This window comes from Cervus canadensis, chromosome 27 (genome assembly GCF_019320065.1).
Source record: "Cervus canadensis isolate Bull #8, Minnesota chromosome 27, ASM1932006v1, whole genome shotgun sequence".
NCBI lineage: Eukaryota > Metazoa > Chordata > Mammalia > Artiodactyla > Cervidae > Cervus > Cervus canadensis.
Genome location: NC_057412.1, coordinates 49791826 through 49863914, shown reverse-complemented (window position 1 = coordinate 49863914; position 72089 = coordinate 49791826).

Sequence of the window (72089 nt, the reverse complement as noted above, 5' to 3'; positions counted from 1 at the left end):
AAGACTAAAATAAAACAGCACCCATCCTCCATGGTGTGCTAGATGCTATTTCCTTAGGATACTGAGAGTGAGTGGTTTTTATTCAAGAAGATGATCGAATTGGTGGTGGATCATGAGGCAGAATAATTTATCATCCCTTTGGACATCACTGCTTCCCTTTACGGACTTTCTAATCTATCATATTGCTGACAAATTATAAAGAATGATGAAGATTGTCAGTGAAAAATGTCACAGAGAAAGAAGGACCAACGTGAAACCATTTAATGACCAGATCAGATTCATAGAAACTTGGGGGCTTAGTCCTTAAAATATTCTAATGATAGAATCTTTAAGGAGCGTTAAAGGTATTCTGGTCTAATATTAATTTCATTTGGTACTTGAGTTCTACCTGTAACATTTCTTCTAAGACTCTGCTTGTCATGCTTAAGATAACCACCCTATGAGAAATCTGGTTAATATAGTAAACTTCATCTCCTTTTTTCCACTGATTCTACTGTATCTCTTTTGAGATACATACATGTATTATCTTTAAATGTTTAAATATTTAAAGACAATCTGAAGAAGGTTCAAAAGAGATAATGCCGCCAAATATTTCCAGTTTTCCATTTACGAAAAATGTTCTTCTCAGGGTGGTCTTATGGATTGTGGATTTCTGTCACACATTTAGCTTTTATAAGACAGCAGTCCTATGAATGTTTTTCTGGTACATCTTAGGGATGTGAACGAAATTTCTTTTTAATATTGAATGAGATTATGTATACAAAAATTTTGGCACTATAGATGCATTCTAGTTAATATTACCTGACAGAAACTAATGGCAGATACAAGACAAAGTGTGGGATAAAGGTAGATCCTATAGAGAAATGAAATTACTTCAGCTGAAACTCAAAAGGGCATTTTTGACAGTTCTTAATTCTTTAGAATAATTTTTTTCTAGTCTCAAAGGAGCTATTAAATAACAATGTATGTGTTTTTGCACAAGAAAAATAACACCTCTAATGGGATTTAATAGTAAATAAATGTTCCCAACGTTCTAAAGCTTAACTCAGAATAAAATCACGCCTCCCACTGAATGAGCACTGCCCCTTTCTGATATAGCTAAGAGGGTCTTGTACATTTCTCTTATTGGTAGATTTCAACCCACAAGTTCAAGTTAGCTGTACAACAGGAGAGTAGCACAATTATAAGTTTAACTAGACCGTGTCTGATGTTACTTTTTTTGAACAGGATGGGATCTTATTTCCTTTTTATTTAGTACTCATGTGTTCATATTTCATGATACAAATGTAACCAGACAAATCACAGCTTCAGCAGTCAAACATCAATATAACATTTATAAAAGAATACTGTGATTGAGTTACATGTACATTTACAAAGAGATAGCCAACCAGATTCAAGGCTGAAGAATCACAGCAACAGCCTGGAAAACCCTTGGGAACATCTGAACATTCAGCAGAACATCTTCTCGCCTGTAACTGCTAGACAGTCACTCAATTTAGTGCGTGTGCAAAACGTATGGGAAAGCTGCACTCGGCCAAAATGCGACAGATTGCAACAAAACGGAAATTACCTAAAGAAAATGAAATATGATCTTAAAATGTTAGTGAGTTTAAAAAAAAAGGAGACATTTATTTTATTACCAAAGCTAATCTCTCTTAATATAACTACTGCATTACAGGACTCTCATGAAAAACTAACAGCTATATACATTTAAGGCACGAGGAGAAAAATGTTTAATATGATCATTTTTGATACCAAAGCCCTCTCAAATTTTAAAGGCAAAGACTACAGGGGACAAAAAAGAGATTTTGTCAGGGTTAAGGTATTTCTTCTTTCATTCAATGGGACATTTTGATTCCACAAATGCTATTTTCAACTTATTTTCCTTTCAGGCTTGACTGCCTATTTTATGGCTGAAAAAACTCGTAAAACAGTAAATCCCATGAAAGAAAGCAATACAGATAAAGCATAATCACAAAGGTAATGAAATTTGTAACTATGTAAGGAGAGAATATTGTGATTGGATAGGGGTAATAAAAAATACCTTTCACCCTTCCCTTCACCAGGTAACAAGTGTGCTTATTAGTATTATTCCCATCCTCATATTTCTGTTTTAAAAAATTAAAGAATAAATACATCAGATTTCCTCATCCATTTCTAGTGTAATGTTGTGACAACGTGAAAAAAAAAAACAAACAGTGAGATATTTGTAAAGAAGAGTAAGGCCTGTACAATGAAGGTGATGCATCTGGAAGGAACAGAGTGAGGACGTGACAGAAGTTTCACCCAGATCTGCAGGGTCTGTTCTGTTTCGCATCTGTGCTGGATACTGCTGATGGGGCTTGATAACAGATGAGACCAGGGAGAAAGAACCATGTTCCACAAAGACCTACAGTCTAAATATAATTACAACAGACCCTCAGCTGTTTGTACAGACATGCTATCTCTCCTGTAGAAGCATAATTGTAAATCACATTATACCTTCATCAGAGCTTCTATTATATTTTTAAGTCTGAAGAGACACAGATATAGTAAGGTTAAGATTTTTGTGGAGAAATGTTTCATGGAGAAGTTAAATATGAGCTGAAGTTTAAAGTAGGGAATGGATATGAGTGTGAAGGACATTCTGGAAAGAAGAACAGCAAAATTGAAGGCATAGAGACTGCTGATTGAAATGATTATTTGGAAAGTTAAGGCAAGTGAAACAAAAATGAAATTAATATTTTCCGAGTGCTTACAATGTTCCAAAAATTGCAATAAGTGCTTTCCTTTGTCATATCATTTAATACTCCCCAAAACGTTCAAGTATCATTATCTCCCACAGTAGTGAAGACAGTTGTACACCAGTCAGTTACTTAATATTTGCATTTTGTAGATAAGAATCCTGACTATTTAGAAAATAGCCTTGTGTGACATGCATGCATGCTAAGTTGCTTCAGTCATGTCCAACTCTTTGCGAGCCCATGGACTGTAGCCCGCCAGGCTCCTTTGTCCAAGGGATTCTCCAGGCAGGAATACTGGAGTGGGTTGCCATGCCCTCGTCCAGAGGGTCTTCTAGACCCAGGGATTGAACCTGCATCTCTTAGTCGCGTGCATTGGCAAGTAGGCTCTTTACCACTAATGCCATCTTGTGTGGCAGGTATTAGCAATACACACATGAACATGAAAAGCAGCTGAAAAAGTGACTAAATTATAGAAGTCCTTGCTTTTTGTATTAGTTTTCCATGGATGTGTAATAAATCACTACAGCACTAGTGCTTAAAACAGTACACATTGACTATCACAAAATCCCTGTGGTTCAGGAACCTGGGCGCTGCTAACTGAGCTCTCTGTTCATGGCTTCACAGGCTGCAATCCAGGTGTTGGTCAGCTGTGTTCCCATCTGGAGGCTCAACTGGAGAAGAGACCACTTTGCTGCTCAACGAGCTGTTGGTGTAATTTAGTTTCTTGCAGCTGTAGAGCTGCATCTAAGTTGCTTTTCCCAGTTGTTAAGAAGCAGTTCTTACCTCCTTGCCGCTGTGCAGTTTCTAGAGGCCCACCACAGTTTCCTGCCATGTGATCCCATTGATTAGCAGCAAGCTGCAGATTCTTCCCATGTTCAAGTGCAGAAGATAATACAAGGCATAAATAGAGCCACTCTAGAGCCTATCTGTGATTCCCAGGCGGTTCAGTGCTAAAGAATGTGCTTGTCAATGCGGTAGTCAAGGGAGACATGGGTCCCATCCCTGGGTTGGGAAGATCCCCTGGAGGAGGAAATGACAACCCACTCCAGTGTTCTTGCCTGGAGAATCCCATGGATGGAGGAGTCTGGCGGGCTACAGCCTGTGGAGTCGCAAAAGAGTCAGACTGAGCACACAGACATTCCTACACCATGATCGCTATGTTGTAGAAAATTTAAATTCCATCTGATATGACTAGGATTTCATTAAAGACTTTTCAGTAGGGGAGGGAAATAATCAAAGGTGTGCTGAAAGGAGGAGAAAACTCAGCTTTACCTCCAAAATATGGGAACATTAAGGAAATAGAACTTGCAGGCGTCTCCTCGATTGCCTTTCTGTTAGGCCACAGTTCATGAAGTGCTCCAGAAACCACTCTCCTCTGGTCATTTACAAGTTGAGAGGCCCAGGAGTTGCCTATGAGAAGCCCATTCCATGTGAAGAATGAATACTGTCCCCTCCCTGTGTGTGTCCTCATGACCATGAATAATAAGATTAAGAAAAGCAATAAAGAAAACTAGCTCCCTTGAGACTCCTAGTTGCTAAGATGCATGATGCCTTGGGAAGCTGAGCATTGATTGAGTCTTGCACGGCGGTACTCTTTGCAAATGGGTCTACAGGGTCAAACAGGACCCAGGAGAACAGGAACTTGCAGCAACGATGACCTGTGAGATCTAACCAGGAAACAACCAAAAATAAAGTCTACGTCCAGGTCCTCCAAAAAAGAGAATAAAGTGTTCAAGTGTTCCAGAAGAATATACAGAGGGAAACCAGCTAAGGAACTGATTAACCTAATCATAAACCAAGCATGTGGCAACTGTGCTGATAACTGCACCCTGGTGACTCACTTATAATGCCACAGTGCACATTAGCCACCCTGCTGCCCTACTTGCCCAGAATATACTGCAGACCGCTAGTGAACAGCTGTTTTCTGCTTTGTGGAGGTTATAAATGTTGCGGCAACAAAGGAGAACAAAGTACATACCTTCTTGCATTCTGCTAGCTTTACTGCTAAGTACAGCTCAATATTTTCTATCTAATAAATAAATATACATACCATGGAAAGACCATTAATTTTACAGATGTTCAAGATGTAAAAAAAAAAAAAAAAAATGTTTCCCAAGCACTAATTAGAATATTTAGTTTCTGTTTTCCAGGGTGACCTTTCAGTGAGAGGAATTATAGTGAGACTAATGAGAAATCACTATGTAATGGGGGTGATGATGGCCATTTAAAACACCCTGTCTTGGGAGAGATTTCTTGCTGAAACTGCTGGTGTGAAAATAAGACAAGGATCTAGAATCCTCAGAAATATGATATAAGAGCCTAGATGATTCTGCAAGAGGTGTGAAATAACTGTAAGATGGAACCTCTATCTGAGAAATAACTGAGTTTTGCAAATAAAAGTCTTTTCATTCAACATTATTTCTTATGGGATAAACTTTTATACACTATATTAAACCTGGGAGTTTCAAATGAATGAAACAGTATCTTTGTCTCAGGGATTCATAATTTAGTGGCAATGATAAACATAAAAATAAATAATTAAAATAAACTGTTTTTCATGAAGTATGAACCCTGATACACCAAAATAAAGTGTTTCTGCTACAGATAGGAAGATTTCAGAAAAGAGGTGATATAGGAGCTGGATTTGAAGGAGAAGAATGGGTTTGATAGACAAGAGAGGAAGGAGGAAGGAAGGTACAGTTTATCATGCACTCATGTCATGGGACTCCAGCCAGGATACTTATTACACGTTCTGTGCTAAGTCACTCGGTTGTGTCCAGTGCTTTGCTATCCTATAGACTGTAACCTGCTTCTGTGTTTATGGGATTCTCCAGGCAAGAACACTGGAGTGGGTTGCCATGCCCTCCTTCTGGGGATCTTCCCAACCCAGGGACCTAATCCACATTTCCTATTTCTTGCACTGACAGGCGAATTCTTTACCACCAGCCCCACATGGCAAGTCCATGTTTATATAATCTCACTTAATTCTGTCAGACTGTCAGAATCGATTTTTAGTCCTTTCTTGGCTAACTTTCAACTGTCAATTTTTGCACTGCTATGTCTGAGACCTTTATGCCACAACTGGGAAGGACAGTTCTTTCTCCTCATTTGAAGGAAATGAAAAAGAGGAGAAGACCTCAATTGAAAATACCTGGGAAATGGTGCCTATAGCTCAGCTCACTGTACTTTTAGGTGGTATACCCATGAGGTATTTTTTTTTAACAAAATCTGTGCCAGTTCCTCATTCTACTGTAACAAATTGAATCAAATGTATTAGAGCTTCAAGAAACACAGGCTTATTATCTTAGACATCTGAAGTTAAAAAATCCACAACTCAGTTCAGTTCAATTCAGTCTGTCAGTCATGTCCCTCACTTTGCGACCCCATGGACTGCAGCATGTCAGGCCTCCCTGTCCATCACCAACTCCTGGAGTTTACTCAAACTCATGTCCATTGAGTCGAGGATGCCATCCAACATCTCATCCTCTGCTGTCCCCTTCTCCTCCCATATTCAATATTTCCCAGCATCAGGGTATTTTCCAGTGAGTCAGCTCTTTGCATCAGGTGGCCAAAGTATTGGAGTTTCAGCTTCAGCCTCAGTCCTTCCAATGAATATTCAGGACTGATTTCCTTTAGGATGAACTGGTTGGATTTCCTTGCTGTCCAAGGGGGTCTCAAGAGTCTTCTACAACATCACAGTTTAAAGGCATCAATTCTTTGGCACTCAGCTTTCTTTATGGTCCAACTCTCATATCCATACATGACTGGAAAAACCATCCCATTGACTACACAGACCTTTGTTGGCAAAGAAATGTCTCTGCTTTCTAATATGCTGTCTAGGTTGGTCATAGTTTGTCTTCCAAGGAGCAAGTGTCTTTTAATTTCATGGCTACAGTCATCACCTGCAGCGATTCTGGAGCCCAGAAAAATAAAGTCAGCCACTGTTTCCACTGTTTCCCCATCTATTTGCCATAAAGGTATGGGACTGGATGCATGCTATTATCTTAGCTTTCTTAATGTTGAGTTTTAAGCCAACCTTTTCACTCTCCTCTTTGACTTTCATCAAGAGGCTCTTTAGTTCTTCTTCACTTTCTGCAATAAGGGTGGTGCCATCTGTGTATCTGAGGTTATTGATATTTCTCCCAGCAATATTGATTCCAGCTTGTGTTTCACCCAGCTCAGCATTTCTCATGATATACTCTGCATATAAGTTAAATAAGCAGGGTGACAACAGACAGCTTAGATTTACTCCTTTCCCAATTTGGAATCAGCCCATTGTTCCATGTACAGTTCTAATTCTTGCTTCTTGACCCTCATACAGATTTCTCAGGAGGCAAGTAAGGTGGTCTGGTATTCCCATTTCTTTCAGAATTGTCCACAGTTTATTGTTATCCACACAGTCAAAGGCTTTGGCATACTCAACAAAGCAGAAGTATATGTTTTTCTGGAACTCTTTTGCTTTTTTGGTGATCCAACAATGTTGGCAATTTGATCTCTGGTTCCTCTGCCTTTTCTAATTTCAGCCTGAGCATCTGGAAGTTCTCAGTTCACGTACTGTTGAAGCCTCACTTGGAGAGCTTTTTCATTACTTTGCTAGCATGTGAGATGAGTGCAGTTGTGTGATAGTTTGAGCATTCTTTGCCATTGCCTTTCCTTGGGATTGGAATGAAAACTGACTTTTTCCAGTCCTGTGGCCACTGCTGAGCTTTCCAAATTTGCTGGCATATTGAGTGCAGCACTTTCACAGCATCATCTTTCAGGATTTGAAATAGCTCAACTGGCATTCCATCACCTCCACTAGCTTTGTTCATAGCGATGCTTCCTAAGGCCCACTTGACTTGGCACTCCAGGATATCTGGCTCTAGATGAGTGATCACACCATCGTGGTTATCTGGGTCATGAAGATCTTTTTTGCATAGTTCTGTATATTCTTGCCACCACTTCTTAATATCTTCTGCTTCTGTTAGGTCCATATCATTTCTGTCCTTTATTGTGCCCATCTTTGCATGAAATGTTCCCTAGGTATCTCTAATTTTCTTGAAGAGATCTCTAGTCTTTCCCATTCTATTGTTTTCCTCTATTTCTTTGCACTGATTGCTGAGGAAAGCTTTCTTATCTCTCCTGGCTATTCTCTGGAACTCTGCATTCAAATGGGAATATCTTTCCTTTTCTCCTTTGCCTTTAGCTTCTCTTCTTTTCTCAGCTATTTGTAAGGCCTCCTTATGTATATACACCCATTTTGCCTTTTTGCATTTCTTTTTCTTTTGGAAACTTCACAATAGGTCTTGCTGAACTAAACTTGAGGTGTCAAACGGGGACCCACTGCTCTGGAAGCTGCTGGGGAAACTCCTGTCGCGTCTCTTCCAGCTTCCAGAGGCTGTCTGCCTTTTTTTTTTTTTCTGGTTTGTGGTTACACCGCTTCTGCTTCCATCACCACATTGACAAGCAGTCCCCTGCAGGATTGAGTTCTGGTTGCCCGCTGTGACAGCTGACTTAATACTGGAATCCCTATTCACAGCTTTCCACTCTAGTGTTCCTTACATTTTTCTCATATTAACTCCTTGCACTGGTCAACTCTTACTTCTGGATAAACCCAAACAAAGACAAAAACCTATATCTGCAGAGCATTACAAATGTCTTTATAGTGATCTAGGGGGAAAATGTAGAATGATTAAATAGTTTCTTCAATTCTTGATAGCTGGAAGCTGTGAAGCTTATTTCAAGCATTTATTCTATTATCATATCATTCTGCTTATTATTAATACAATTGTAATTACAGCAGTGACTTCAGTAGTAATAATAATGATATTATTTGTAATTACAACTTCTATTAATATAATATTAATTAATATAAAATAACAGCAAACACAATAATTACAATATTTTTTTTTAATCTAGCACCTTAAAATAGAATAGGTCTTCAGAATCTACAAGTTCCTTTCATATATACTGTCTCATTTGGGATTTTGCAAGAAGTGTAATGATACCACCAGATGCCTTTTTCAGGGAAGGAAATAGCACATATTCTGACGGTTTAAATTATGTGGCTTCAAAGACACAGAAGCATGAAAGAGTACTTTGTCTTTTTCTGTTTTGTATTATCTTAAGAAACCTAGCCAAAATGCAGAATATGCAGTTGCTTGTGGCAAATAATTAGGCTGAAAACACACAAAACCAATAGACCAGTGTAATGGAAGGCCCTGGGCATGCAATTAGTCCACACTGCAGAATATATGGGGCACAGAAAACTTCCCCAAACCTCTGCCTCAGAACCTCTTGAATATTTGATATCTCTCCATGAGCCAACTACTAATTTGGGGGATTAAAATTAATAAGGAAAATCAAGTTCTACTCCAATCACATCAGTCCAGTTTATTCTCAATGTAAGAAATTTCATTTTTTAAAAAATAGAATATGTGTCTTTCAGTTTGTTAGAACAGTTTGTCTTGGAGCTTCCGTGGACCTCAGTTTAAATCCAGAATTAGAGCACACGATTCCTGAGATACTTCTCTTATTCTAACATTGCAAAGTAGAGACGTGTTTAGTATATTCAATTTGGCTCCTTATTTCCAGCCCCAGGGAATGACTGAAATGATCAGAAATCACATCTTGCAGAGGCTCTGAGATGCTATTTCTCAAACTTTATTGTATGTACACTGGGATCAATTGGGTATCTGTTAAGATGCAGATTCTTACCAGTGAGACGCTGATGGGCACTCAGTTCTGTCCTGGTGATAACAGTTGCTGCAGATCAAGGGTGACGCTTTGCATAGCAAGATTCTGGAATGCTGGCAGACATACGCTCACCCAGAGCCCTCACGTGGCGCTTAACTTTGCTCCTAGTCTGTGTTCTTAATTCAGAACCAGCTTCAGCTTATCCAAGCAGGGAACTAAGGAGAAAAACATGTCGTGGCTGGAGGCTAGAAAGAGTGCCTGCAGAGCAATCACCCTGGGCAGGACGGAGCCTTTTGATCTGTGCTCATCCCAAGTCATGACCGAGGCAGAAAGCACCTGGGAGATGTCTGGGGCCCCCAGCATCAGAAGCCCCCAAGCCCAGCACAGGGTGACCCAGCGCAATCACAGAATCCCTCCAACAACGTGAATGTTGGACCTATGTCCTGCTCCTCTAGGATCTAGACGTGCTGTCAGCCTAAGAACTCTGCACCCACTATGGGATACCTAGTCCCTGCTCGCTGACTTACATGTTTATCAAGTATGCCTGCTAGTAGCTCTGCCATGTCTGCGCTGATGCAGTTCACAGTTAAATCCTCAATGTCTGGAGGGGGGGAGGGGGGCGCGGTGTGCAAATTCACTGCCCTCCTGTACAAAGGCTAACATGCCACTAAGGGTGAAATTAAAAGTTAATTCACTGTGTAAAAAACTAACTGCTTCCTCATAACCGCCTCTGATGTATGCCCAAGTAGTGACATCTTAGCGATCAAGAAGCAATAATATGTTATCACTGATATTGTTCAGTAAATAAGAATATCTGAGTGACCTCTACAAAACTATTATTATTTAAAATGGGAAAATCTGTGCTCAGTGTATATCATCCCCCCCCCCCCCCACAAATTATCCTCTCTGTAAAAAAGACTCCTCACCACTGTACTAGCAAATCCTGCTTTCCATGGTGCCATAAAGATACTTAGTAGGAAAGCTACATTTTTTATGACCATGCAGATGCGTTATCATAGGCAATTTTTTTCTCAGGGGGCTATCAGTGGTACATACTCCAAAGCAGAAATAAATGAACCTTTGATCCAGGTAAGTCTGGTTATAGTATTAAATAAAAGAGCCTGAAAACAGCTCCATATCTTCTTGTGTATAATTAGAACTGGCTCTCTGGAATACTAAGGTTGACTCCTTTATGAATGTTACTCTTGGTCTTCAGATCTCTGAGCTTCTCTGGATCCCCAAAACTTGATTCCCTTCAACTTCAAATATCTAAAGATCTTCTCTCTCCATTAGTTTTGCTGTCTCTACACTGATTCCTCACTTAGACAACAAATCAGATTTACATTCAGTCAATGGTAAGAAAAACAGTCATTTTAAAACTGAACAATAAAGTGCTGGAGAGGGTGTGGAGAAAAGGGAACCCTCTTGCCCTGCTGGTGGGAATGTAAATTGATACAGCCACTATGGAAGGCAGTATGGAGATTCCTTAAAAAACTGGGAATGAAACCACCATATGACCCAGCAATCCGACTCCTAGGCACATCTCCTAAGGAAACCAAAATTGAAAGAGACACATGTATCCCATTGTTCACTGCAGCACTATTTACAATGGCTAGGACAAGGAAACAACCTAGATATCTATTGACAGGTAAATGGATAAATAAGCTGAGGTACGTATACACAATGGAATACCACTCAGCCATAAAAAGGAACACATTTGAGTCAGTTCTAATGAGGTGGATGAACCTAGAGCCTATTATACAGTGAAGTAAGTCAGACAGAAAAAAAATAGTCATATATTAATGCATATATATGGAATCTAGAAAGATGATACCAATGAATGTATCACAGGGCAGCCATGGATACACAGACATAGAGGACAGGCTTACGGACAAGGGTTGGAGAGAGGAAGGAGATGGTGAGATGGCTGGAGAGAGTGGCCTGGAAGCATGTACATTAATATATGTAAATAGATACCGATGGGAATTTGCTATATCACTCAGGGAGCTCAAACCGGGGTCTGTAACAACCTAGAGGGTAAGAAAGGGGGGAGGCGGGAGGGAGGCGGAGGGAGGGGACATATGTACACCTACGGCGAACTCACGGTGTATGGCAGAAATCAAACCGATACTGCAGAGCAATCATTAAGTCAAAAATAAACAAATATAGTTACTAAAAAAGCAGAACAATAAGCCTGGTAAGGATACATTTATTCATCCACTCATCCTAATGTTCATTCAAGTTGCACTACATTTAAAACACTGGTAAGTTCTGTGGGGAATGAAAATATGCAGAAGGGTTGTTCCATGTCATCTATACCTATTGCCTATCAGACAGTCAAAAGGAAATATTGTTGGAGTGCAGTGGTGCAATATTTGGGAGCTTCCTTGTTTTGAATGTTTAATTTTACCTGTTGTGATGCAAAAAATAAATTATTAACATGAAAAGAAAATGGCAAGAAGGACCTAGCAATGGCAACTTTCCCAGATAATAGTATTAGCCATATCAGTAACACTAGTCAAGTCTTATGGTAGTCATTTGTCTTTGCAATGACTTCTCATTCCTCATTCATTATGTGTTTATTTTATAACATGACCTTTGGAGAACAAGTCTTTTTCTAAAGTCTATCCCACTTTTCTTACTTGACAAACGCTTCCTGAGATATTGTAACAGTGGGTGACATTTACTGAGTTCTTTTCAAGTGTCAGTCATTGTTCTATGAACTCATTCATTAATGTATTACAGGTATCATCTCAACTACCGCTTACATGTAAATGATGACCAACTCAGACTTCAGTTCTACAACCACACTTAACCTTTTCTCTCCTCATTGGACATCTCTACAAGATACTCCACAGGCCTCTCAATCATATGGCACTTAAAAGAGATTTATCATCTCTGAAAAATTTTCCCTCTTCCTGTAGTACTATCTTGGGGAAGGATTTTGTCATTATTTGCCTTACCTATGACTCACTTAGGCTTCTTTCTCCCTTCATAACTTTCCATCCAATTATCAACCAGCAATTTCTATAGATTATAGTTATTAAAAGGCCCCTGAATTTGCCAACAAAGGTCTGTCTAGGCAAAGCTATGGTTTTCACAGTGGTCATGTATGGACATGAGAGTTGGACCATAAAGAAAGATGAGCACCAAAGAACTGATGTTCTTGAACTGTGTTGTTGGAGAGGACTCTTGGGAGTCCCTTGGACTGCAAGGAGATCCAACCAGTCCATCCTAAAGGAGATCAGTCCTGGGTGCTCATTGGAAGGACTGATGCTGAAGCTGAAACTCCAATATTTTGGCCACCTGATGCAAAGAACTGGCTCACTGAAAAGATTGAAGGCAGAAGGAGAAGGGGAAGACAGAGGATGAGATGGTTGGATGGCATCACCGACTTGATGGACATGAGTTTGAGCAAGCTCCAGGAGTTGGTGATGGACAGGGAGGCCTGGTGTGCTGCTGTCCATGGGGTCACAAAGAGTTGGACATAACTGAGTGACTGAACTGAATTGAAAGAAGCTAAGATAGTAAAAAGAAAGATTATAAAATTTATTTCATATCTCTTTCCAAGTTGAAAAGTACATTCACTGTGGTTTCATGTAAAAAGATAACTTTCTATTGAGATGTTTTAAAAAATGAGGAATTATTTTCTCATAGTGAATGATAATGACTTGTTTATGATAACCCACAAGTTTTTTATGTTATTATATTTTTATATAAGATCTTCTTATAATGCACAAGAAGGAATTGCATCCCCTTAAGATTTAATGCAACCTGTGCATCTCTTGAATTTCTATCCTTTTCTCTTTAATAACACAGGCTGCTAAACTGTGTCTCATTAGGATGTGTGTCCCATTCCTTGACTCACAAATCTGAATTCCAATCAAGTTCTCTCCACTTTATTATAAAAGCATTCCAATGAAGGTTCCATTGGGAGACGCTTGCTTCCTAATTTCTCTAATGCCCATAAAAACTCATATCTTCCTCTGACTTTGAGAATAGATTGTTCATGTTCCCTTTACCCACAGTCCTCCCACTGCCAATATTTGACTGCCCAGTGTCAAATACAGAAAGTTGAACATAAAATTGTTGTCATTGTTGTTTAAACACTCAGTTGTGTCTGACTCTTTTGTGACTCCATGGACTGTACCCTACTAGGCTCCTCTGTCCATGGAATTTCCCAAGTGAGAATATTGGGAGTGGGTTGCCTTTTCCTTTCTTTAGGGGATCTTCCAGACTCAGGGATCAAACCCATGTCTCCTGCATTGCAGGTGGATTCTTTAATGCTGAGCCACCAGCGAAGTCCCCCAAATAACTTTGAGATTAGGCTCAAAGAACGGAAAAATTAGGACTGGAAGTCAAAGCAAATACTGTTATTATAGCTGGTGTGGGGAGAGGGGGCTGTGTGTATATGTATCTATCTAATCTCTCTCAGATGTCTATCCACACATCTATCTATGCTTCCCTGGTAGCTCACTGGTAAAGAACCTGCCTGCAATGAAGGAGATCCCAGTTCAATTTCGGGAATGGTAAGATCTCCTGGAGAAGTAATAGGCTACTCACTCCAGTATTCTTGGGCTTCCCCTGATGGTTCAGACAGTAAAGAATCCACCTGCAATGTGGGAGATCTGGGTCCAATTCCAGGTCCAATCCCTGGTTGGAAAAATCCCCTGGAGGAGGGCATGGCAACCCACTTACAGTATTCTTTCCTGGAGAATCCCCAAGGACTGAGGAGGCTAGTGGGCTACAGCCCATGGTGTCCCAAAGAGTCAGACGTGACTGGGTGGCTAAGCGCACACACACATCTATTGAGAGGGACAATAGAAGAGGAAGAAAGAGAAGAGAGAGAGAGAGACGGATTAAGATATTTATTATTAAGATACACACACACACACACACACACACATATATATATATCTACTATTAATAAATTATGGGCAAAATAATCCCAAAAAACATTTAAAGATTCATCTATGATGTGCAGAGAGTGAGCTATGGGGTGGAGGGAGGAAAAACAATATGTCTCTTTATTTTGGAATATGTCTATCTATGGAAAGGTAGCTCCTTCTGATAACTGGAGAATCTTGCCATGTTGAAGTGAGGCCGAAGTACTCTTCTACATTGGTTTCTCTCTCTCTCTCTTTCTCTCTCTCTCTGTCTCTCTCTCTCCCTCTCTTTGTATTCAGATGCTCAGTCCTGTCTGATACTTTGCAACCCCATGGACTATAGCTGCAAGGCTCCCCTGTACATGGGATTTCTCAGGCAAGAATACTGGAGTGGGTTGCCATTTCCTTCTCCAGAGGATCTTCCCAACTCAGAGAGAAAACCAACATCTCTTTTGTCTCCTGAATTGCCAGGTAGATTCTTTACCACTAGCACCACCTGGGAAGCCCACAGTGGTTACTGTGTAGGCTTCTATTAGGTTCAGTTCAGTCACGCAGTCGTGTCCAACTCTTTGTAACCCCATGGGCTGAAGCACGCCAGGTCTCCCTGTCCAACTTCAATGCCACGAGTTTACTCAAACTTATATACACTGAGTTGGTGATGCCATGCAACCATCTCATTCTCTGTTGTCCCCTTCTGCTCCTGCCTTCAATCTTTCCCAGCATCAGGGTCTTTTCAAATGAGTCAGATCTTCGCATCAGGTGGCCAAAGTATTGGAGTTTCAGCTTCAGCATCAGCCCTTCCAATGAATATGCAGGGCTGATTTCCTTTAGGATGGACTGGTTGGATCTCCTTGTTGGCCAAAGACTCTCAAGAGTCTTCTCCAACACCACAGTTCAAAAGCATCAATTATTTGACACTCAGCTTTCTTTATAGTCCAACTCTCACATCCATACATGACCACTGAAAAAACCATACACTTGACTAGACGGACCTTGTTGGCAAAGTAATGTCTATGCTTTTTAATATGCTGTTGTGGTTGGTCATAGCTTTTCTTTCAAGGAGTAAGAATCTTTTGATTTCATGGCTGCAGTCACCATCTGCAATGATTTTGGAGCCCAGAAAAATAAACTCTGTCACTGTTTCCATTGTTTCCCCAATTATTTGCCATGAAGTGATGGGACCAGATACCATGATCTTAAGTTTCTTAATGTTGAGTTTTAAGCCAAGTTTTTCACTCTCCTCTTTGACTTTCATCAAAAGGCTCTTTAGTTCTGCTTCACTTTCTGCCATAAGGATGGTGTCATCTGCATATCTGAGGTTATTGATATTTCTCCTGGCAATCTTGATTCCAGCTTGTGCTTCATCCAGCCCAGCATTTCTCATGATGTACTCTGCATATAAGTTAAATAAGCAGGGTGACAATATACAGCCTTGATGTACTCTTTTCCCTATTTGGAACAAGTCTGTTGTTCCATGTCCAGTTCTAACTATTGCTTCCTGACCTGCATAGAGATTTCTCAAGAGGCAGGTCAGGTGGTCTGATATTCCCATCTCTTTCAGAATTTTCCACAGTTTATTGTGATTCACATAGCCAAAGGCTTTGGCATAGTCAATAAAGCAGAAGTAGATGTTTTTCTGGAACTCTCTTGCTTTTTCAATGATCCAACGGATGTTGGCAATTTGATCTCTGGTTCCTCTGCCTTCTCTAAATTCAGCTTAAACGTCTGGAAGTACATAGTTCACATACTGTTGAAGCCTGGCTTGGAGAATTTTGAGCATTACTTTGCTAACGTGTGAGATGAGTGCAATTGTGTGGTAGTTTGAGCATTCTTCGGCATTACCTTTCTTAGGGATTGGAATGAAAACTGCCCTTTTCCAGTCCTGAGGCCACTGCTGAGTTTTCTAGATTTGCTGGCATATTGAGTGCAGCACTTTCACAGCATCATCTTTCAGGATTTGAAATAGCTCAACTGGAATTACATTACCTCCACTAGCTTTGTTCATAGTGATGCTTCCTATGGCCCACTTGACTTTGCATTCCAAGATGTCTGGCTCTAGGTGAGTGATCATACCATTGTGATTATCTCGGTCATGAAGGTCTTTTTTGTACAGTTCTTCTGTGTATTCTTGCCATCGCTTCTTAATATCTGCTGCTTGTGTTAGGTCCATATCATTTCTGTCCTTTACTGTGCCCATCTTTGCATGAAATATTCCCTTTGTATCTCTAATTTTCTTGAAGAGATCTCTATTCTTTCCCATTCTATTGGTTTCCTATGTAGATCTCTAGTCTTCCCCATTCCTTTGTTTCCTATGTAGATCTCCAGTCTTTACCATTCTATTGTTTTCCTATGTATGTATAAACTATGTAGGTTTTTAAGGTTTGTATTCCCCAAGAATGATGCTCACTTCCTTTTGTAAAAGCCACTGGGATACTGGGTGTGGATGATCTGGGGAGCAGCATGGAACTTATGGTTGTAACTCCATATGTTGGAAGTTTGGTTGAAGAAGGAACAAGAAAAAGAACCAGACTCAATCTGGCTTGCCCATTTAAATGTTAAAAGAATTAGAATTTCAATGTGAAAAAATGTCCTCTGTGTGGGAAAATGGTTTATGTTAACAAAGCAAGCATAATCTTTTCATTGTTTCTAGGAGATTTTATATTATCTTTAGTGTTCCTTAACTACTGTATTTCTTTTAATTTTTACCTATCTTGGTTATGTCTGTAAAAATGATTTCTGTGTGTTTTTATATACAAGGTTTAATTTTAATGAAGTAAATCTACAATGAAAACCTTTGTGCCATGTTTTCACCTGATTTGAATTGAATGTGATTTCAATTGATTTGTGACTTTCACTATTTCCGCTACCACAATCACTTGAGAAACAATGGTTTTAAATGTTTTGATTCTATTAAGACATGTATAAATAGTGTTTCATAGTTTACAGGGGCCTTCCAGATAGCTCAGCGGTAACGAAGCCACCTGCCAATGCAAGGACATGCAGAAGATATGGGTTTGATCCCTGGGTTGGGAAGATCCCATGGAGGAGGGTGTGGCAACCCACCCCAGTGCTCTTGCCTGGAGAATCCCATGGACGGGGGAGCCTGGGGCTGCAGTTTACGTGTTGGTGAAGAGTCGGGCTTGACCGAGTGAGCACGCACAGACACATGATTTCAAAGCTGTTTTTATAGATCACTTCATCCTCGTCTGAGTTCATTGAGGTGGGTAAGGTTTATCATTTCCCTTTTATAGAAAATAGAAAATATACCAAAGATATATAAAGATTAAGCAGCTTGGATAATGGAGAAGGCAATGGCACCTCACTCCAGTACTCTTGCCTGGAAAATCCCATGGACAGAGGAGCCTGGTAGGCTGCAGTCCATGGGGTCACTAAGAGTCAGGCATGACTGAACGACTTCACTTTCAATTTTCACTTTCATGCATTGGAGAAGGAAATGGTAACCCACTTGTGTTCTTGCCTGGAGAATCCCAGGGACAGGGGAGCCTGGTGGGCTGACGTCTACGGGGTTGCACAGAATCAGACACGACTGAAGCGACTTAGTAGCAGCAGCATCTTGAATAAATTTTTCAGGGTCAGAGTGAAGCTGTGATGTTGGGAAAGACCAAAGGCAGAAGGAGAAGGGGATGGCAGTGGACAAGATGGTTGGATGGCATCATCGACTCAATGCATTTGAGTTTAAGCAAGTTCTGGGAGATGGGGAAAGACAGAGAAGCCTGGCGTGCTGCAGTCCATGGGGTCGCAAAGAGTCAGACACGACTGAGAGGCTGACCAACAACAATAGAAGAGTGAAGCTTTAATAATAGTATTAGTGATAATTAGACAATGGAAATGTGACTTTTGTGGAAAGAGTCTGAGAAACTTAGATTCAGAGCCATGTTTTGAAAATTACTGTGTGATCTTGGTCAAGTAATTAAACCCAGTGAACCCAAGTTTTACTAACTATCAAATAGAGATAATAATAATTACCTCACTTAAATATCATGAAATACATGCTATATGTAGAAATAACATACTTAAAGCAAATAGTAAGAAAATGATGCTTATTATATGGTCCGTGAACTGCAGTTCATTTTACTGTTACCTCCCTTCCTATTGAACATATATTAATGTGTCTTTTCTTCACATTCAAAAAGCATACACGTCAGGCTTCTCTTGAATGTCTCTCTCTCCCAGTGCATGCTGTCACTTCAGTCCTGTCCACCTCTTTGGGGCCCTATGGACTGTAGCCTGCCAGTCTCCTCTATCCGCGGAATTTTCCAGGCAAAAATACTAGAGTCCATTTCCATGCTCTCTTACGTGGGATCTTCCCAGCCCAGGGGTCAAATCCACGTCTCCTGCATCTCCTTCATTACAGGCAGATTCTTTATCGCTGAACCACTGGGGAAGCCCCTCCCAGTGAAGTGAAGTGAAGTGAAGTGAAATCGCTCAGTCGTGTCCAACTCTTTGCAACCCCGTGGACTGTAGCCCACCAGGCTCCTCCGTCCATGGGATTCTCCAGGCAAGAATTCTGGAGTGGGTTGCCATTTCCTTCCCCAGGGGATCTTCCCAACCCAGGGATCGAACCCAGGTCTCCCACATTGCAGGCAGATGCTTTAACCTCTGAGCCACCAGGGAAGTGGGTTTAATCAAATAAACCTAGAGGAAAATCTTGGCTTTGACAATTTCATAGCAGAAGAACAACTTTTCTGAAAACTTTCAGCTGAAAACTCTGTAACTAAATGGGCAGGGGTAAATTCTCGTGGGTTTTTGTTGTTGAAGTTGTTGTTGTTTTTTAATACCAAAAAGAGAAGTAGAGTAAAAAGGCAATCTTAGTCTTAGATGGGTTAAAAGCCTCACACATCCTGAACTTGCTTGGTTCCAAAGCTGCTCATAGATGCATCTTGTGGAGGAACAGGGTTCTCAGACCCTGCTGGACAATGGCAAACCAATGGCGAAGTCCTATAAACTTAATGGAGAGAGGATCACAGGCCTGTGAGTTTCAGAGAAGCCATCATGAAAATCTGTGGCCTGACAAGAGCAGAACCTCTGCCCACAGCTGTAGTGTCGCTGGGAAAAAACGAAAGGTACCGTCTTTCCTTTTAATAAACAGTCCTTGGTAGGCATTGTACACAACGTGTTTGAAAAGAGAACTCTTGTCTTTCTCCCTGGCTATCTGGAAGAAGGAATCCTGCATACTTCTGAAACATAGAAAAGCTGATAAGGATACTTCATGACAAAACTGTTCATTATTTTTAATTAATCAATTAATGTTGAAAAGCCAACCAGCAGGAGAGAGCTGAAATAAATAGAAGTTGAATATCCAGTGAAAGAGAAATCCTCCTTTAACTACAGTGAATCGCACCACATAAACACAGTAAAAAATTCAAACATTGACAGCCCCGGATACTCAACAAAAACAACAGAAGAAAAACCTAAAAATAGCATTGTTTTGATATTCTGAAGAGGTTTCTCAGGTAGAGCTGGCAACTTTAGACTGAAAAGACCTTCAGTTAACTGTCTCAGATCTTAGCTTATATTCATTTATCTTAGAAAAATAATTGAAAAAAAGTAAACTTTTACTCTTCTGTAACATCTTATTTCCTTATATACTCCCTGCTCTAGATTCTGCTTTAGATACTGTCATCCTACAGATCATTTGTACGCTAAGTCTCCTTAATATCTTCACTAGCATATTACATCATGCCATTATTTAATTAAAGAATAATAATAAGACACAGACATAATAAATCACTCAGATGAATGAGCAATTCACTTTCAAGTGAAAAGCTTCTGAACTCAGCTGTGCGATGGAAAGTAATCTCTTTCAATAACACCACAGACTTGGGGAATGATAGTTATCTAAAGAAACATTATAAACACATTTGACTTTGAAAGGTTAGAAACACCCAGAATATCTTTCTCATTTGCAGGGGAAAAGAAATACCTAATTATAAACATAATTTATATGTGCCCTGTTGACTTAAATATGAATGTTCAAGATCTTTTATATCCTTTAAAATGACGAAGCAGGTAATATAGAAACAGAAAATAAAATTACAGAGCAAAAAGTGCTCTGTTGCAAGAAGGTTAGCAGACACCTCATATACACTGGCAATTAGGGATTTAGAGTTTTATACACACACACACACACACACAAACTAAGCCTCACTGTATATGTGAGTTGAAAATTTTTGTGTCATAAGCAGAGATTCCAACACAGTGGAGAGAGTATATGGCAGTGTACTGAAGGAAATTATACATGTTCATCAGATTTTAAGTACTAGAGTGTTAAGAAATCTATATTGTGCCTTTAGAACTGAAGAAAGGATTACAGTTTGAAGAATACAACTGGCAAGAATATTTCAGGATTCAAAAATTAACCACATTCTTTGGTGTTAGTTCAGGGTTGGGTCCTAATTAATTAAATTAATATCAAAGATGGCTATTTAATGGTTTCTAAGTAGTTTCACTTTTAAAATAAAATGCATGTTATATTTCAATATGTTCATGAATGTGGTCACAGTTCCATTCCTTATAATGTAATTGTGAATTTCTGTTTTAAGATAAGAATAAAATAATCTCCATTTTCTTCACCATTGGAGAGTGAATGAACCCAGAGGATAACACCATAGTCTATAAACAAGATTCAACTAAAGTAACGATGCTATAGCTATCTAACTGTTAGAGTATAAGCTATAATACAAGCTTCTGTCATTTCTAAAGAGCCTTCTCTAAGTTTTACTGTTTGCCATTCTGCTTTGGATCAACACTAAAAATCAAGTGTAAATATCTTTAAAAACCAATTCCAGCTTGATGGAGGTCAGACAGTTCTTAAGTCATAAATCAACCAGCAGAAGAGTCACAGAGGGAAATAACTACATAATCTTTGTCCATTTAGGAACAAATTCCTTCTGTCTAAATTTCAGCTTACTATTAGTGTATCTAATGTTACTGAATGACTGACAGTTTAGAATAGTGGGATAGTGGGCTCTACGTTGTAGTCTGACAGCCTAACACAAGTCCTGGACCTTTTTTCACGGCCACTGCTCCTCCCCCGTCCAGACTCCCTCTCTTCTATCTACCAAGCAATTTTGGCAAGTAGGACTCAGGACAACAGTGAGCCAGAGAGAAGGGCAAGAAACACATGGGGCAAAGACAAAGATAATAATATCTAAAACGTATACCTTAATTAATCACACATGCTACAATAAAGGCAAAAGAGAAAAGGAAAGATACAGCCATTTAAATGCAGAGTTCCAAAGAAAAGCAATGGAAGATAAGAAAGCCTTCCTCAGTGATCAGTGCAAAGAAATAGAGGAAAACAATAAAACGGAAAAAACTAGAGCTCTCTTCAAAAAAATTAGAGCTACCAAAGGAATATTTCATGAAAAGATAGGCACAATAACGGACAGAAACGGAATGAACCTAACAGAAGCAGAAGATATTAAGAAGAGATGACAAGAATACACAGAAGAACTATACAAAAAAGATCTTCATGACCCAATAAACACGATGGTGTGATCACTCACCTAGAGCCAGACATCCTGGAGTGCATAATCAAGTGGGCCTTAGGAAGCATCACTATGAACAAAGCTAGTGGAGGTAATGGATTCCAGTTGAGCTATTTCAAATCCTGAAAGATGATGCCGTGAAAATGCTTCACTCAATATGCCAGCAAATTTGGAAAACTCAGCAGTGGCCACAAGACTGGAAAAGGTCAGTTTTCATTCCAATCCCAAAGCAAGGAAATGCCAAAGAAGGTTCAGACTACCACACAATTGCAGTCATCTCATACACTAGCAGAGTAATGAACAAAACTCTCCAAGCGAGGCTTTAACAATACATGAACTGAGAACTCCCAGATGCTCAAACTGGATACAGAAAAGGCAAAGGAACCAGAGATCATATTACCAACATCTGTTGGATCATCAAAAAAGCAAGAGAGTTCCAGAAAACATCTATTTCTGCTTTATTGAGTACGCCAAAGCCTTGACTGTGGGGATCATAACAAACTGTGGAAAATTCTTCAAGAGATGGGAATACCAGGCCACCTGACCTGCCTCTTGAGAAATCTGTATGCAGGTCAAGAAGCAACGGTTAGAACTGGAAATGGAACAACGGACTGGTTTCAAATAGGAAAAGGAGTACATCAGGGCTGTATATTGTCACCTTGCTTATTTAACTTATATGCAGAGTACATTATGCGAAATGCTGGACTGGATGAAGCACAAGCTGGAATCAAGATTGCCAGGAGAAATATCAATAACTTCAGATACACAGACAGCACCACCCTTATGGCAGAAAGCAAAGAGGAACTAAAAAACCTCTTAATGAAAGTGAATGAGGAGAGTGAAAAAACTAACTTAAAACTCAACATTCAAAAAACAAAGATCATGGCATCTGGTCCCATCACTTCATGCCAAATAGATGAGGAAACAAGGGAAACAGTGACAGACTTTTACTTACTTGGGCTCCCAAATCACTGCAGATGGTGACTGCAGCCATGAAATTAAAAGACACTTGCTCCCTGAAAGAAAAGCTATGACCAACCTAACCAGCATATTAAAAAGCAGCAATATTACTTTGCTGACAAAGTTCCATCTAGTGAAGGCTATGGTTTTTCCAGTAGTTATGTATGGATGTGAGAGTTGGACCATAAAGAAAGCTGAGTGCCAAAGAATTGATGCTTTTGAACTGTGGTGTTGGAGAAGACTCCTGAGAGTCCCTTGGACTGCAAGGAGATCCAACTGGTCCATTCTATAAGGAAGTCAGTCCTGAATATTCATTGGAAGGACTGATGCTGAAGCTGAAGCTCCAATACTTTGGCCACCGGGCGGAAAGAGCTGATTCATTGGAAAAGACCCTGATACTGGGAAAGATCGAAGGCAGGAGGAGAAGGGGATGACAGGATGAGATGGTTGGATGGCATCACTGACTCAATGTACATGAATTTGAGCATGCTCTGGGAGTTGGTGATGGACAAGAAGCCTGGCATGCTGCAGTCCGTGAGGTTGCAAAGACTCAGACCCAAGTGAGCGACTGAACTGAACTGAAGTACTGGATACAAACTTTTTATTATATTATTATTTGGAAACTTAAATATTATAATGTAAATGGTTTATTATTTAATATCCCCATTTAACAGAAGAAAATACTGAACATAGATGCACTGAATGATCTGACCAAGATCCCGCATTTACGAAGTTCATGAGCTCAGATCAAACCCTGAAATATGACTCTAAAACTCCAACTCACCACTCTGCTAACTTGAAAATATCACAGTCAATTTTTAAAACAGCCTGAAATAAGAGAGCATTTGGTTAATGAAGTGATTTACCAAAGCCGGCATGGCAATCCTCTCTGGCATTCTTGCCTGGAGAATCCCATGGACACAGGAGCCTGGTGGGGTACAGTCTCCACAGGGTCACAAAGAGTTGGACACAACAGAAGTGACTTCACACACACACACACACACACACAGGTTTTGGTCCTTTCAGTTATATGGTATACTTTAGATCTGAAAGACACCTAAAATGTTTCTTTCTGAAAATTGAAAAAAGAATAGTTGAGTAGCTTCCACTCAGTACAATAAAAATATATTTATTTATTCAACAAACATAATTTTTACATCTATCCCATGCCACGCACCATTCTAGGTACTTGAGATAGAGTAGTGGATAAACAGGCAAAAGCCCCTGTCTTTGTAAAGTGACATTATGCTGGAGAAAGACAGATACTATGGTATGTTAAGAGGTAGTAAATTGTGTGTAGAAAAGAAAAATATCAGGAAAAGAGTGATGAAGAATTGTATTCTAAGTAGTACAGTCTGTAATATCCTTATAAAACTTGGCATTTAAGCAAAAAGTTGGAAATGATGGAGCCAGCTTTAGAAGTACTGGGAGGGAGGGTATGTAAAGCAGAGGAAGCATGAAGACAAAAGCACTGATGGGGAAGGATGCCTGGCCTGTACAAGGTGCTGGGAGACTAGCATGACGGAGGAGGAATGGCCAGGGGAATGGCTGGGATAGATAGAGCCAGCAAGGTATGGGGAGACAGACATTACAGAGTGTATAGAGCATGAAAAATACTTTAATTTTTATTGTAAATGAGATGAAGAGACATCAGAGGGTTTTGAACAAGAAAGAGACATAATCATTTATTTTTAACATTATCACTCTGGCTTCTCTGTTGAGCATAGGCTACAAGACAGAAATTGAGGAGAAAGTAGGAGATCAATGGCAGTGATTTTGTTGAGAAATAAAGAAGATAATCCATGGATATGGCAGTGAGGGTGGTGACAAGTGGTACAATTTAAGATATACTTTAAAAATAGAGCTGAAAGAATTTTTCAGTGGGTTCAGTGTGAGCCATGAGAGCTTCTTTTTGGACAGGTCAAGTTTGAAATGTCTATTACATATCCAATAGAGATGAGAAGAAGGCAGATGAACATACAGATTTGGCGTTCAGGAGAAGGTCAGGCTGGAGGTGGAATTTTAGGGATCATGAGCACATGCTGCTGCTAAGTCGCTTCAGTCATGTCCGACTCTGTGTGACCCCATAGACGGCAGCCCACCAGGCTCCTCCGTCCCTGGGATTCTCTGGGCAGGAATACTGAAGTGGGTTGCCATTTCCTTCTCCAAATGCATGAAAGTGAAAAGTGAAAGTGAAGTCGTTCAGCCGTGCCCGACTCTCAGCGACCCCATGGACTGCAGCCCACCAGGCTCCTCCGTCCATGGGATTTTCCAGGCAAGAGAACTGAAGTGCCATTGCCTTCTCCCATCAGTACATGAACATTATTTAAAATCACAGCTGGATAAGTAAGTGTAGACTGAGAAGTGAAAAGGTCAAAGGACTAAATCTTGGGCTATTCTAAAGAAGTTTAGAGATCAGGAAAAAGAAAAAGAAACACTAAAAAAAATGTAAAGGAGGGACTAGCTGGTCATGGAAAGATGGGAATATGCACCAAGAAAAAAAGGATCACTTACTAAAAGTGTAAGTATGATACTAACTGAGCATGAACAACTGAATTCAGTAACATGGTCATCTTCGATTATGTACATTAGTTTCAGTGGGGTGATGGGAATGGAATATTTATTGTAGTGAACTTAAGAGAGTTTGGAAAGAAAGGAATTGGTGGTAGTGAGTAGTATTACTTTCTGAGCATTTTTCTATAAGGATAAATGGTGAAATGGGATGTTAAGTACAATGCGCTTGGGATCAAAACAAATTTTTCAAGATATAAATATTGATGGTAAGTGGTCGATGGTCTCAATCCAGAAAGAGAGAATTTTGCTAATATAGGAGGGATAAGTTTGCTCACACAAGATCCTTGAGAGAGAGGAATGGAATCTCACAGTGGAGAGTTTAGCCATAAAGAGTAACAGAGAAAATTGAAAGCAACAAGAGGGAAATGAGAGTATGTAGGCTTGGGTGTTGGTAGGAGAGTAAATGTGGTGATGGGCACTCAGTGACTTGAGTTTTCCAGCAAGGTAGAAAGCAAGGACACCCTGAAAGGAAAAGAATTATTTGACCTTAACACATAAGGCAACCTTTTTTATTTTCTTTTTATCCCCATAGAGTTTAGCACTGACTGCATTGTTACACCTGTTGGTTTTTTTTCCCCATCCACTTCAGTTTTAAATCCTGTTAACATCTTTCTAAAGGACTGGAATGCATTAGGTCTGTTGGTAGTAATTCATCATGGAGAACTGGAGCAACAGAGAAGTCTACAGCAATACTGGAATTCAGCCATAAGCACCTGGAAACCCTCTTAAATCTCTGACTCTGCATTCTTTTCAACAGTAGCAACTTCCAACAGAGGGTGAACACAGGGCGCCTGGCAATAGCTGCTTAACTGGGTCATAACAAAGAAGTCAGGAAAGTAAAGTCAGGGGTGGAACTGCTGCTCAACAGGAGGTGCCTCTTCAAAAAAGTTCCCCTTTTTCAGCAGTGTTGGTCAAGTTGGCAGAAATACCAAAATAGCATTATAACCTAAGATCAATGCTGTGCTGTTTTATTTATTCACATGATTAACAGTGTAGGGTTAACTCTTCTGACCTCAGAAGTAAATTCAACTGCCAGTGGAAATGATCAAGCTTTCAGTTCAGTTCAGTTCACTTGCTCAGTCACGTCCCACTCTTTGTGACCCCATGAACTGCAGCACGTTAGGCCTCCCTGTCCATCACCAACTCCTGGAGTCCACCCAAAACCATGTCCATTGAGTCGGTGATGCCATCCAGCCACCTCATCCTCTGTCGTCCCCTTCTCCTCCTGACCTCAATCTTTCCCAGGATCAGGGTCTTTTCAAATGAGTCAGCTCTTCACATCAGGTGGCCAAAGTATTGGAATTTCAGCTTCAACATCAGTCCTTCCAATGAACACCCAGGACTGATCTCCTTTAGGATGGACTGGTTGGATAGCATTGCTCAAGAAGTGAAGATATAGACAAAACTCATTATTTTAAATATTTGAAATAAATTTCAGAAGTAAATATAGTGACTATTTCCTATGAAATAACCTACAGAAAATAAATCTTCCCCTGTTTCTGTAAAGCTTCAAAGTGACAGGACAGTTTGAAATAATGGTGGGCATTTTTGCTCTCAGTTTAAGAAAAATAAATATCTTTTCTGTATGTACACAATAGCCATTTTTCTAAGTATAAAGCTGAAAGATGATCTATACAATTTTTTAAAGTTTCCTTTAGGCTTTTTTGGGGATTATTATCTTTGGCCTGAGACAACCCTTACTACAGCCCACAATTATGTTCCATGTTAGAATAATTTGCTGTAAGAAGAGAAATTATATGCATCCTCACCACTGACAGCTATAGAGAAATGAAAAGTACCTGTTAAATTCCCTCCTATTACTCCCTTACATTTGCATATTCTTAAATAACTGGCCTAATAGCAGGAGCATGGAAAATACTCTAATTCCATCTTTATTCATTTTAGCTTTAGTTTTTTAGCTTAATCACTGCAGAGATATGGATGACCTCATATGACATATAATTAAGCATTCAATCTATAGTTATTAATGACAGAGAAAGTACAACTTGACTTACACTGGCCCATTACTTACCTTTAGCTTTATATTACTGGTATTTTTTTAAAAAGTTCAAATAAGTAATATTCAAAAAAAAAACACTGAAGTTCAAAAAAAGATTTAAAGAAATTTTACACCACAGTTGAGTTGAGGCAAAAGGAGGAAAAACAGTTTTACATTTACATAAAACACCTATGAGTTATTAGTGACCTTTCAAAAATTGTGTTTCAAATATCTACTCTGAGACTCTTGGCTAAGCCATGATAAAAGAGCAGTAAACTATCTGAATGTACCAAACTATAAATTGAAGAATTTTAATAATTCCATTTAGATGCTAATCTGCCATTCAAATAAATTCATCATATGTCATATAAACAAAGACTAAAAACTCATTCTCTGACCAACAAACATGAGATGCTCAACATCACTACTTGTTCAGTTCAGTTCAGTTCAGTTCAGTCACTCAGTCGTGTCCGACTCTTTGCGACCCCATGAACTGCAGCACGTGCTGCCAGGCCTCCCTGTCCATCACCAACTCCCAGAGTTTACTCAAACTCATGCCCATCGAGCTGGTGATGCCATCCAACCATCTCATCCTCTATCGTCCCCTTCTCCTCTCGCCTTCAATCTTTCCCAGCATCACAGTCTTTTCAAATGAGTCAGCTCTTCGCATGAGGTGGCCAAAGTATTAGAGTTTCAGCTTCAGCATCAGTCCTTCCAATGAACACCCAGGACTGATCTCCTTTAGGATGGACTGGTTGGATCTCCTTTCAGTCCAAGGGACTCTCAAGAGTCTTCTCCAACACCACAGTTCAAAAGCATCAATTTTTCGGCGTTCAGCTTTCCTCACAGTCCAACTCTCACATCCATACATGACTACTGGAAAAACCATAGCCTTGACTAGATGGACCTTTGTTGGCAAAGTAACGTCTCTGCTTTTTAATATGCTATCTAGGTTGGTCATAACTTTCCTTCCAAGGAGCAAGTGTCTTTTAATTTCATGGCTGCAGTCACCATCTGCATTGATTTTGGAGCCAAAAAAAATAAAGTCTGACACTGTTTCCACTGTTTCCCCATCTATTTCCCATGAAGTGATGGGACCAGATGCCATGATCTTAGTTTTCTGAATGTTGAGCTTTAAGCCAACTTTTTCACTCTCCTCTTTGACTTTCATCAAAAGGCTTTTTAGTTCTTCTTCACTTTCTGCCATAAGGGTGGTGTCATCTGCATATCTGAGGTTATTGCTATTTCTCCTGGCAATCTTGATTCCAGCTTGTGCTTCATCCAGCCCAGCATTTCTCATGATGTACTCTGCATATAAGTTAAATAAGCAGGGTGACACTATACAGCCTTGATGTACTCCTTTTCCTATTTGGAACCAGTTTGTTGTTCCATGTCCAGTTCTAACTGTTGCTTCCTGACCTGCATACTACTTGTTAGAGAAATACAAATGAAAGCTTCAATGAAGTATCACCTCATATCATCAGAATGGCCATCATCAAAAAAGTCTATGAACAATAAATGCTAGAAATGAGGTGGAGAAAACTGTTAGTGGGAATGTAATTTGGTACAGCTACTATGAAGAACAATATGGAGGTTCGCTAAAAAACTAAAAATAGAACTACCAAATGAAACAGCAATTCCACCCCTGAGCGTATTCATGGAGAAAACCGTAACTGAGAAAGATATGTCAATCCCTATGTTCACTGCAGCCGGAACATGGAAGCAACCTAAATGTTCATCAACAGAGGAATGGATGAGAAAATGTGGTGCATATATACAACGGAATAGTACTCAGCCATAAAAGTAACAAAATTGTGCCCTTTGCACAGATGTGGATAGACATAGAGATTTTTGTCCAGAGTGAAGTAAGTCAGAAAGAGAAAAACAAATATCATAACATATCACTTATATATAGAATCTAGAAAAATGGTATAGATAAACTAATCTGTAGAGCAGAAATAGAGACTCAAATGTAGAGAACAAACTTGGTGGTGACAAGTGGGGAGGGAGTGTGGGAGGAACTGGGAGGTTGGGGTTGACGTATATATGCTATTCTATATAAAACAGATAATTAATGAGAACGACTGAAGAGCACAGAGAAGTCTACTCAATGTTCTGTGGTGACCGAAACAGGAAGGAACTAAAAAAGAGAGGGTGCATGTATACATGTAACAGATGCACTTTGCTGTGCCGCAGACATGAACACAACACTCTAAGACAACTCTACTCCAATAAAAACTAAAAAAAAAAAAAAAATCAGTTTCAAAAATATAACGTAGCCAACCTATATATTTATTAAGTGGATAAAATAGAATTCAATCTCAGGTCATGCACTGTCAGTTTGCTCATCGCACTTTGCCATTCTCTACCACTATTCCTGGGAAGCATTTAATCATAACCCACTTGTCATGAGTATTTCTCTTCCCAACAGCATCTGCCTGCCTATTGAGTACCACTAGTGTCTCTTTTTCTAGACATTGCTACTGCTGGGCAGGACATCCAAAGAGTATTGCTAAGCCCTAATATTGTTAGAATTTTTTAGTGGAACTTTTCTTTAGTATGTAAGACTAAAACAAAAGCCCATATAGATTTGGGCCTGGCAACAAATCTGAATTCCCATGCTTCCATGTTGGAAACGAAGACTTTGCAGGAGTCTTATTTGTTCACTTCTCTCTTATGGTGTGTCTGCTTCTAAAAGACACATAAAAATTATTTATACTAAAAACTATTAATAACACATATGAAATTAAGTGACAGCTGCAGTTATAAATCATGAAGTAGGGAAATATAGTTTCTAGATATGATAAATCTCTTGTATATCCAGAAAAGCCTACAGAACTTAAATACATCTAAGATCCACAAATCAAAACCAATCTAGGCCCATTCTGTGTGAGAAATATATGAATAATCTCTCTTCTCTCAGAGCTGGAAATCAGTAGGCACCTTATTATTCTGTTATTTTCAAGGTGAATAAAACCCACTTTAGGAAATCACAAAGATATAGCAATCAGCAAAATTTTAAAAGAAACCGAGTAATGCCATATGTATGACACATAAATAGCTGGTAGCATTTTTTTTTAAATTAAGTCATTGATTCCAAGCTCTGACAACTTCACAGCTGATTTCCCTGTGTAACAATCAAAGAGCAATTAAGTCATCCTGTGTAAGAAATGATACATCTTATGGTTGTCCACATGGCTTAAGAATTATCAGCATAATTGACAAAAAAAATTATAAATATCAGATACGCAAAATTGATGGAACAATGACTAGGGCTAAGAAATCACAGGGATCAAAGACAGTCAAATACAACTATACTTGGAGAAATGCACCATGATCAAAGAATTTCACTGGTGTCTTGTAAAGCCACAATTCACGTACCTTCCTATGACTTTTTCACACTTTTCCTACAATTTTCTGCAAGAAAGCGCTAAGCCTTTGTGTTCTGTGTGCAAACTGCTGGGTACGGGCACTTAGCTTCTCCTTTCATCTGAGGCTGATGTATGTCGGTGAATACGGAGCACACGGCAGAAGTGATGGTGGAGACGCAAAGACTGCGGCGCCATACATGCTAAAGGAATCCAAATGCGCTGCCACTTCATTAAATTTGTGAGACATTCTTCACACATTTTAAAACAACTTTTCAGGTATTATCTTGTGAGATAGTATCTTAAAGAATGTCCCATCAAACCTATGGTTGGAACTGTCAGAACTCGTTGTGTCTACTAGAATGAGTGCAAGGTTATGGGAAATACTAAATGAAGAGAGAAGATGAGATCTTTGCCAACCTTTCAGAGGATGCCCCAGATTACAAGGGATGAGGAAAGAGAGGTGATAGATATCGATGGAGGAAAGAGTCAAGGTGTGTTAGAGCCATCCTTGTAGAATTCATGAAGAATAATATTGAATGGGACACGGTGATGATACCAGGGTATCACTTAAATAGCTTCATATCCAAATATGGGAAACATTCATGAGTTCATTAACTCCTTCATTAATAATAGCATTCATTTATTTATTCACTCACTCATTTTTCTCATGAACTCACTGTCTCAGTAGATCACAAAGCAAAGCGCATCTTTGCCCAATCTAAAAACTAGGTGCCATTCTAGATTCTTTTCTCTCCCTTAAATTCAATTTTCTAGTTTCTACCGCTATTCACTTCAAACACTCCACCTCCTCAAGGGAGTGTCAATCATCACCCTGACCTAGAATAGCCTCTCACTCTTTTTATTTCCATCACATCTATTTGTTTATATATTTCCTTCTAATTTTTATCACCATCTGTCATATCATATTTATTCTTGTTCATGTCCTTATTCCCCAAAGTGACCTAAATACAACCTTAAGTATTATGGCTAATGTATACATATTTATTGATTAAATATTTTTGCTAAATGTTTTAAATTCTCAAGTTCTTTAAGAAAGGGCTGAAATGTTCATTTGGGAGACTAGTAAACATGAGTAAAACTCTTGAGGGGAAAGCCCTCTGCCTCCTCAGTGACACAGTACTTGGATCAACCTACAGAGAGATGATACCTCATTAGGTCCCAGTAGCTATGTTGTGTTTATTTTTGAATGATAGTAGCAAAGTCAGTGGCAACTGCATATTGAAATGCAGCCTTATGAATTTAGAGTGTTATATATGACTAAAGAAGTGAAAGGTGATGGCAATCAAGGGATAATTATGAAAATCATGGACAGTCAAGAACCTCTTGGGGAAAAAAGGGTCCACAAGGTCATAATGATTTCCCTCGAGGGGGATGTAGAAGAAAACACATTGCATCACTTTGTGACCTGCACAAGTAAGAGCCATGCTTGAGAATATTTATTCAATAGACTCTTAAAGAATGTGGATATTATTTATTTTATGTCTAATATTTAGGAGATATCATGAGGAAGTATTTAGATGATACCCTATCCTGTCCAGAAGGAATGTATAACTCTGCTTACCATCTGCACTTTTTTGCTCAGTTTTTGGATAACTATAATGGCTGGCAAAAGGAAAGGGTGTTGCAAAAAGGAAAAGAAAGGCAAAAGAAAACAGACTTTATAATCCATGATAGCAAAGCTTGTTTCTGACAAAAGTAAACCCCTGATAAAGTTTTACATAATTTTATAGTACAGATGATTTATAGTAAAATTTGTATACATCTAATTGGAGCCTTAATTTTTACATAGGTCTCTTTGGTAGATTCCAAATTTATAAAACCTTAGGAATACATATATGCAATAACTCAGCTTCCAATTTGTCAGACTCAAAGGACAATGATAATTATCAATTCAGACGTGAAAAGCAGACAACTGCTAGTCTAACAGAATGAGCTAGTGCTTCTAAATGTTTAATATACAATAGATCAATCAGCATCTTATTAAAATGCATATTCAGTGGGGTGTGAGTGGGGCCAGAGACTCTGAATTTCTTACAGGCTCAAAGGTCATGTCCAAGCTGCTGTGACAGGACCACACCCTGGCTTGTTCAGGTACTGACTACTGATTCAGAAACTAAGAAGTTGAGGAGCGGTGGGAACTTTTTGCTCATCTGGATAAAGAAATTGTTTAAAAACTGTTGAAAATATGTTAAGAAAGAACATAATACAAACAAACAACAATAAAAAGGTACCTGGATCCACTCTTACGGGAGACACTGCCTTTGCATCACAAGAGAAGTGGTGGTAGATTAGTTTATATACAGGAACTAAATGCTTTAGACAATTCGCCGGTGACTTATCTGAGCAATTTCCCCATAGATTTACTTGAACTTCAGCTCTGATGAGGACATTTAGGCCAGCATCAGCAATGCAGAAAGCCCACAAATGTATCAAAGCCACCTGAGCTGATCCTAGTTCTCACCGAATACCTGCTTCTCCTGAAAACAGTAACCTGTCTGCAGTCACTTCTCTTCCCTAGTTTGTGTGTGCTGTGACTCAGCTTCCCCACCAGAGGGGTTCTGTTAAAAGATCCTTGTTTCATGACAAATCTCCTGTGACAATATAGGGAAGGATACATTACTAAAATAGAAAAAATAATAGTAATAATAATAGACTGCCGGCACACTGGGCTAGCATTTTAACATAAGAGAACTAGGGTGTTCTGTTTTCACAACGTGGTAGGGGGTTAAATCCTCTTCCAAAACTAACTGTTCTCCTGTTAACTGAGATATATAAACACGCATATTGCTTGGATTAGGGGACCCACTCATTCTGCTTCAGAAGCACAGGTATATGTATGCTGTAACTTGAGCACTGGCCTCACAGTGGGAAGTTAATGGGTTAACATGTGATCTGACAAGAGATTTCTGCTTTGTCTTTGCCTCACTCTGAGATGATCAGATTCCTCCTTAGAGAGAAAAATATGACATCCCAAGAGATCCTGAGTGAAATCAGCCTGTTTGTAAAAAATCCTCCTGCATTAAGGGCCATGCTTTCTATGTCCTTCGGGGCCGTTCCTGGGCCTTTACAATTTTTTGCTCACTGTTTGAACAACATTACTGGGGTACAAAAGCACACAGAGGTGTTGCCTATGGACTCACAAGGACTATCATGGTTTACAGGTATTCAGAATACTTAACAAAATATTCAACTACCCATTTTACTTTAAAAGGATCTCAGACTGAGGGCAAGAATTCTGAGCAGAGAACCAATACACTAGCTTCTCATTTATTATATCATTTTATTATTTGATAAGAGGGAAAAATCCTTCTAATTTGCTATCCTGAAGAGTATTTTTAGATTTTTCCCTTAACTGATAAAGACTTTATTTATCAAAGCTCAAAGATAATCCTTCTATCATAGTTCTTCACTTTTTCCAGCAAACCAAATGGTATCTTCTTATTTAAAACAGTAAGAAAATATCTGTGCCTTCCTACCAAGACAGTAAAATGTTTCCACATATTAATATTATTAAAAACTCCTATAATGAAAACATAATAATAATAAAAAATAAAATTTAAAAGAGGTTATCCCACTTTTAGGCGTTAGAAAAGTGAAAGTGAAAGCAACTCTGTTGTATCACACTCTTTGTGACCCCATGGACTGTATAGTCCATGGACTTCTCCAGGTCAGAATACTGGAGTGGGTAGCTGTTCCCTTCACCAGGGGATATTCCCAATCCAGGGATAGAACCCAGGTCTCCCGCATTGCAGGCAGATTCTTTACCAGCTTGGCCGCCAGGGAAGACTAAGAGTCCAGAGGTGGGTAGCCTATCCCTTCCCCAGCAGATCTTCCTGACCCAAGAGTCAAACTGGGGTCTCCTGCAATGCAGGCTGACTCTTTACCAGCTAAGCTACCAGGAAAGACTAAGGTATTAACTGGCCAAAGTTGTAGTGGTGAGTCAGTATCAACTTGGAGCAAAACACAATGCCTGACTCATAATCAGTTTCAAAAATATTTATTTCCTAGATTTTGGGGAACTGACTGGAGCCCAAATTCATGCCTTGATAGTCTTTTGATTGTTGTTGTTAGTTCATCTCACCCTTACTTAGGAAGGATTTTATTTCCTAGGTGCCATTAGATTCTAATGAGGCTTAGGCCTGAGGCTATGTCTCATTTAGACTTTTCTTTCAGAAAGGCTCTCTTTCCATGGGTACTTTCATGTTAATCCATGAATTTATATACAGCTTTAATGGAATTTCACATTTTCCCACAACTTCTCTCCTCTGGTTGTTGCAAGTTATGGTTGCCAAATCGTAACAGAATAACTGTTACATTTTTACATTATTTTAATAGCAAAACACCTTCTTGTCTTGAAAGAGTATTTTCAAAAGTCCATGCTTATTGGAAATGTCTAATGCAAATTTGTATGAGTTCTGTTGCTGATGTAAACTTTCTAAAGAACAGTTCAAGTGATTGACAATTTAATTCACTGCCATTTTGGGGGATCTTTTCTGCTTAGGGCCCATTCATATTACTAAATATTAAGATTAGAATATTTACTTAGACAAGTGCAAATCTTTTGGAATAATATAAAATAAAAATACTGGAACTTAACTTGTTTTGTTAACTAAACTAGACAACATCCACTTTGATAAGAATATACTGTGCTATGGAAAGAAAAAAGAAGGGACCTTAGTTCCAATCAAAACTTTTCTATTAATCAGCTTATGGAACTAGGGAAAGTTAACAAACTTTTTTTTTTTTTTTTTGTGCATGTTCAATTTAGACAGAGGAAACTTGCAAAAACAGTACAGAAACTTACCAAAATAGTGCTGCATAAGCCTCATTCTTTGTTTAACATTTTGTGGCTGTGTGCTCAGTCATGTCCAACTCTTTTTTTTTTTTTTTCTTTTTTATTTATTTATTTATTTATTTTTTCAGTGGGTTTTGTCATACATTGATATGAATCAGCAATAGATTTACACGTATTCCCCATCCCTATCCCCCCACCCACCTCCCTCTCCACCCCATCCCTCTGGGTCTTCCCAGTGCACCAGGCCCGAGCACTTGTCTCATGCATCCCACCTGGGCTGGTGACCTGTTTCACCATAGATAATATACATGCTGTTCTTTCGCAACACCCCACCCTCACCTTCTCCCACAGAGTTCAAAAGTCTGTTCTGTACTTCTGTGTCTCTTTTTCTGTTTTGCATAAAGGGTTGTCGTTACCATCTTTCTAAATTCCATATATATGTGTTAGTATGCTATAATGTTCTTTATCTTTCTGGCTTACTTCACTCTGTATAAGGGGCTCCAGTTTCATCCATCTCATTAGAACTGGTTCAAATGAATTCTTTTTAACGGCTGAGTAATATTCCATGGTGTATATGTACCACAGCTTCCTTATCCATTCATCTGCTGATGGGCATCTAGGTTGCTTCCATGTCCTGGCTATTATAAACAGTGCTGCGATGAACATTGGGGTGCACGTGTCTCTTTCAGATCTGGTTTCCTCAGTGTGTATGCCCAGGAGTGGGATTGCTGGGTCATATGGCAGTTCTATTTCCAGTTTTTTAAGAAATCTCCACACTGTTCTCCATAGCGGCTGCACTAGTTTGCATTCCCACCAACAGTGTAAGAGGGTTCCCTTTTCTCCACACCCTCTCCAGCATTTATTGCTTGTAGACTTTTGGATAGCAGCCATCCTGACTGGCGTGTAATGGTACCTCATTGTGGTTTTGATTTGCATTTCTCTGATAATGAGTGATGTTGAGCATCTTTTCATGTGTTTGTTAGCCATCTGTATGTCTTCTTTGGAGAAATGTCTGTTTAGTTCTTTGGTCCATTTTTTGATTGGGTCATTTATTTTTCTGGAATTGAGCTGCAGGAGTTGCTTGTATATTTTTGAGATTAATCCTTTGTCTGTTTCTCCATTTGCTATTATTTTCTCCCAATCTGAGGGCTGTCTTTTCACCTTGCTTATAGTTTCCTTTGTAGTGCAAAAGCTTTTAAGTTTCATTAGGTCCCATTTGTTTAGTTTTGCTTTTATTTCCAATATTCTGGGAGGTGGGTCATAGAGGATCTTGCTGTGATTTATGTCGGAGAGTGTTTTGCCTATGTTCTCCTCTAGGAGTTTTATAGTTTCTGGTCTTACATTTAGATCTTTAATCCATTTTGAGTTTATTTTTGTGTATGGTGTTAGAAAGTGTTCTAGTTTCATTCTTTTACAAGTGGTTGACCAGCTTTCCCAGCACCACTTGTTAAAGAGGTTGTCTTGTTTCCATTGTATATCCTTGCCTCCTTTGTCAAAGATAAGGTGTCCATAAGTTCGTGGATTTATCTCTGGGCTTTCTATTCTGTTCCATTGATCTATATTTCTGTCTTTGTGCCAGTACCATACTGTCTTGATGACTGTGGCTTTGTAGTAGGGTCTGAAGTCAGGCAGGTTGATTCCTCCAGTTCCATTCTTCTTTCTCAAGATTACTTTGGCTATTCGAGGTTTTTTGTATTTCCATACAAATTGTGAAATTGTTTGTTTTAGTTCTGTGAAAAATACCATTGGTAGCTTGATAGGGATTGCATTGAATCTATAGATTGCTTTGGGTAGTATAGCCATTTTGACAATATTGATTCTTCCAATCCATGAACACGGTATGTTTCTCCATCTGTTTGTGTCCTCTTTGGTTTCTTTCATCAGTGTTTTATAGTTTTCTATGTATAGGTCTTTTGTTTCTTTAGGTAGATATACTCCTAAGCATTTTATTCTTTTTGTTGCAATGGTGAATGGTATTGTTTCCTTAATTTCTCTTTCTGTTTTTTCATTGTTAGTATATAGGAATGCAAGGGATTTCTGTGTGTTAATTTTATATCCTGCAACTTTACTATATTCATTGATTAGCTCTAGTAATTTTCTGGTAGAGTCTTTAGGGTTTTCTATGTAGAGGATCATGTCATCTGCAAACAGTGAGAGTTTCACTTCTTCTTTTCCTATCTGGATTCCTTTTACTTCTTTTTCTGCTCTGATTGCTGTGGCCAAAACTTCCAACACTATGTTGAATAGTAGTGGTGAGAGTGGGCACCCTTGTCTTGTTCCTGATTTCAGGGGAAATGCTTTCAATTTTTCACCATTGAGGGTGATGCTTGCTGTGGGTTTGTCATATACAGCTTTTATTATGTTGAGGTATGTTCCTTCTATTCCTGCTTTCTGGAGAGTTTTAATCATGAATGGGTGTTGAATTTTGTCAAAGGCTTTCTCTGCATCTATTGAGATAATCATATGGTTTTTATCTTTCAATTTGTTAATGTGGTGTATTACATTGATTGATTTGCAGATATTAAAGAATCCTTGCATTCCTGGGATAAAGCCCACTTGGTCGTGAAACTAAAGAGACCATAGCAAAAATCAACAAAGCTAAAAGCTGGTTTTTTGAAAAAATAAACAAAATTGACAAACCATTAGCAAGACTCATTAAGAAGCAAAGAGAGAAGAACCAAATTAACAAAATTAGAAATGAAAATGGAGAGATCACAACAGACAACACTGAAATACAAAGGATCATAAGAGACTACTACCAGCAGCTCTATACCAATAAAATGGACAACTTGGATGAAATGGACAAATTCTTAGAAAAGTATAACCTTCCAAAACTGAACCAGGAAGAAATAGAAGATCTTAACAGACCCATCACAAGCAAGGAAATCAAAACTGTAATCAAAAATCTTCCAGCAAACAAAAGCCCAGGACCAGATGGCTTCACAGCTGAATTCTACCAAAAATTTAGAGAAGAGCTAACACCTATCTTACTCAAACTCTTCCAGAAAATTGCAGAGGAAGGTAAACTTCCAAACTCATTCTATGAGGCCACCATCACCCTAATTCCAAAACCAGACAAAGATGCCACAAAAAAAGAAAACTACAGGCCAATATCACTGATGAACATAGATGCAAAAATCCTTAACAAAATTCTAGCAAACAGAATCCAACAACATATTAAAAAAATCATACACCATGTCCAACTCTTTAGCACCACATAAAACCATAACATAATTTTTAAAACCAGAAAACATTGATACGATATCATAACCCCACACTGCATTTAGTTGTTACTTGTCTTTGCTTTTCTCCAATGTGTGACTTTGCTTTCCTTTTCTTTCACGATCTTGGCACTTTGGAAGAGAACTCATTATTTTCTATGGTGTTCCTTAAGTTAGGTTTGGCTGATATTTTGTCATAATTAAAATCAGATAATAATTTTTAGAGGTGCAAAAACACCATAGAAATGATATTGTCTCATTTATTCCATTGTGCAAACAAGATGAATTTTTAAAAGTTATTTTTAAATTTATCCTCTACTAATTTATTCTGCTTTGCTTTTATTTGTTTATACTGTTAAAATAATTCCCCATTGGAAGAGAAAATGACACAAGGGAAACATATTTTAACATTATTATTTCCTTTTGTTGAAGACATACTACTTAATTATGTAACTTCACCTGTGCTTAACATGTTATAGGAGATTTAAAAAAAAATGACAAGTTTTTCAAGAAACTCAACTTTAATAAACTCAAAATCTTTATGGGGTATTGTTGATTTACAATGTTGTGTTAGTTTCAAGCGTACAGGAAAGTGAGTGAATCAGTTATACACATGCATACGTCCACTCTGTTTCTAGATTCTTCACCCATATAGGCCATTATAGTGTATCGAGTAGAGTTCCCAGTGCTATACAATAGATCTCATTATTGTCTATATTATATACAGTAATGTATATGTCAATCCCAATCTTTGAATTCATTCTGCCCCCTCGCTTATCCCTGCTAATCATGTTTGTTTTCTACAACTGTAATTCTATTTCTGTTTTGTAGGTAAGTTCATTTGTATCCTTTTTTTTTTTTTTTTTTTGAGATTCCACATATAAGTGATATTGTATGATATTTGTCTTTCTCCGGCTTACTTCATTCAGCTGACAATTTCTAAGTTCATCCATGTTGCTGGGAATGGCTAACGTTCCATTATATATATGTACCACTTCTTCTTTATCCATTTCTCTATTGACACTTAGAAAACATATCCAAATATTTTAGGAGCTATATCATAAAAGAAAGATAGCTTGGTTCACCTAAACTATAATATGATTATTTGTATCTTTCTTTTTTCAATAGCCTATTATGCTTTATAGATTTCTTCTAAATAATCAGTGTACACCATTTCTATTTTAAAACAGACCTTTTGGCTAGTGTCACTTTGGTCTCATATCACTTAATGTTGTATATTTGAAATGAATATTATTTACTATTATATCTCAATAAATATATTATCTTTTGGAGGGAGATATAGGTATTTAGTATCCACTAGGCAAGAATTGTTAATACTAACAAGAATTGAGTAGGAAAAAATTTTCAAAGGATATGAATAATGCCTATAAGTGATTACATAATTATAGGCATTACAGATGCTTGCCTAATATAAATGATTCCTAAATAGCTCTTTTGTAAATCTAAACAGAAATCCAAAGAGCCCCATGCATCTGTGTCTAATCTTAGTGAGGTAACATCTCACACCAGTCAGAACGGTTATCATTGAAAAGTCTACAAATAATAAATTCTGGAGGGTTTGTGGAAAAAAGGGAACCAACATCTACACTGTTGGCTGGAGTGTAAATTGGTGCTGCCCCTATAGAAAGCTGTATGGAAGGACCTAAAAAACTAAAAATAGAGCTACCATATGATCCAGCAACCCCACTGCTGGGCATATATCTGAAAAAGACAAAAATTTGTATTCAAAAAGATACATGCACTCCAGTGTTCATATAAGCACTATTTAAAGTAACCAGAACATGGAAAGAACACAAATGCCCACCAACAGATGGTTGGTTTAAGAAGATGTGATACGCATGTGCTTAGCTGTGTCTGACTCTTTGTGACCCCATGGACTGTAGCCCATCAGGCTTCCCTGTTCATGGGATTTCCCAGGCAGGAATACTGGAGTGGGCTGTCATATTGAAAGGTTGTTAGTGACCCACGAAAAGACGCCAGGATTCTTGGCCTCTGGAGGAGAAGAATTCAATCCGGAGCCAGAGACGAGGCTTGATCACTCAGAACTTTTGTGTAATAAAGTTTTATTAAAGTATAAAGGAGAAAGAGAAAGCTTCTGACATAGGCATCAGAAGGGGGCAGAAGGAGTACCCTCCTGTTAGTCTTCAGCTGGATGTTATAGAGTCGCTAGCAGTCTGTTAATGAAAGAAAGGAATGTCTTAAAACTCAGAGTGGCACCAGGCCCATCATCCATAGATGTATTTTGGGATAACCTTGGCACCAGACGAGTCATCCCGGGCCACAAAACGATTGACTTGAATCTTGTAGAAGGGCAGATTACCATACAAATAGTTTCATTTACATAGATTAGGGGAACAGTGTCTGAGTATATCATAATGGTTTGTTAAGTATGTTCTGAGCCATTAGAGGGAACCGACTTGAAGACGGAGTCTGGGGTAAATGCATAGTATATTAACATAGCTTAAGACAAACATTTCCATAAGAAAAATGCATTGGTTAACTCAAGGTTTGAGAATAGTTAACTTTAGGTGGAACCAGGTGTCATTTTGGCAACACAGTATTTTAAGAAAAAACTCCTTTTAAATTTGTATAGAGAAGGGGAAAAATTTATAGATCACTAGTTTGTTTCTTCCTGCCACTTAAGAGAGAGATAAAAAATGCCTGACGCTTGTAGCCTATTTCCTCCGTTTGGAGACCCCTGGCCTTCCCACCTGTTACCCTCTCAATATCCTCCATATATATATATACACACACAAAATGATACAATGAGATATTACTCAGCCATAAAAAAAGAATGAAGTGATGTCATTTGCAGCAACATAGTCTCAGAGATTGTCATACTGAATGAAGTAAGTCAGGCACAGAAATACAAGTAACATATATTATTTGGTCAGATACAGAAATACAAGTAACATATGATATTATTTATATGTAGACTCTTATTCAAAACTGACACAGACTCATAGATATAAAAAAAAAGAAAACAAACAAACAAAAAAAAAAAACTTCTGGTTACCAAAAGGGAGAGGGATGGGGGAGAGAGAGATGTTAGGAGTACGGGATTAATAGATACAAATTACTCTATGTAAAATAGCTAAGCAACAAGGATTTACTGCACAGCACAGAAACTATAATCAGTATCTTATAATAACCTATAATGGGAAATAATCTGGAAATCATACATTTCCACATAACTGAATCACTTTGCTATATACCTGAACCTAACAAAATACTGTAAATTAACTATAATTGAATTAAAGAAGAAAAGCATTTATAAAAATAAAGAGGATAAATAAATTTGCATTAGAGAATTCAAAAGTCAAAATCTCACTTTAGTCTGATTGATTCACTTTCCATTTTTAAGTTTTCAATACGCAGGCTGTTCAGGATTTTGTCTCTGTAATTTTTGGAGGAGCTCAGAGAACATCATTAACTCTCAGAATGATAATTAGCAGATCACTCAATTTTCATGCATGCATATAATTTTCATGTGAAAGCATGAAATCATATCATGCTTCATCATCAAATACTTAAGTATTACAGTGAAATTCTCCCTTTGCCCAGAATGCAAGGATAAAAAGTAAAGCCATGCTTCCTCAGCACCAGCTTGCAAATGTCACGCAATTCACACAAGATATAGCACTCTTAGGGTCAATAGTTGCGGTGCAAGGGCGTAGTTGCTCCACGGCAGGTGGGATTTCCTGGACCAAGGATCGAACCTGTGTCTCCTGTATTGGCAGGTGGATCCTTTACCTCTGAGCCACCAGGAAAGTCCTTGTGTTGGTTTTTGGGCTTCCCAGGTGGCGCTAGTGGTAAAGAACCCACCTGCCAATTCAGGAGACTTAAGAAATGTAAGTTCAATCCCTGGGCGGGGAAGAGCCCCAGGAGGAGGGCATGGAAACTCACTCCAGTATTCTTGCCTAGAGAATCACATGGACAGAAGAGTCTGGCGGGCTATGGTCCACAGGAGTGTGAAGAGTCAGACATGACTGAAGCGACTTAGCATGAATGCACAAACAGTTCCTTATTCCTTCTCATTGGGAGAAGACGGTCTTTCCATTATTTGCATACATGATTTCCATTAGTGAGAAAGAAATGGCTTGAACTCTAAAGTAGATGAACAGCTACTTTGAAAAGATAATTCAGGATTCATGACACATTTAAACCCCAGGCTTTTTACTTGGCCCTGCAATTTGAAAGACCTTTATATTTGCAAGAACCATTTTTTTCCTAGGAATCCATCCAAATCATCTAATATCCTATGCCCTTAAATCAAACACATATGGAACAATATTAAAACTTCCTTGATAAAAAATCTTAAGGAGAACTAAATTGATTTAAAACTGCAATAAATAAAGATGTTACAACTAGAAATAGATGACATACTCATTTCTTGGGTTTCATGTCAACTCTAAACTTTGCTGTAATTCCTTACCTTATGGCGTCATTCAGTCTAGAAGTTGCCTTCATATCTATGTTTAAGTCATTGCACATTTACAGATCACCTACTCCATGACTTTGCTATACATAGATTAAAAAGATAAGTGAAATTATTTTATTTACCAGCACAAAGCTTACAATTTGATAATAGTAGGAATAATGAGACAGACACACAAAATGCAAAGAAGGTAAATGCCTTTAAAAAATCCAAATAAAGAATAATCTAAATATATATAGATAGAAGCAAAGAGAAAAAAATAAGATTGTTGTAACTGTAAGGAACTTCCTGAATAAGGAGGTGTTTAAGATAAGTTTTAATGTATTTTGACAAGAAAGGAAGGAAGAGATTTTAGAGAGCAGAAAAGGAAGGCAGAAAAGTGAAAAAGCACAGAGTATAGTATGTTCACATCCTTTGAAGAATAGGTGATAAAGTTAAAAAGGGATTAGTAACAATTTATAGGACTTGGTAGCTGATAGTGTAGAAAGAAAAATTAAAAATGAATTTGTGATTTAAAACTCATATGTGTAATGGTGGTTTATTAGACAAAGAAGCAAGATGGGATAATGCACAGCTTTTAGGAGCAGGAAAGTGATATATACTTTTATGAAAATGCTGATAAAAGTAATGGCTTGAACATGTGGGCTTCTGAATTATGATTTAGACCTTTAAAAAGATTACAAAGTGTGTAAGAGTTGGAGTTACAGGACTTGGTATCAAATTCTGGATCTTCTCATTGGTATGACCTTGGTTATTTGTGTGTTCAGCTGCGTCTTACTTCGTGGCCCCGCGGACTACAGCCCATCAGGCTCCTCTGTCCATGGACTTTTCCCGGCAAGAGTGCTGGAGCAGTTTGCCATTTCCTACCTCGGGGGATTCCGACCCAGGAATTGAACCTGTGTCTCTTAACTTTCCTGCCTCGGCAGGCAAACTCTTTACCACTAGCGCCACCTGAGTGTCACAAACTCTTTGAGCATCCTATTATTCACTGTTAAAAAAAGAGATTAAAAGTCTTTTTCAACCTATAAACTCCAACACATCCACGATATTCTTAATATCTACATAAAAGTAATCATTGAAACTATTACTATTAAAGAAAGGACAGCATAAAGGATGTCTAAAGAGGCGTTAATGCAACTGCCCTCTTTGATAAATGAAAATTTTAAAAAAGGAATTCTAAACATCACATAAAGTTTTTGGTTGATATTTGACTTTATAGTTTATGGCACACATATGCATATCTGCACATTGTATCGCTTGACTTTATCTGCCTTTGAACTTTTAAAATGTGTGCCGTAACTTATGTAGTCCTATGCTACTGCTGCTAAGTCACGTCAGCGGTGTCCGACTCTGCGACCCCATAGACGGCAGTCCACCAGGCTCCCCCGTCCCTGGGATTCTCCAGGCAAGAACACTGGAGTGGGTTGCCATTTCCTTCTCCAATTCATGAAAGTGAAAAATGAAAGTGAAGTCGCTCAGTCGTGTCTGACTCTTAGCGACCCCATGGACTGCAGCCCACCAGGCTCCTCCGTCCATGGGCTTTTCCAGGCAAGAGTACTGGAGTGGGGTGCCATTGCCTTCTCCGTAGGTAGTCCTATAAGTTTTATTTTATCCAATTCAGATTGTGATGCTAAGATTCTCATAATTTTTAATTATAGATTATTTTTATTGTCACATGGTATGATGGTAATCCAGTGTATAAAAATCCATAGTCATCCATTTCATTATTTATATATATCTTTTGTTGTTTTCAACAGTTTTGTGCTACTATCAACAGTGACACAGTGAACATTTTTGCTACGTCTTTCAGCAAGAGCCGTATGTCTAGGAATGTTCAACTCTAGAAAACAATGTTAAATTGAGTCCTAAGATAGTTTTGTCAGGTTACAATCCTGCCACGTGTAAAAGATGTGTGAAAAATGTGTGAAAGATCTACATCCTCTCCAAAGCCCAGTTCCATCACATTTCTTCAGTTCTACTGATGAGTGATGAACAATGGCAACTCGCTGTGTTCTTTTATCAACCTTTTTGCTAATTACCAATAAAGTTTAGTGACTAGTTATATTTTATTAGCTATATACATCTTTGGTGGCATGTCTTTTAATATTTTGACCATTTTATTGTTACTGTTATTATATTTTAATTTATAGGATCTTTTTATGTGTTCTTCATTTTACTCTTTGCAGGTTATAAGAATTTCAAATAGCTTTTTGCACTCTCTTCACTGTCTAAAGTGCCTTGTGAGAAACAAATATTTAATTCACACATCATCTGTTGGTTCATTTTTAAAACTATTTTTGTGCTTTTGAGTCATATAGAATATTCTGTCAACCGAGGTCAGAAAGATGTGTCTATATTTTCTTCTGAAAGTTTTAAAGTTCAGCTTTGTTCTTTAAATTTTTTAATCCACATAAAGCCAATTTTTATATACTGTGTGAGGTAGAAGACCAGCCATTGTTTTCCTTATTAATGATCCATCTCTAGCTCTATTTATGGAATAGCTCTTCTCTATTTCAGTAACCCATCTCTTGCTCTATTTATTGAATACTTTTTCTTTTTCTCGGTCATCCATCAATGTTCAGGCTAAGCCAGTCTCTCATGGATCCTTCTTTTGTTCCCGTTGCTGATTTTACCTTCTCACAGCACCACCATTCTGCCACAATTGAAGTGTGACACATAGGGCAATTCCTCCCTCCTTAATCTTTTCTTTTTTTTCCAATAACATAAGTGAATTTATCTTGTATTGCTATTATTTGAAGCCCTTTGCAATATTAACTCATTTAATGTTTAAAATAAACTTAAAAGGTAGGTACTTTGCTCCAATTCTACAGAAGAGGAAAGTGAGGCATAAAGAAGTTAAGTAACATTTCTAAGGTCATACAGTGAGTAACTGCACAGTAGGAATCACAGACCAGCAGTTTGGCTTCAGAGTCAAGTATTATCATTAATCATTATATATTAATGATATCATTAGATTATCATTAGTATAATTTTCAAATGATATAATAACCTGAAGACACTTATTGTTAGCTCAGCATTCTATGGAAGTAGGTAACCACATACTTTGCAACGGTCTTTTCTGACTTTGATCCATTTCAATTACACCTCATATGTGTTTGAGGGGTATCAATGGAAGAAACAGTTTTGTTTGGATGATGCATTTATCTAAGAATGATTCTGAATCTGAATAGTTTAAGAATATTTGACAACTCCTTTTAACATTTGAGTCATAAAATGCAATGTTTACTATGGAATTGGACTCTAAAAACATACTTGTGGAGATTCACTAAAAGCACAAGAGAAAACTGAGAAAATCAGTAAAGGTTTTTTGAAATATATACCTTTGCTGACAGACTAGAATCTTCTGGAAACACATAGCATTCACTTCCCATCTGTTGCCTCCCAACATTGTTTAACCATCAAGTGTTAGAATAAGCAGCATGAGCTTGTCTCATTTCACACTTTCATTTGCCATGATTTCAAAAGCCTGTGAACAGACCCCCCCAAAAAGGAATTTCTAGTCCCAAGATGACATTCTTACCTGTGCGTGGCTTCGGGGGGTTCAGCCCTGCCAAGGACGCTGGGGGGTCATCCACAGTGCCTCTGCTCTCGTCCACGGGCAGCACCGTCAGTCCTGGAACCGACACAGCTCCGTACAAAGTGGAGAAAGGTTCCTGCTTCTTTCACAACACCTTTCCCTTTGTCCGATTTTTATTAGATCCCAGAGCCATTTTAAAAATTGGCAAAAGCCAATGAGAAAGTGATTCAGATAGTAGGTATTTCCCTTTTACCTTTTCTTCTCGGGATTTGCCTGTTTCACGAAGCACCTACATCACCTGCTGACAGGGCTGCCATCGCTCATCTCATAAAGCATGTTCTATGTCTTTTCCACAGTCTCACAGCTGCTCTCTGAGTAAGTTAAAACACTGATATTCAGATAGGATAGACATATTCAGAATACTTAGCCTGTAATATATGGATATGAGTTTACATCATTCATAAGACCTACCCATTAAATTTCAAGAACGTTTTAACAACTACATGACACATTGTATCCTAAGCATTTCTAAATTTATTACCATCTTTAATAATCAAAATAACTCTGGATGCATGTATGCTTGAATACACATGGAAAACACATATAATTGTCTCTATGTTATAAATGAGTAAACAGGTTCAGGAAGGTTTCATTATTTACCTAAAGTAACTCTGTTGATAAGAGGCATATTAACAATTTAAATCCAGATTTTCTCACTCCAGTGAGAAATGCAGTCCAAAATGCAGTACATTGATGCAATCTCAAAAAATGACAGAATGATCTCTGTTTGTTTCCACGGCAACCATTCAATATCAGAGTAATCCAAGTCTAGGTCCCTAACTGTAATGCTAAAGAATGCTAAAGTTGAATGGTTCTAGGAAGATCTACAAGACCTTCTAGAACTAACACCTAAAAAAGATGTCCTCTTCATTATAGGGGACTGGAATGCAAAAGTAGGAAGTCAAGAAACACCTTGAGTAACAGGCAAATTTGGCCTTGGAGTACAGAATGAAGCATGGGAAAGTCTAATAGAGTTTTGCCAAGAGAACGCACTGGTCATAGCAAACACCCTCTTCCAACAACACAAGACTCTACACATGGACATCACCAGATGGTCAATACTGAAATCAGATTGATTATATTCTTTGCAGCCAAAGATGGAGAAGCTCTATACAGTCAGAAAAAACAAGACTGGGAGCTGACTCAGATCATGTGGCTCAGATCATGAACTCCTTATTGCCAAATTCAGACTTAATTGAAGAAAGTAGGGAAAACCACTAAACCATTCAGGTATGACCTAAATCAAATCCCTTATGATTATACAGTGGGAGTGACAAATACATCCAAGGGATTAGATCTGACAGACAGCATGCCTGAAGAACTATGGATGGAGGTTCAGGACATTGTACAGGAGACAGGGAGCAAGACCATCTCCAAGAAAAAGAAATACAAAAAGGCAAATAGGTTGTCTGACGAGGCCTTACAAACAGCTGTGAAAAGGAGAGAAGCTAAAGGCAAAGGAGAAAAGGAAAGATATACCCATTTGAATGCAGAGTTCCAAAGAATAGCCAGGAGACATAAGAAAGCCTTCCTCCATGATCAATCCAAAGAAATAGAGGAAAACAATAGAATGGGAATGACTAGAGATCTCTTCAAGAAAAGTAGAGATACCAAGGGAACATTTCATGCAAAGATAGGCACAAAAAGGACAGAAATGGTATGGCCCTAACAGAAGCAGAAGATATTAAGAAGATGTGGCAAAAATACACAGAACTATACAAAAAAGATCTGCATGACCAGATAACCATGATGGTGTGATCACTCACCTAGAGCCAGACATCCCGGAATGTGAAGTAAAGTGGCCCTTAGGAAGCATCACTACAAACAAAGCTAGTGGAAGTGATGGAATTCCAGTTGAGCCATTTAAAACCTTAGAAGATGATGCTGTGAAAGTGCTACACTCAATATGCCAGCAAATTTGGAAAACTCAGCAGTGGCCACAGGACTGGAAAAGGTCAGTTTTCATTCCAATCCCAAAGAAAGGCAATGCCAAAGAATGCTCAAACAACTGCACAATTGCACTCATCTCACATGCTAGCAAAGTGATGCTCAAAATTCTCCAAGCCAGCCTTCAACAATAAGTGAACCATGAACTTCCAGATGTTCAAACTGGTTTTAGAAAAAGCAGAGGAACCAGAGATCAAATTGCCAACATCAACTTGATCATTGAAAAAGCAAGAAAGTTCTAGGAAAAGATTCACTTCTGCTTTACTGCCTATGCCAAGGCCTTTGACTGTGTGGATCACAATAAACTGTGGAAAATTCTGAAAGAGATGGGAATACCACTAACCTGCCTCCTGAGAAATCTATATGCAGGTCAAGAAGCAACAATTAGAACTGGACATGGAACAACAGACTGGTTCCAAATAGGGAAAGGGGTACATCAAGGCTGTATATTGTCACCTTTCTTATTTAACTTATATGCAGAGTACATCATGAGAAATGCTGGACTGGATGAAGCAAAAACTGGAATCAAGATTGCCGGGAGAAATATCAGTAACCTCAGACACACAGAGGACACTACCCTTATTGCAGAAAGCAAAGAAGAGCTTCTTGATGAAGGTGAAAGAGGAGAGTGAAAATGTTGGCTTAAAACTCAATATTCAGAAAACTAAGTTCATGGCATCCAGTCCCATCACTTCATGGCAAATAGATGGGGAAACAGTGGAAACAGTGGCTGACTTTATTTTGGGGGGCTCCAAAATCACTGCAGATGGTGACTGCAGCCATGAAATTAACAGATGCTTGCTGACTGGAAGAAAAGTTATGACCCACCTAGATAGCATATTAAAAAGCAGAGACATTACTTTGCTGACAAAGGTCCATTGAGTCAAAGCTATGGTTTTTCCAGTAGTCGTGTATGGATGTGAGAGTTGGACTATAAAGAAAGCTGAGTGCCGAAGAATTGATGCTTTTGAACTGTGGTGTTGGAGAGGACTCCTGAGAGTTCCTTGGACTGCAAGGAGATCCAACCAGTCCATCCTGAAGGAGATCAGTCCTGAATATTCATTGGAAGGACAGATGCTGAAGATGAAACGCCAATATTCTGGCCACCTGATGCCAAGAACTGATTTATTTGAAAAAATCCTGATGCTGGGAAAGATTGAAAGTGAGAGGAGAAGGGGATGACAGAGGATGAGATGGTTGGATGGCATCACCGACTCAATGGACATGAGTTTGAGCAAGCTCTGGGAGTTGATGATGGACAGTGAGATCTGGTGTGTTGCAGTCCATGGGGTCACAAAGAGTTGGGTGTGACAGAGTGACTGAACTGAACTGAACTTTCTCACTCCGTCTATGACTTCCTTCTCTTCTTTCTAACCTCCTTTATATTGCAATATTGATAATAAAGGATAGCAGATCAACTTATATTTACCATTCTTAAATGCATGATCTTGCCCATTGGTTTTGTCTAAATTAGAGAAATACATTTCCATAGTTATGTGCTGTGTCCATTTTTATTTGAATTCAGGTGATAACATTTAGATCATTGCTAGTTCCTTTCCCAGACTTTGCTTCATGGCAAAGCCCCAAATTTGAGTTAATGACTTGAAAGTGTGATGTCATGGGTTTATAGAAGGTGGGATAAAATGAAGTTGGACTGAACAACATAAGGTTAGCCATTGTTTTTAAAAAGTCATATTTAACAGCAGGAATCCTGGCCCCCTAATATGAAAACTAAGTGAGAAGTTAGATTTTAATTATAGACTTCTTCAAAGTTCACTCTTTGTGTAACACAATAAGAGGCAGCTTTTTATAGATACCAGTTTATTCTTTTTCTTTAACACTCCAAACTGAACAATTGCTTTCATGATTTTTTTTTCTACTATTAAAAGAAGTTTCCTTTTGAGACTCTGCTCTAATAAATAAGGCAATGCTTCAAACGAATTGAAAGTTATAGAACAATCTAAACCCCTTGGGCTCTGGGCTCAAGGTATTTAACTTACTGTGAATAGTGAGTGTCAGAGTGACACAGAGGAATACACAAAGAAAAGGTAACCATGGAGCCCAGAACACCAGCAATTCCGTTTGTCTTGATCTAGAAATTGGTACATAAAGGTCTGGGAGTTATTTGGAGAGGTTCCAATCCCAGCTGTCCTATGAATCACTGTGTGACCTTTTCAAAGACATGCTTTCCTCTGGGCCCTGGTTTCCCTCATCTGTAAAGTGACAATTGATCTATAAGGACTCTAAGATTCCTAACAGTGCTAACAGTCTAAGATCCCAAATGCTTATGAAGAAATTAATCTAAAAAGAATTCAGTAATAAACAAATGGGATGAATCAAACTTAACAACCTTATGCATAGCAAAGGAAACCATAAATAACATGAGGAAAGAACTTACAGAATGGGGGAAAATATCTGCAAAATATGTGACTGAGAAGGGCTTAATTTTCACAATATGCTAACAGCTCATACAACTCAACAAGAATAAAAACAAATAATCCATTTAAAAAAATGGGCAAAAGACCTAAATAGTCATTTTTCCAAAGGAAAGATGCAGGTGGCCAACAGCAAATGAAAAGATGCTCAGCATTTTGCTAATTTTTAGAAAAATGCAAGTCAGAACTACAATGAGGTATCACTCATATCGGTCAGAATGGCCATCATTAAAAAGTCTACAAATAACAACTGCTGAAGAGGGTGTAGAGAAAAGGGAAACTCCCTGCCCTGTTGGGAATGTAAGTTGGCGTAGACATTATAGAAAACAGTATGGAAGTTCCTCAGAAAACTAAAAATAGAATTAATGTTGATCCAGCAATCCCAGTCCTGGGCATATATCTAGACAAAACTATAATTCAAAAAGATACATGCACCCTTATGTTAATAGCACCACTATTCACAGCAGCCAAGGCATGAAAACAGTCTGAAAGTCTGTGGACAGATGAATCAATAAAGAAGATGTGTACATACATGAGATAGAATACTATCCAGCCACAAGAAAGAACAAAATATTGCCATTTGCAGCAACATAGGTGCAACAAGAGATTGTAAGTGAAGTAAGTCAAAAAGAGAAAGACAAATTCCATAGGATATCACTTATATGTGGAATCTAAAATATGATATATGTGAACCTATCTATGAAATGGAAACAGAATCACAGATGTAGAGAACAAGCTAGTGGTTGCCAAGGGGGAGAGCTGCCAAGCAGATGTAAACTTTTATATAAAGACTGAATAAACAACGAGGTCTTACTGTATAACATAGGTAACTATTTTCAATATCCTGTGATAAACCATCACATTTAAAAAGAGAATGTAAATATATGGATAACTAAATCACTTTTCTCCACAGCAGAAATTAATACAACATTGTAAATCAACTATACTTCAATTTTTAAAATATATTGATTGACTAAAAAATAAAAAGTTCTCAGTAATGATTAAATGGTGCAGAAAAAAAAAGTATCATGGAAGCTGGAAGTATACTATCTCAGATGTGAAGCCCTTTAAAAATGTACTTTTCCCTATGAGTAGGGCTGGTGTTGCTAAGGAAGCATTTGTCAGACTCCAGGCATAATTTCACTTTGATTAAATGTTTGCAATGGCTCTTCAAATCATGCTACTTATCTAGTCTGACTCGATGGTCTGGTTCCTCAACACAGGAAAGTGTATCATGGTGCTATTTCATGGGCTGGAGTTTTAAATGACACAGAAATTCTATACATGCATTACTCTGCAAGAACACTGTATTTTTGAGAGCTCAGAACCTGGTATATTGTGATGAATCATTAAAAATATTTGGCAAAAGAGGCGATGTAATACATGATTCCTGCCTTGACGGGATCTACATCCTACAGGTGTCTTTTCTCATTACTACAATTTGGAGATCATTCATGTTGCACCTACTGTGACGACTTGATAACCATTGCTACATACTATTATCAACCTGAAGTCAACAATGCTAAGAGCTCCTTTTAAGCTTTCAACTATTTATAGTCTAAGCATAAACATTAAAAGGTTACTAAATGGAGGCTACAGATAAAAGAGAACATCTTCTATGTTGTTTCCAATAGAAAAGTAACATCATTTTTACTAGTCACCTTTCTCTTTTAATTTATGTCTTTGGAATGAGTAGTGGAAAGATCATAGTTCTAGAAATCACAATATCATAGCTTTAATCCAGGGTTTCTACCAAACTGAATGTGTGGAAAATGTCATTTAGAGGTTCTGAAATTCAGTTTCCTCGTTGGTATACTGCATGATTCATTCTACAACTTTTTCATTTCATTTATTATTTTATAATTAGCTTGAATCCCTTTCCCAAATTCTTGAACGTAGGTTCTTAGAAATCTAAACAAAAAAATTCGTTTTGAAATCAATACTTAGTGTGTAATAGTTGACTCTGACATGGTTCCTCAATCTCTGTAAAAATCACTTTAGTAGCAAGCAACATTAAAAAAGTCATTCTGAAAAGGTAAAAAGATATACAATCACCATTCTAGACTTGCCTTTGGAAAACAGAGAGTTGAATGCATGTTACTGTATATTCATGGGGTGTGAGAAGAATTGTAATTGTGCCATTGATATTCTTCATGATTGAGAACTGAAACAAAAGAAATGGCAGATTTACCATAAAACTGTCACATGGATTTCCTGCTCGTGATATGTAGGGAATCCTATGCTTCACACTGCCTATTTATATAAATGTTAGGGTATGTTACAGTGTATATTTATAAACATAAGTTTCCCATAAATATACTGATATCACTATGATGATTTAACAATGGTCTGTGTGTGTACATGCACGTATGTTGTGTGTGCATGCTTACACACAGATTTATGTCTGTCAGGAAAGAGAAAACAATGGAAAAAAGAAATAAAGGAATTGAAGAAGTCTAAATTGGAATATTATTATATTGAATGTATTAAAGGCAGTGATCTTTTAAAATAGTAAGCTGTATACTGGATGAAAAGGCTATAATTACTCTGCATTTGAATTTACTTCCATTTAGCAGTGGAGATAGTACAGTGCGATCTAATTGTGAAAGAAAAGCACATAGTGTGAAAATCTTATACTGAATAGTAAAGTGAAAAAAGAAGTTATTAGTGTGCTGGACAGTTGAATTACTGTCTTACAGTCTAAAGTAATTTACATATCAGAATGTAAGCTTGTGTTCAGAGCAAATTCATAAATTAGACTTGATCTGACAAGGAAAGCAAATAAACATAAAACTGTATTCACATACAAAAGCCTGGGTTGTTTCAGAATAAAGAAACTCTTCAGTTGTGGAAAGAAATAAAATAAAAAAATGTATCTGCATCTTTGCAACAAATATCATTGTTATAGTTCAGGAATTAAAATACTTAAATACAGTAGAAAAACAACACTATTTATACCTCATTTTCAAGAGTAGGCAGCTAGCCAAGTTAGCAAATATATTTACCACTTGTGAAATATTCTGCCTGAAGAAAGCAGTTCTTTTCTGGTAATGAGGTTTCCTGAGTCAGTGTTTCTTCAAGAAGCATCAGTACCACCTGGGAACTTCTTAGAAATGCAAATTATGACCCCACCCAAAACCAGTGGAATCAGAAAATAAGGGGAAAGCCTACCTTCCATGTGATTCTCATGCACGTGAGAATTTGAGAAGCAACAGCTTAGTGATAAAGTAGAGAAGTTGGATAGTAACTGTTTTCTGCCATCATGAAATCACTATGTACTAGATTTCATACTTAGGTTTCTTAACAACCTTCAAAAGATTCTATTGCAATCACTAGACAAGCATTTCTTTAGATTTTAATAATTTTTTACCATATAAATATCTAAGAGGCTTATTATTGCCAAACAATAGTCAATAGTTCAGTGAAATAAAATATATGCAAATGACATCTTATATGCCAGACTTTAAGCCTTGTTTGCAACCAAATATCCTATCCCCTCACTTCATAGTATAAACACCATTAAGTTGGCCAAGGAAAGGAAAGGAATGGAGATAAAGTGGGTAGTGAACTTGAGTTGATCTAAATTTATTTCTTCTGCTGTAAAAAGTGAAAGTCAAGTAACCTTAAGCTTCCTTCACATATTTTCTTGTGCATCTATCCATAACATATACAACTGGAGAAGAACAATGAGACCAAGATCTTATGAGAGAATCTATTAACAGAATCTAGAATCTAGTAACAATAATGGAAAATGGTGACATCAATTTGTATGACAGTTGAACTCCTCACTCAGAACTTTTACCCATCTACATTATGTTTTGCAATAATGACTATGCAGCATATAAAAAACCTTTAGTGTCACATCTGGAGTTCAGCAACATATGGTGCTTCTAGTAGAAAAAGAGAAAGTAAAAATTCTACAATGAATTGTTTTTATGGTTCAAAGGGAATTTAACTTGTCTTTAAAAAACTGTTTCTATTAAGAGAGGAATTATGGCCAGTGAGATTATGTACAGAAATGAGATAAGTATGAGTCAAAAGGTTTCCATAAAAACAAATGTTTATCTTTTGAAGACTAACGTATTCTTTGCATCTTATTATACACTTCAGTATATCTTCAGATTTTTATTTTTAACCCAGACTTTGCTCAGGATTATGGGTGAAAGCATTACATCATTTGCTAGGCCTTTCTAAGGATGAGTATGTACCTTTATTTGTCTTTTGGGATTCTCCATATTTTATATATATGAACGTATACATGTACATGTGTATTTAACATCACGATGTTTGAAGGTATACAGAAGTGTTCATTCCAGTTACTCTTATTCTGAACACCTTCTACTGAAAGATTTCACTTTGACTTGAGAAAAAAATAGACATAGAGCTCCAACTAGAGCTGGGCAGTACTTGGTAGGATTTTTGAGAGTATACTTTATAGACGTAGCTGTTCAGGGGTTTAATCTTTTGTTAATGAAATCACTAAGACAGAATGATGATATAGCCTACATTTTACTTTTTAGATATCTATTTCAAAATGAAATGTGTTAGTCTATTGGAGAGTGTCCACCTGAACTCTGATGGAGTGACTGGCCCTGGACTCGCCCTCTTACTGTGACATCTACAAACTGGATGAAATACATAGTCGCCGTTTGGATACATTGGGTTAACAAGCAGCAAACGGCGGTGAGAACTGAGGGAAGGGAACTCAGTTAGGTGAGCCCAAATCTCACCCGGACCTTTCATGTGGAGACACTTTCTGAACTGAAGACATTTTCTAGACAGAGATCTAAGCAGAAAACGTGAAATTGTCACAGTGAATACACAAGAGTATTCCGAAGTGGTGGAGGCAATACTGTCAGTAACTTATTTTCAAGTGATTTAAGAATTAAAAAAACAAAAAAGAACAAAACTCCTGAAGATGCAGGTGTTGGAATTCAGGAATGAAGATGTGGCAGGAATTACAGGACAGAACACTTCACAGGAGAGAACACCACAGAAACACTAACAGATTTCGCGTGGGGTCCCATGGGCTGTGTGGCAGAATACGCAAAGACTTTTCAATAAACGTACAAAAAAACCAAAAACATGCACTAAATAAAATTGAATTAGGCTTCATCAAAGTCAAAAAGTTCAGTTCTCCCAAAGACACCTAAAAGAAAATTAAAAGGCAACAAAATGGGAGAAAATACTTGCATATACACAATTAAGGAATTGTACTTCAAATATGAAATGGATTCTTAGAGGTCAATAAGAAGAAAATAAACAACACGATAAAAAATGAACAAAATATTTGAATGGATATAACACAAAGGAATATACATGCATAACCAATAAATACATTAAAAATGCTTCAATCACCAGAGAAGTGCAAGCTAAAAACATGAGATACCACTACACGTCCACTAGACCGGCAAAAGTTAAGAAGCCTGACAACATCAAGTATTGACGAGGATGCGAAACACCGATACTATCACATATTCCTGCGAGAAGAATTAAACTGTATGGTCACTCTGAAAAACAGTTTGGTGGTTTAGTATAGAATTCAGTTCAGTTCAGTCGCTCAGTCGTCTCTGACTCTTTGCGACCCCATGAACCGCAGCACGCCAGGCCTGTCCATCACCAACTGCCGGAGTCCACCCAAGTTCATGTCCATTGAGTCAGTGATGCCATCCAACTGTCTCATCCTCTGTCGTCCCCTTCTCCTCCTTCCTTCAATCTTTCCCAGCATCAGGGTCTTTTCCAATGAGTCAGCTCTTTGCATCAGGTGGCCAAAGTATTGGCGTTTCAGCTTCAGCATCAGTTCTTCCAATGAACACCCAGGACTGATCTCCTTTAGGATGGACTGGTTGGATCTCCTTGCAGTCCAAGGGACTCTCAAGAGTCTTCTCCAACACCACAGTTCAAAAGCATCAAGTCTTCGGTGCTCAACTTTCTTTATAGTCCAACTCTCACATCCATACATGACCACTGGAAAAACCAGATCCTTGACTAGACGGACCTTTGTTGGCAAAGTAATATCTCTGTTTTTTAATATGCTGTCTAGGTTGGTCATAACTTTCATTCCAATGAGTAAGTGTCTTTTCATTTCATGGCTGCAATCACCATCTGCAGTGATTTTGGAACACAGAAAAATAAAAGTCAGCCACTGTTTCCACTGTTTCCCCATCTATTTCCCATGAAGTGATGGGACCAGATGCCATGATCTTAGTTTTCTGAATGTTGAGCTTTAAGCCAACTTTCTCACTCTTCTCTTTCACTTTCACGAAGAGGCTCCTTAGCTCTTCTTCATTTTCTGCCATAAGGGTAGTGTCATCTGCATATCTGAGGTTATTGCTATCTCTCCTGGCAATCTTGATTCCAGCTTGTGCTTCTTCCAGCCCAGCGTTTCTCATGATGTACTCTGCATATAAGTTAAATAAGCAGGGTGACAATATACAGCCTTGACGTACTCCTTTTCCTATTTGGAACCAGTTTGTTGTTCCATGTCCAGTTCTAACTGTTGCTTCCTGACCTGCATACAGGTTTCTCAAGAGGCAGGTCAGGTGGTCTGGTATTCCCATGTCTTTCAGAATTTTCCACAGTTTATTGTGATCCACACAGTCAAAGGCTTTGGCATAGTCAATAAAGCAGAAATAGATGTTTTTCTGGAACTCTCTTGCTTTTTCAATGATCCAGTGGATGTTGGCAACTTGATCTCTGGTTTCTCCGCCTTTTCTAAAATCAGCTTGAACATCTGGAAGTTCATGGTTCACATATTGCTGAAGTCTGGCTTGGAGAATTTTAAGCATCACTTTAGTAGCATGTGAGATGAGTACAATTGTGCACATAGAGTTAACTATATGCTAATCATAATACTCAACAATTCTACACATGAGTATTTTTCCAAGAAAAATAAAATCATATATCTAATCCACAAAAGATTTGCATATCTATATTCATAGCATTTATATTTCCAAACTGAAGAAAATCAAATGTTCATAAACTGATGATTGTAAAAATGTAAATGGAAAAACTCAAGCCAGTAAAAAAGAACTAACTACTGATACATTCAGCTGCGTAGATAAGTACCAGGAAACACTGCAACAGCCAAAGCCATGCAGACGCAAAAGAGTACATATATAGCAGGATTCTGTCCTACAAAATTCTGCAATAGGTGAAGCGGCACTTTAGAGATAAAAAAAGAAAAAATAGTTGCCTGGGATCATGTGACGTGGGTGGAGAGATTGACTGCAAAGGGACATGAGGAGACATCTTAAGGTTAAAGAAGGGTTTTATATCTTGATTGGTTTGCTGGTTACACATACATATACATTTGTCAAAACTCAGAGCAATATACTTAAAATAGCTTCATTTTACTTTAAGTAAATTATATTCAAAAAAGTTGTTTTTAAAGAGAAGTGCACAAATAAATAACAATAGTTACTAATTTTAGCTCATTAAATAAGGTAGGAATCCAAGAGACTACACTGACATTAAATAATTAGTTAATTAATTACGAGTGGAGAAACTCACAGTGGAATGTCAATGTCTAAAGACAGAAGGAATCTGGAAAATCACCACTTAGAAACCTTATTCAAAATTATTTACTCAGCCAAGAAATATCAATAAATGTTAAATGAGTAAGTAAATGTTTGCTGAGCCATGTGACATTGACATATTTTCAAATACCTCCAAATAAAATACATATTCAATACATACAAAAGAAAATGATTTACAGTCAAGAAACATGACAAACCCTACTTTAATTGGTGCAAGTTAACAAACTGCATACTACCTGATAAGATACAATATAAACAAAGCTTCATTTCAGGATATTCCTGGCAAAAGTACACACCCTAAATCTAATTCCAAAGAAACATAAATGTAAGTTAAAAGTATTTAAAAAATTATTGGAGGAATCTAAAGAAACATGACAAAAAATGAAGCTCATGATCAATGATTGGATTATTTGACATAAAGGACATTATTGGTACAACTGGCAACACTTGAGTGGAATCTGATTATCAGATAATAACATGTATCAGAGTTTATTTTCCAGTTCTGATGGTTGTAGTCTGGTTATATAAGAGAATATCCTGATTCAAGAAAATATATTCTAGTATTCTGAAATACTGGCATATCTTTTAAGTAAATGTACTCTCAAATTATTCAAAAATAAAGGGAGTAAGAAAATCTCTCAGTACTATTTATGCTTAAATTTTACTAACTTCTAAGAGGGTTCATTAGAGCCATAAAATGAAGAAACTAATATTTCCCAGCCTGATAAAAACCATATATCCATTTTTACTAGACACAGAATAGCATTATCTTTACAAAACACATATGGAAGTTAGGTCCTGTGTGTCAGTAGAAAGCTAACAGTACTTACCAAACATGATCGAAAATATAATATTGCATATATACTACACAAAAATCATTATTTAAACAATGTTCACCAGGTTGTTAAAGACCCTCATATCTGAAAGCAATTATTGTTTATTATCATTTTCCTAGATTTTGGTTAGCTGGTTTTTTAATTTAGTCTCCACCAGAAAAGAATTAGGGCTTCCCTTGTGGCTCAGACAGTGAAGAATCCACTGCAATGCAGGAGACCTGGGTTCAATCTCTGGGTCAGGAAGATCCCTTGGAGAAGGAAATGGCTACCCACTCCAGCATTCTTGACTGAAGATCACTTTCCACCCCCTTTTTCCTGGCCCATTTAACACAGCTTAAATAGCTGAGTGGGCAAACCACTGAACTATTATTATCTTTCAAGATTACATGCTTACCTTACACTCTTAATTTTTCTGATTTTTATCCTGAGATTCTACACTTCAGCTCCAACTACTGTATTAATACCTCCAACTTTCCAAAGCCTTGATCTAAATCAAATCCAAACATTACATTTTAAGACATTTTCATATTTTCAGAGTAATGTGTTAAAACAAACTATAAAGTCATTGAGCAGACATACGTGATCATGCACTTTTCAAAACAAATGAATAAACTATAGCCAGGGTCATCTGTACACACCAGTACACCAGGCCAGCTGTTCAAACACTGAGATATTTCCATTCTCCTTGATACTTGGGCTTTGCGCGTGGCTCGGGTGATAAAGAATCTGCCTGCAACGTGGGAGACCTGAGTTCAGTCCCTGGGTTGGGAAGACCCCCTGGATGAGGGCATGGAAACCCACTCCAGTATTCTTGCCCAGAGAATTTCCTTGGACAGAGGAGACAGGCAGGCTATGGTCAATGGGGTTGCAAAGAGTTGGACACACCCAAATGATAAAGCGCAGCGCTTGATACTTAGCTGGGTTTCTGAACCAGAAATGTTCACTGCGGTCTTTTCACTATGATCTTTGCCAAACCTGATGCCGTGTCAGGATCCCTCCTCTGAACGCATATTATCCTGAAACTAAAGACGTCAGTGTAGGAATACCAGAGGGCCTCCAGAATTCATTTTCAGAACCATGCCCAGTGTCTTCAAAGACTTGTCCATGAGTCACAGGTCACAGTACTGTATTGTGTATTTGAAAGCTTTTAAAGGAACGGATCTTAAAAGTTCTCATAACAAGTAAAAAGACAAACAAAAATAGTAACTGTGTGAGGTGATGAATATTACTAAAAATATTGACATCATTCTGCAATGTATATTTATACCAAATCATTTTGTTGTACACCTTAAACATATATAATGTAATCTATCAATTATGTCTCAATAAAAGTGAAAGAAAAAGCATTTTGAACAGTACCTGGAGAATGTCCACTTATCCACATAAATCAGTTTCATACATTTGTTTATATTGATTATTTCCTCTAAATTTTATTTATATTACTATTGTCTCAAACAAAATCTTTAAAGTGAAATTATTTACCTTATTCATAAATACCTTAAAAGGTAAACATAAACTAGTACTGAACACTTTGAATTCTTATACTAATTTTATTCATTTTACAAAAGTCACTACATTATTAGTTTTATTTTAGGAAGATGACCCAATATAAATCTGCTTTTTTCTATTAAGTTCCCAGGTGATAATAATACTGCAGAACCAAGGATTACACATTAAGAACCATTGGTATAGACAGGAATATAGTCATTCTAAACTCTTGCTGTGATGATATAGTCATCCAAAATAACTTTATTCTTCTGTGGATTTTTATTTACTTTTAATTGTGGTAAAATACAGATATAAAATTTATTACCTTAGCCATTTTTAACTGTGCAGTTCAGTAGTTTATATATATTCACAGGTGGATTCTTCACTGACTGAGCTACCAGGAACCGTTGTATATATATTCACACTTGTGCAACCAATCTCCAGTTGAAAAGAGCTCTTTTCAATTCATTGACTCGGTATCCTTTAAACAACTCCCAATTCTCCCCTCATTAGCAATCTAATTTCTGTTTCTATGAATCTGACTACTCTATATACTTAATATAAGTGGAATCACACAGTATTTGTCTTTTTGAGACTGGCATGTCAAAAAGCAACAGTTAGAACTGGACATGAAACAATGAACGGGTTCCAATTGCAAAAGGAGTACATCAAGGCTGTATATTGTCACTTTGCATATTTAACTTCGATGGAGAGTCCATCATGTGAAATGCTGGGCTGGATAAGCACTGGAATCAAGATTGCCAGGAGAAATATCAATAACCTCAGATATGCAGCTGACACCACCCTTATGGCAGAAAGTGAAAAGGAACTAAAAAGCCTCTTGATGAAAGTCAAAGAGGAGAGTGAAAAAGTTGGCTTAAAGCTCAACATTCAGAAAACTAAGGTCATGGCATCCGGTCCCATCACTTCATGGCAAATAGATGGGGAAACAGTGGAAGCAGTGTCAGACTTTATTTTTCTGTGCTCCAAAATCACTGCAGATAGTGATTGCAGCCACGAAATTAAAAGACGCTTACTCCTTGGAAGGAAAGTTATGACCAACCTAGACAGCATATTAAAAAGCAGAGACATTAGGTCCGTCTAGTCAAGGCTATGGTTTTTCCAGTGGTCATGTATGAATGTGAGAGTTGGACTATAAAGAAACCTGAGCGCCGAAGACTTGATGCTTCTGAACTGTGGTGTTGGAGAAGACTCTTGAGAGTCCCTTGGACTGCAAGGAGATCCAACCAGTCCATCCTAAAGGACATCAGTCCTGGGTGTTCCTTGGAAGGACTGATGCTGAAGCTGAAACTCCAATGCTTTGGTCACCTGATGCGAAGAGCTGACTCATTGGAAAAGACCCTGATGCTGGGAGGGATTGAAGGCAGGAGGAGAAGGGGACAACAGAGGATGAGAATGTTGGATGGCATCACCGACTCGATGGACATGGGTTTGAGTGGACTGTGGGAGTTGGTGATGGACAGGGAGGCCTGATGTGCTGAGGTTCACGAGGTCAAAGAGTCGGACATGACTGAGTGACTGAACCGAACTGTCCCTTGGAAGAAAAGCTATGATCAACCTAGACAGCATATTAAAAACCAGAGACATTACTTTGCTGACAAAGGTCTATCTGGTCAAAGTTATGGTTTTTCCAGTAGTCGTATATGGATGTGAGAGTTGGTCTATAAAGAAAGCTGAGTGCTGAAGAACTGACGTTTTTGAACTGTGGTGTTGGAGAAGACTCTTGAAGAGTCCCTTGGGCTGCAAGGAGATCCAACCAGTCCCTCCTAAAGGATATCAGTCCTGGGTGTTCATTGGAAGGACTGATGTTGAAGTTGAAGCTCTGGTACTTTGGCCACCTGGTGTGAAGAACTGACTCATTGGAAAAGACCCTGATGTTGGGAAAGATTGAAGGTGGGAGGAGATGGGGACAGCAGAGGATGAGGTGGTTGGATGGCGTCAGTAATGCAATGAACATGAGTTTGAGCAGGCTCCAGGAATTGGTGAAGGACAGGGAAGCCTGGTGTGCTGCAGTCCATGGGGTTGCAAAGAGTCGGACACGACTGAGCAACTGAACTGACTAACCGAATGTTGTCAAGGTTCATTCATGATGCCGCGTGTGTCAGGATTTTCTTCCTTTTAAAGTTGCATATTATGCTATTGTACAGTCTGTGTGCTCAGTCGCAGAGTCACCTCTGACTCTTTGTGACTCCATGGACTGTAGCCTGCCAGGCTCCCCTCTCCATGGCACTTCCCTGGCAAGGATACTGGAGCAGGTTGCCATCTCCCTTCCCCAGGGATCTTCCTGACCCAGAGATTGAACCCATGTCTCCTGCACTGGTAGGAGAATTCTCTACCACTGGTCACCAAGAAAGCCCTTGCTACTGTGCATGTACACTGCATTTTATTTATCCATTTATCCACTGAGGGACACATGGGTTTCTTCCACCTTTTGACTATTGTGATTAATGCTTGCTATGAACACATGTATGCAAATGTCTCTGTGATTTCACTTTCAACTCTTTTAAGTTGAAAAATTGGATCACATTGTAATTCTATTTTTAATTTTTTGAGAAACTGCCTCCTTGTTTTCCATAGTGACAGCACCATTTTGCATTGCCACCAATAGTACATTGGGGCTACGATTTCTCCACATTCTCAACACTTTTTCTTATATATGTATACACACACACACACACATATATATATATACATACATATATATATATATATATATATATAGTGTTCCATATTGACTGAGCAATTTTCATTTCTACCATTAGTACATTGGGGTTACGATTTCTCCACATTCTCAACACTTTTTCTTATATATGTATACACACACACACACACACACACACACACACATATATATATATATATATATATATATACATGCATATATATATATATAGTGTTCCATATTGACTGAACAATTTTCATTTCTACCATTAGTACACTGGAGTTATGATTTCTCCACATTCTCAACACTTTTTCTTATATATATACACACATACACACACACACATATATATATATACATGTATATATATATATATAGTGTTCCATACTGACTGAACCATTTTCATTTCTATCAATAGTACACTGTGGTTATAATTTCTCCACATTCTCAACCAACACTTTTTCTTTTTTTATACATATGTAAAGTAGCCATCCTAATGGGTATAAATGACATAGTATTTAAAAAAATATAAAACCATAGCATATTAAAGTTAAGTCAGTTATGAAAAATATTTCTCAAGGATTTTCTCTGGTGTCTTTGATCCTTTTCTTTTTTCCTGAGTTAAAAATTCAAGGCTAGAATCTTATTTTAGCTATATAGTTATTTTAAGATATTATACAGAATTTCTTAACTATAATCTTTATTTTAGAATGAAAAAGTCAGTATTGACTAAAATAATACTTCTACAATGTTACTAAAATGGTGATGTTATTAATGTCACTAATGATTCACACTGGATAACAAAAACAATAGGGACATGGAAATTAGACTTTTTTCTGATCTCATTTTTACAAATTCTGAATATTGTATTGAATAGCATTTCCCTGGTAAATTTCATGGACCTAGTTCCATTACTAATTAGCTGTTCTGACTTCTAAACCATCTCCAGGAAACTTTCCACTTCCTTTTTTTAGGATTAGTATAGAACTTTTTTTGCCCTTTCTGTTTTTGCATGTAGAAGTAGTTTATTCCTTCTATTTCTATATTTTTATCTATAAATAAGCTTGTTTTATCTTTTTTATAATGAGATATATTGGCATATAATATTAGTACTAGTTTTATTTAACTCCCATTTTGATGATTTGTGACTTAAATTATCCTGGGATATTTTACCTGCAAGAGTCTTAAGACAAAGAAATACAAATCCACAGTGGCCAACAAATTACTATGGGAATCCCATAGTCCTCTGGGCCAGCAAACAAATTTAAAAAAAGAGTTTCTATATACACAGGTAAACCTACTGCTTTAGGATATTCTTCCCATTATGAACTACTTCTTACATCAATACAGTTTCTTCTTAAGTAGTCATTGGGTGGAGAATGGATATTCTTAACAAAGAAGCATTAAATATAAAGGACTTACAATGCAGAAGTTTAAAATTTGATATGGGCTCTGAAAAAATGAATGTGAACAAACTAGTAGGCACTATTTCCCATCTAGTTTGTAACCTAAAGTTGTATCTCTTTTCTTTAGACATTTAAGATCTAATTTTTAAAATGCTTTAAGATAATATAAAGTGCACACACATGTTGGTAAACAATTCACTTTGGAGACGGTTATTGCAAAATTAATTTATTAAATAAAAGTCCATGACTGGGTAGTCTGTTTGAGTATATGTTTGAAAGACAAAACTGTATATAGAAATGTTTAGAGGAGATTAGTTACTAAAAAGTAAGAATTACATGAAAATATTTATTAAATTATATTAAAATATTACATTAAAGTTTAGTGAGTATATTTTATCCACCTAGAGACAAGATTGGCCTCTGCATCAAGTGATTACTAATTATGAGAGGCAGAGGGCTGGACTGATTAAGCATTCAGACCAGATATCTTGTGTTCAAATTCTGTTTCTCCCACTTGCCTGTTCTGCTGTGGTTAGTCGCTCAGTCATGACCGACTCTTTGTGACCCCATGGACTGAAGCTCACCAGGCCTCTCTGTCCATGGGGATTCTCCAGGCAAGAATTCTGGAGTGGGTTGCCATGACCCCTCCAGGGCCTGCTTTCTAATCCTTAACAAATTATTATATTTACTTGTTCCTTCCTGGTGTTTTCTCATCTGTAAAACAGGAGGAAAAATACCTACATTATAGTTATTCCAAAGAATCAAGTTAATTTTTATAAAATGTCTATAAAAATATTAATACACAATAAATAGATATATACATAAATTTCTGGAGCTCAAATGCTTATGTTTAAAAGTGAGATCTCCAAAATTTCCTGGACCTCTAAAGGTCCCATTAGAAAATTGCAGATCTACAGCTTCACTCTCTTTAAATCAGTGTTTACCTTTTGGCATCTATAGAAATTTGCTTAGAAAATCATATTTTTAATAAACAAAACATAATGTTTCAATTATTTCAAGTGATTATTTTAGTGTTGCCTGTAGGATAAATGTCAATTGGCATCTTTCACAAACTATCTCTGTTTGATTAGATGACACACGGCTTTCACCATGAGTCAGATTCCATATCTCATCAACTTCATATGGTAGTCATTCCCTTTACTAGGTTAAAAAAACAATTCCATTGCAGATTTTTCATTAAGATGGCAGCAACAATTGGCAGCCCCCAAATCTGTGCATTTCAATTTAAAGCAGATGTAGAAATTCTGAAGAGTTTTCTCATGGAAGACAATACACAGGCCCCTTTTGTATGCTTGAGAGAGAAAAGAGACAGCTTCTATTAACTATGAGAATAATTTATTCCTTTAAGCAACAACCCACTTGCTAACCCAATATATCCTCACTAAATGGACATAAGGTGAAAAATGGGTAGACCTAGCAGAGAAGAAATCCAAGCAAATTTTTGAACTATTCAAAACCTGAAATATTTTTTAAAGTTTCAATTTGGGTTGTGGTGAGTGGATACCCATTCCATTTTTTGTTTTATTCATCCCTAAGAACCATTTTTGTGCTTGTAGTTTCTCTTAGTGATTTGGATGAAGTTTTTGACAGCTGACAATTCATATATAAATAACAAAGATAAAATTAATTAAAATTAACATTCAGCCCCTAAGACATGGCAGATAGTCTGAGTTCTTTTCAGTTCAGTTCAGTTCAGTTGCTCAGTCATGTCCTACTCTTTGTGAGCACACCAGGCCTCCCTGTCCATTACCAACTCCCGGAGTCCACCCAAACCCATGTCCATTGACATGAGATCTTTTATGTACATTTAATTTAAAGACACTATAATTTACATATATTATCTCTTTTATCCATCACAACAACCTTTGAGATAAGTACTATTACTGTCCTCATTTATTACATATAATACAACTGAGGCACAAAGAAGTTAAGAAAATTGTATGAGGCCACACAATGAATAAATGATAGGGCCAGGATTTAAACTTATTTATCATGACTCCTTATGGCCAAATGCAGACTTAAATTGAAGAAAGTAGGCAAACCACTAGACCATTCAAGTATGACCTAAATCAAATCCCTAACGATTATACTGTGGAAGTGACAAACAGATTTAAGAAACTAGGTCTAATAGACAGAGTGCCTGATTGAACTATGGACAGAGGTTTGTGACATTGTACAGAAGACAGGGAGCAAGAACATCCCCAAGAAAAAGAAATGTAAAAAGGCAAAATGACTATCTGAGGAGGCCTTACAAATAGCTGTGAAAAGAAGAGAAGCAACAAGCAAAGGAGAAAAGGAAAGACATATCCATCTGAATACAAAGTTCCAAAGAATAATAAGGAGAGATAAGAAAGCCTTCCTCAGTGATCAGCACAAAAAAATAGAGGAAAACAACAGAATGGGAAAAACTAGAAATCTCTTCAAGAAAATTAGAGACACCAAGGGAACATTTCATGAAAAGATGGGCTCAAAAAAGGACAGAAATGGTATGAACCTAACAGAAGCAGAAGATATTAAAAAGAGGTGGCAAGAATACACAGAAGAATGATACAGAAAAGATCTGCACGACCAGATAAACACAATGGTGTGATCACTCACCTAGAGCCAGACATCCTGGAATGTGAAGTGAAGTGGGCCTTAGGAAGCATCACTATGGATAAAGCTAGTGGAGGTGATGGAATTCCAGTTGACTTATTTCAAATCCTAAAAGATGATGCTGTGAAAGTGCTTCACTCAATATGTCGGCAAATTTGGAAAACTCAGCAGTGGCCACAGGACTGGAAAAGGTCAGTTTTCATTCCAATCCCAAAGAAAGGCAATGTCAAGGAATGCTCAAACTACTGTACAATTGCACTCATCTCACAAACTCATAAAGTAACGTTCAAAATTCTCCAAGCCAGCCTTCAACAATTCATGAACTGTGAACTTCCAGATGTTCAAGCTGGTTTTAGAAAAGGCAGAAGAACCAGAGATCCAATTGCCAACATCATCTGGATCATTGAAAAACCAAGAGAGTTCCAGAAAAACATCTATTTCTGCTTTATTGACTATGCCAAAGCCTTTGACTGTGTGGATCACAATAAATTGTGGAAAATTCTGAAAGAGATGGGAGTACCAGACCACCTGACCTGCCTCTTGAGAAACCTGTATGCAGGTCAGGAAGCAACAGTTAGAACTGGACATGGAACAACAGACTGGTTCCAAATAGGAAAAGGAGTACGTCAAGGCTGTATATTGTCACCCTGCTTATTGAACTTGTATGCAGAGTACATCATGAGAAACGCTGGGCTGGAGGAAGCACAAGCTGGAATCAAGGTTGTCAGGAGAAATATCAATAACCTCAGATATGCAGATGACACCACCCTTATGGCGGAAAGTGAAGAGTGACTAAAAAGTCTCTTGATGAAAGTGAAAGAGGAGAGTGAGAAAGTTGGCTTAAAGCTCAACATTCAGAAAACTAAGATCATGGCATCTGGTCCCATCACTTCATGGCAAATAGAGAAACAGTGGAAACAGTGGCAGACTTTATTTGGTGGGGAGGGGTATGCTACAAAATCACTGCAGATGGTGACAACAGCCATGAAATTAAAAGACGCTTACTCCTTGGAAGAAAAGTTATGACCAACCTAGACAGCCTATTAGAAAACAGAGACATTACCTTGCTGACAAAGGTCCGTCTAGTCAAGGCCATGATTTTTCCAGTAGTCATGTATGCATGTGAGAGTTGGACTATAAAGAAAGCTGAGTGCCAAAGAATCGATGCTTTTGAACTGTGGTGTTGGAGAAGACACTTGAGAGTCCCTTGGACTGCAAGGAGATCCAACCAGTCCATCCTATAGGAAATCAATTCTGAGTATTCATTGGAAGGACTGATGTTGAAACTGAAACGCCAATATTCTGGCCACCTGATGCAAAGAGCTGACTCACTTGAAAAGACCCTGATGCTGGGAAAGATTGAAGGTGGGAGGACAAGGTGACGACAGAGGATGAGATGGTTGGATGTATCACCAACTCAATGGGCATGAATTTGAGTTAATTCCGGGAGTTGGTGATGGACAGGGTGACCTGGTGTGCTGCAGTCCATGGGGTTGCAAAGAGTCTGACAAGACTCAGTGACTCAACTGAACTGAACTGATCCTGACTCCAGAATCTAGCCTCTTAATTGCAGCAATAATCTTTCTATTAGGATTCTTTCATTTTTAAATGACAAAATGTCACATTCAAAATAGCTAAAGACAAAAAAAAAAGCTAAAAGTTTGTCTTCATTCGCAACTAAATCCATATCAAACAATATCTTTGGCACTTCTTCCTATATGAGGCCTGTCTCATTCTTTTTTTGGCTTCATTCTCAAGCAAACTCTCCTTTAGAGTTGACATTGGTTGAAATTCTATCCTCTCAAAACTCCCATTAGTTAAGAGAGATAGAGGTGTGGGTGGGGGCAGGAGAGGGGATACTTATTCTTCCCAACAGTTTTAGGAAAACATTTGCCATATGCTTAACTACATATTAAACAAATGATATTGCCTTGTAATCAATGAGTTTGAGTCACTGAGTCTTGATCACCTTCTTATGCAGAGCTGAGTCAAAAGTTATACCTGAAAATGCATACACTAACATAGCTGTGATGGAAAATTATTCACATTTTTCATTATGTCCTTCAACTCTGAATCAAGATCTATTGAGGACTGCCAGGTTTCTGCATAAATAAAGGAATTATGATGTGAATTATCATTTAGGTAATTAGGTATAAATTATCATTTTAATAATATTTCAAAAATATGCCCATCACTCACCATCCTTGCTATATAGATAGCTGGTTCTCCATTAGTTTGATGTCATTTCACTTGATCCAGTCCACAAAATATCATTAAGGGGATTAATTAAAAGGAAAACTCTTTTTTTGTGTTATAGACTTTCTGTGATAAACAGAGAAAAAGTGGTCAAGGAATTTTCTCCTGTAAACACAGATAATGTGAGATAATTCTTTATCAGTAAGTCAACTGATTTATTCAAATTTAAGTTAAATATATGACAGCAATTATCCTTTTATATTTCATATCATATGTTTATATTATGTCATTCCCAATACTGTAACCTGATAAAGTATTGTTTTATTTTTTACCATTTTTTACTAATGGTGCATTTCACTTTTTAATATTCTCAGCAGTTATTTGACTTGTGACAATTTTTTAATCTCAAGGGTATATCTTAGATTATGCCTTTGTGTTTTTTGGTCTATTCTCGGCCTTTTATGTCCAATAATTGTTTTTCCATGTTCTTGAAAAACTTGAAGTTTTCCCAAAAGTTTCATCTGTTATAGTTAAAAAGGACATGCCACTAATTAAGAGCATTTCATATTATAAGATACACTGATTTGTAAAAACCAAAAATTATAAGCCTCTTAAATTTCAGTTTTCAGTTATTCTTGAGGTTTTCCTATGATCACTCTCCTATCATTTAATGCCTATAGATTTATTTATCCCAGTACATAAAAATTAATATTCTGTATTTACACTGGGACAACAAACACTATTATCTTTTAAAATAAAATATTATTTATTTCAAGCTGTGATATTTATGTAACCATTTTCATCTGAGTTGCAGTTGGTCATTAAACCAATATGATTAAGCTTCTGCAAAAGTGACTATCCCAGTGTAAATGGACAGCATAAACTTGATCAAATTGTTCAACAGGACATTAACACACTGACCGCTAGGAATACATGGCCTAAATTACCACTGGGAAAATGTGTACACTTAGAAAGTACTGAATGCATGGTTCCCTGATTCTCTTGTCATCTCTGTGGAAATGTCTCCTTGACTCAAGCTTAACTGGATGAACTGGAGGAAATATCTGGGGAGGTGTGGTCAAGATAGTGCTATAAGAGAACCCTGGGATCACCCTCTCCCACAGGGACATCAAATTATAACTATTTAAAGAGCAACTATCTATGAGAATCACATGAAGACTGGAAAAATAGACTTTCCACAACCAAACATATTAAAAATAAAAAGCACACAAGATGGGAGGAGAGGTAAAGACTAGGTAGAACCGAGACCCACCGCAAAGAGTGTGCAACCCACCAACGGGGAATGATCACAACCTCAGAGGTTCTTGCAAAGAAGAATGACTCAAACTCCACATCAGGTGTACCAGCCCAGGAGTCATGCACCAGAAAGACACGCCTCTGGCTTTGAAGACCAGTGGCTGGCTCTTGCATATGGCTGAGACTAGGGGGTTTCAGAAAATAGAGACTCTGCTCTTAAAGGACTCACACAAAATCTCACATACTCAGAGATTACACACAGAGGCAGTATGTTAAAAAAAAAAAAAAAAGAGCCTGAGTCAGATACACTTGCTGATCTCAGACTTCCAAAAAGGTAGGAGGCAACTGGGACTCCACCCGAGGACACAGGTGCTGGCAGGGGCCACTTTGGAAAGTTCATTCTATCACAAGAAAACTAGTGCTGGAAAGAGCCATTTCCAGTCCTCCCTCTAGTTTATTAGTGCTCCGGGCTTACCTTCCCAGCAGCAGGCTAGCACCAGACCCAGGAATCCACAAGGCATGAAGCCAGCAGCATAACGTCCCAGCCCCTCATACCAGGAGCTGAAGCCTCTGAATGAGGCCAGACCTGGCAACTAACCAGGCTGACTTCAGCCCCGTCGAGTACCAGGCGCATAGCAGTCAGTCCCGCCACAGCAGAAGATGCCACACAGCCTGCAGAGGGCACTCTGAGGGCATTGGGATTCGGTGACCACATGGGAATATGCCGCTGGGCCCCATGCGACACCTCTTGGGCCTGTAAAATCAGAAAACATAACCAACACATAAAGGGAAACAGAGATTTCTGCGATGTGCGAAGATGGAGGAGTATGTTCCAAATAAACATGACAAAACCTCAAAAATGAACTAATTAAAGTGAGGATATGTAATATATCC